The following is a 70000-nucleotide window of genomic DNA, read 5'->3' as shown; positions in this document are numbered from 1 at the left end:
TCCACTGACAGAACCTGTTCAACTCAACATGTGGGTTCAAATGATCCAAATGATCCATATATGAGTTGAATCAGTCCAGATCAGTTGTGCTTCAGTGTTTTTAGAATTCAACCATCGAACACAAACTGAACAATAATCAGTTTAATCAAGTCTGGGTCCATTTCAGCTGATTAATGAATGATTCCTCCAGTTTGACTGATACTGATCCAACTCAGTGTGTCAGTTTCATCTTGTGGTGGTTCATCTGCTGCTGTTCAATCATGTCATAGATTTGGATTTGAACCTTCATCTGTGTCTCATGTGCTGCTTTGGTATTTAGACGCCGTTTGTCAAAGTCAAAGCACAAACACAGTTCAAACAGATTTGGACAGAATAGAATAGAATAGAATAGAATAGAATAGATCTTTATTGTCGTTGTGCATTTGTACAACAAAATTAAACAGTGCGATCCTCACAGGTCCAATCCCTGACATAAACAAACCCACAGACACAGTCCCATCCTATTGCACTGTCTTTTAGCAGCATTAGTGCATTCACTGCAGCGGTAGAAGCTGTTCTTCACTCTGTTTGTTCTGCCTTTAATGCTTCTATACCGTCTGTCTGATGGCAGCAGCTCAAACAGGCTGGGACCAGGATGGAATGGGTCTGATACTGTTTGGAGTCCTTTGGAGGCAGCGGGAACTGTGCAGTTCCTCCAGCATGGGGGGGGCGGGGGTGCAGCCAATGATTTTTTGGGCTGAGTTGATGACCCTCTGGAGGTCCTAGTTCTGCAGGTCCTAGTTCTACAGGTCCTTGTTCTGCAGGTCCTAGTTCTGCAGGTCCTAGTTCTGCAGGTCCTAGTTCTGCAGGTCCTAGTTCTACAGGTCCTTGTTCTGCAGGTCCTAGTTCTGCAGGTCCTAGTTCTACAGGTCCTTGTTCTGCAGGTCCTAGTTCTACAGGTCCTAGTTCTGCAGGTCCTAGTTCTGCAGGTCCTAGTTCTACAGGTCCTAGTTCTGCAGGTCCTAGTTCTACAGGTCCTAGTTCTGCAGGTCCTAGTTGTGGGCCTGTGCTGCTGCTGTACCAAACACAGATCCAGTCGGTCAGTCTGCTCTCAGTGGAGCAGCGGTAAAAGGACACCTGCTGCCTCTGGGCCATGTAGTTTGTTCTGAGCACGCTCAGAAAATAAAGTCTTCTCTGGGCCTTTTTCAGCAGCTTCATGGTGTTCATGCCCCAGGTCAGACCCTCCTCAAAGTGAACTCCCAGGAAGCGGAAGTCTGCCCCCCCCCCCACCTCCACACAGTCCCCGTTAATGATTAGTGGTCACATGTGTGTTTTCTTCTTTCTAAAGTCCAGAACTAGCTCCTTGGTTTTGGATGTGTTGAGCAGCAGGTTGTTCTCCTGCACCACACCGTCAGCTTCTCCAACCTGATCAGCCTCAGTTTCCTGTTTGGTTCCTCATGTGGACATGTTGGAGTTCTAATCCCAGTCTTGTCCTGTTTTCATGGCTGTCCTTTGTGTTTTTCCTGCAGGGCTCCTGTCTGAAAACAACAGCACTTCAACAGGTAAGAAATGCACAAAGGAGGGATGTGAACTGGGCTGAAGCTGAACATCCTGGTTCAGGTGGTTTTCATCTGAACAAACTGGAGCCAATGCAGAGGATTCAGGAAGGATGGGTTTACAGAAGCTCCACTGAGCACGCTCAGCTCCTGTTCCTGACATTTGGACAAGTGTGGCTTTAAAGATCCACAAGTGAAGGAAACACTGACAAACAGGAGCAGACTGAGCCATTCAATTCACTGACTGAATGAATGAGGGATGAACTGAGTCCGTTTGGACACAAAATCTGTCAGTGGGACTGAAAACACTGTTCACACATGGAAACCACATGTGCTCAAGAATCCAGTCCATGTGGTCCACATGGGCTGGGCTGGTTCTGGACTGGACTCTGACTGGTCTGTCTTATTTCTACAGAGTTGGTCCACTTCAGGTTGGTGGGAGGAGCCAGTCGTTGTCATGGTGACCTGGAGATGAAACGACAGGATGGAGACTGGAAACCAGTGGATGGGGATGACTGCTACAGGAAGTTAGGAAACAGAGTTTGTGCAGAACTGGACTGTGGATCTGCAGTTTCAGTGAGAGGCAGAGAGACTGGTTCAGGTACAGATGGTTGGTGGATCAGACCAGACTGTGATGAATCTGAACTGAGGAACTGTTTTACATCTGGTTCATATGTCGATTCACCCCTGGAGCTGAATTGTTCAGGTAAGAGCATGAACACTGAACCCTAACCCTTCCACTGTCACTGTGGGCTCCAGACTCTGTGGACTCTCAGATCCGGGTCGGTCCAAGACTTCAACTCACATTTAATGTCAACTCACACAAACTGAGCAAAACAATTAATACAATCTGTATTAATATAGTATTTATCATACAGCCAAAATGGAGCACAAAGTAATTTATACACACACACACACACAAACATAAACACACACACACACACACACTCCCACAGCCCCCCCCCCCCCCCCCCCCCAGGACAGACCCATCAGACATATATTATAAGTAGATTATACATCTCCAACAGTAAACAGATAAACAGAAGCATTAGTTAAAGACAAATTCAAAGGTTGAGCCTGGTTTACAAATGTCTACATTCTCTGTGGCCATCAGGTCCTTCTCAGGTTCCCCTCAGGTTCTCCTCAGGTTCCCCTTAGGTTCTCCTCAGGTTCTCCTCTGGTCTTCCTCAGGTTCTCTTTTGGTTCTCCTCAGGTTCTCCTCATGTTCCCCTCAGGTCCTCCTCAGGTTCTCCTGAGGTTCTCTTCAGGTTCTCCTCAGGTTCTCCTCCAGTTCTCCACAGGTCCTCAGGTTCTCCTCTGGTTCTCCTCAGGTTCCCCTCAGGTTCTCCTCAGGTTCTCCTCAGGTTGTTCCATTAGTCAGGGTCATAATGCTGTGAATCTGCCTCAGCCTTAGTTTCAGTGTTTTTTATGGAACAGTTCTCAGTCCAGTGCCAGAGGACCTCAGGGTCCACCAGGGTTCAGAAGGTCAAAGCCAGTCTCAGAGATAAGAAGGAGCCAGAGCATGAGGACATTTAGAAACCATTCAAAGGACCTTCAAACCAGCCCTGAAACCCAGGGGGAGCCAGTGCAGTGGTTTTAAACCTGTGTAATGTGAGCCCACCTTCTGGTCTTCATCAGCACACGAGCGCCTGAGTTCTGCAGAAGCTGGAGGTGTGAAGTTCTATCTGTAGGAAGAGCAGAAAGCAGAGCATTACTGTAGTCAGTTCTACTGGAGAGAAAAGCAGGCATCAACATCTACGTATGGGCCGGACACAGAACTGGACCCACTCTGGCTATATTCTGGAGATGGTCAGAACCTGTTTTTACACGGATCCAAAATGAGGAAGAAAAGTCAAAAGAAACAACCAATAATATCCACGTCCACAAACAAACAGCTGATGAACATCATGTCACACACACAAGAAACAAACACCAACACATATGAATGTGAGTCCACTACAGTCCAGTCAGATCCACTATATAGTCCAAGCCCCAGACCCTGGTCTACTCCAGTCCACTACAGTCCAGTCAGATCCACTATATAGTCCAAGCCCCAGACCCTGGTCTACTCCAGTCCACTATGGTCCAGTCAAATCCACTATATAGTCCAAGCCCCAGACCCTGGTCTACTCCAGTCCACTACAGTCCAGTCAGATCCACTATATAGTCCAAGCCCCAGACCCTGGTCTCCTCCAGTCCACTACAGTCCCTTAGAGTCCACTTCAGACTCTAGTCTTATTCCAGTCTTCTTCCATCTGTGTCCACAGACTCTGTCAGACTGGTCAATGGGTCCAGTGTGTGTTCAGGCAGACTGGAGGTCCGGTCTAACCAGTCCAGGTCCTGGTCCTCAGTGTGTGAAGAACACTTGGACCTTCGTGGTGCCCAGGTGGTCTGTAGGGAGCTGGGCTGTGGGGCTCCTGGGCTCCTCCAGGGGGCGCTCTCTGGAGCAGCGGAGGCTCCTGTGGTGCAGACGTTCACCTGTGAAGGCCATGAGTCTGCTCTGCTGGACTGTGGAAGCTCAGGGGCACAGACCTGCTCATCTGGAACAGCTGTGGACCTTACCTGCACAGGTGGGCGGAGCTTTGACCGACACCAGCTGACATCAGTTCACTCACTTTGAGCTCATTTATCTGTCACTTGTATTTGATCAGATCCTGATGATGTCAGACTGGTGGGAGGAGCCAGTCGCTGTAACGGTGACGTACAGATCAAACATCATGGAGAATGGAGAGGTGTGGGATATAAATATGGCTCTGACATCTGGACCCTGAAGGCAGGAGATGTCATATGTCGTCGACTGGACTGTGGATCTGCTGTTTCTGGGAGAAGATCTCATTCCTTTGGTGTTAGGTGGATCATCAGCCCCACCTGTCTCCTCTCTACATCTGCACCGATGGACTGTGTGAAAACAGATTCGTACTCTGTCTCCACCCAGTCTCTCACCTGTTCAGGTAAGTCTACTGATGATGGTCCTGGTTCTGTCCCAGTTCTTCCATGAGTCCATTCAGGTGTGTTTGATCTGAGCTGGGTCAAACCAGACCCAGTCAGACCAGGTCCACACATTGGACAGTTGGACTGAACCATCAAACACATGCAGCTGAATTCAGTTCCAGTCCATGAACGTGGTCACATGACTCTGCTTTCCAACTTTCCATCATCCGTCATATTTCCAAATGTTCTGTGGTCAGTGGGGTCCATAAATTCAGATTTTCTGCTGAGAACTGAAAACCTTCTGCAGATGAATGTGAGAACACGTGTGCACAGACATGGTTCTTCACAGGGAACGTGGAAGAACATTAGAACATGCAGCCATTATTATTAGTAGGAGTATTTAGAATTAGGACAGATTTGATCCTTCTAATCATCTGTTTGTGGAACCAACCATTATTTATCTGTCATAATTCTGTCAGTCAGTCTGTCCCAGGGCAGCTGTGGATACAGATGGAGTTTACCACCACCAGAGTGGGAATGTGAGAGCCAATGAAGAATGGATCCTCTGTACGCACTTTGAGTATGTGTTCATAGAACAGAGCTGTAGAAATCTAATCCATTATTCTGATTAGAATTGGAGTATTTATCACTGTGACAGTAGACTGTATAGAACTGGACTGGGTTCTTCCAAATGTTTATACCTCTGATATGATCAAACTGTAATGGTTAATAATGCTAATAACCAGCCAACAGTTAGCTAGGTCTAGTCAGTTAACTTTGAATACACTCTAATAATGTTATATCCTCTTGCACTAAATAAGATTATACGTGGTGTATGCAATAATTTCCATAAAATGAACTGTTTACCAAAGAAACTGGATCACCGATTACCTTTCAACCTGTGTCCTAGCAAGGAAGAAAGGAAGTTTGGACACCTGAAGAAGTCAATTTCACACCAGTGCCATCTAGTGGTCAGTTATGGGAAATCAAAAAACCATCAACAGTGAATTTTCTGTCAATGATTTAATGGTGCAGGCTTTACAGGGTTAACAGTGGAAAAAATGACTATCTACAAGAGTGAGTTCTATGTCATAAATATCAGACATATTTCATTTCATACCATTGTCTGTGTTTGTAAATGTGTGATTCCACTTCATTTAGAGATAGTTTGAAAAGTTAAAGAGCAGCAGAGAGAGAGAGAGAGAGAGAGAGAGATTTGATCACAGTTATATCTTATAAATGAAACTTAAATACAGTGATATTAATATATTATTACGTTATTGGCTCAGTTATTACATTTTCAAATATTTTTTTTTATTCCCAGGCCAATAACGTAATAACCAACCGATAACGTAATAAGTTATTACGTTATTGGCCAGTTATTACGTTATGGGCCTATTACATTTTAAAAATGGCAAATTTATTACGTTCTGGGTCATTATTATTTTATTGGCTTCTACAGTGCGTTCAGTTGTACTCGTAAACCAGAGTTTTGAAGTCGGAAAAGCATTGAAATCTACAAGCATAAACACTGGGGTTTTGGATTTATTTCAGTAATTACCTCCGCCAAGGAGGTTATGTTTCTGCCAGGGTTTGTTTGTCTGTCTGTTTGTTTGTCTGTCCGTTAGTGTGCAACATAACTCAAAAAGTTATGGACAGATTTGGATGAAATTTTCAGGGTTTGTTGGAAATGGGATAAGGAAGAAATGATTAAATTTTGGTGGTGATCGGGGGTGGGGGGGCCCACGGGGGGGGGCCACTGATCAGCCTTGGCGGAGGTCTGCGCTCTCCGAGTGCTTCTAGTTGTCTTTTTTTTTTAATTCCATGTTCCATGATGTCCCAGTTTTTAAACTGGGTAGGGCTAAGTTCGGATGTTCTGTTTACGAAGCTCCATGTTCCGACTTCACATGTAAATCCAGCGCACCATCTGGACTCCAGCGGTGGTGTCCATATCTGCAGAGGCAGAGCAGCTTCAGTGCGTTCCACAGATTGAAAACCTGGTTGAAATCATCCATGAGTGAAAAAAGGCTCAATGGCAGTGATGTGTGATATTCACCCAGACAAAGTGAACAGAGCAGCAGTATGTTCAGGGAAATGATCAGAGGACACATGTTTTTAGGACCCGCTGAGTCTGTTTCAAGGCGCTACGTTTGTTTGGCTTTTATCAATTGTGTTTATTATTTGAAAAAAAAAAAGTACAACTGTGCATACTTACAGAGGGAATTCCTGCTATTTCATTTTTTTTGTAATTATCTTTTTATTATTATTTTTCAGTCAGCCTCATCTTAGCATTTTACATCATTTTCATGACTTCCATGTATGTAAAAAGGAAAAAAAAAACAAAAAAAACAAAAAAAAAAAAAACGTAAAACATCTCAAACAGGGGAGCATTGACAGGAATAGTACAAATATACAAAGCTACCCAAAATATATTTAAAGGGAAACAACACATATTTCACATTCCATTCTTTTCCCCGGTATGAGATGAACATTGAACATTTAAAGTATAGCACGAACCCAGGGTTTACATGGCTCTATATGCACAATACTCTTATTCAGTGTAATCAGCTCTTAATAGTTTTATAAAAACAACCCATTTTTTCCAATACTTTGTGAATTTGTCTAAATCCAGTCTGACGGAGAAAGTCCACTTCTCCATCCTATAGATGTCATCTATAACCTCTATCCACTCCTCCATTTTTGGTGCATCCTTTTTTAGCCACTTCCTAGTGATGGCTTTTTTCCTGCTACTGACAATATTCTGAATAAATATTTGTCTTGTGAATGTGTTCTCCCCAGGTTCTCTTTTCCCAAGTATATAGATTTAAAAGTGAATGGAAATTGGACTTTGAAAATTTTCTCCATGCTTTTCTTCAAATCCTGCCAAAAAGGCACAATATAAGGGCAGTCCCAAAATATATGAAAATGATTGGCTTTACTTTCACCACAAAGTCTCCAACATCTTGTATCCTGAAATTTCTGTGCTGGTGTAATAAAATATCTCATAATATTCTGCCGACCATATTCCCTCCATGATAGGGAGCATGTTGTTTTCCATTGTTGCTCACTGATATACTCCCATTCCTCCTCAGATAACGTTCTTCCCACCTCTTTTTCCCACTTTTCTTTCATATATACTCTATTGTTTCCTTTTAAATTTTCCCCTTCTTTATACAGTTTTGATATTAATTTCTTGCCTGAGTCTGATTCATCTGCTAAAATGAACAGTTTAATTATCCCTGTCTCTGCCTCCTTTAATTTTGTCATAGTTTGCTCCATATAATGTCTCATCTGAAAACATCTGTATAAATCCTGGTTGTTTAAACCATATTGATTTTTTAGATCCTCAAAACTTTTAATAACATTCTTCTTAAAGAGTTCCCAAAATATTGTTGGTCCCCGGTCCCATCTACGAAACCTACCATCCACTGTGTTGGCTGTAAAATCTGAATCATGTGCAATCCATCGCAGTTTCCTACTTTGCTCTGTAAAGTTATTTTTTGTTAGAATTTCAAACCATATATTAAAGCTGCAGTATGTAGGATTGTGGCCAAAACTGGTACTGCAATCACATTCAAAATACTGTAGAACGTAGTATCCTCTCCTCCTCCCCCCAGGCTAGGGGTTGCCAGATCCCGCATGAGCGTCCACTACCAGTGTTTCCTCTAATCCTTGCCACCACACCATAAATTTCATACAAAAAAATCATCACCAGACTTATTCTACATCAGTCTAATATATAAAAGGCCAGGACAAACGTCCTGCACACTCAAATGAAAGTTTGCGAAGATTCAGGAGATAGAGAAAAGGGAAATGAGCATTAGGTTTCACTTTTACTACAAACCGCACGATCGCTCTAACCCCCCACCACCACCACCGAACCACGGACGCCGAACTACTGACCCCCCCGCCGAACCACAGACACCGGACTACCGACCTCCCCCCTTCCGGAATACCGATCCGCCCCACACACACACCGAACCACAGACGCCGAACTACCAACCGAACCCCCCCACACACACCGAACCACGGACACCGGACTACCGATCCCCCCCCCCCGCCCCCGACCGAACCACGGACGCCGAGCTACCGACCCCCCCCCACCACCACCACCACCGAACCACGGACCGAACCCCCAGTTCGGATTACACACCACTAAATGAACAGGTCACTTCCACAGAAAACACTGAACTACAAGGAGCTACCATGGCAAGAGAGAAGTCCTACAGCAGTACCCGGTCTGTTCACCAGTCCCGGACCAGGCCAGGAGAAGAGACTGCAGCCCGGCCCCGGGAGAAGGGACCGGGTGAAGAGGCCGCGACCCCGGGTCTGAGTGGCTCTTACCGGTGGTCAGACAAAGGCAAGGCCGGCGTCGGTCTTCAGATCCTTCTGCTCTTTTGCCGTCTCCATGTTTCTGAATCATCTCCTATACATCTCCTTGTTTTATTTCTCACTTTGTCACGATGTATTTGGGAATAATAAGAGTCCTTTTAGGTTTAATAACGTCAGACATTTGTGATCAGAAATGTTCCAGCTGCAGCTCAGTGGAACTGGCAACCTGGAGCTGAAAGGCTTCTGACTCTGTGATTGGCAGACAGGTGATGGGCGGGGCATCAGACCAAGACACACAATGTCAACATAAACATCATTTCGGGGCTGACACTGAGCTTTTCAAATGCAAATATTCTGGCTGGACTACTACTGTCAGTGAGATCAGTATTTGAAATGAACATGATTCCTTAATGTCTGGTGACAGTCAAGGCAATTTTACAGTTACTTAGAACATAATTCCTACATACTGCAGCTTTAAGGGATATACCCAGCCATGGATTTAAATCCTCTTTGAGCTGTTTCCTCAGTTTTTTATCGTTTATGACTGCTTGTATTGGAACAGTATTTGATGTAAAACACTCAGTATCCTTCCATCTTGCTCTGTAGGCTGGATTACACAGGTTCCACAGAGTTTTTCATTGTGCAGCCTGATAGTAGCTTCTAAGACAGGGCAGGGCTAGTCCTCCTTTCACTCTGGCCAACTGTAAAGTTTTGTATCTTATTCTCGGTCTTTTCCCCCACCAAATGTATCTTGAGATGAATTTATCCCACGCTATAAATTCTTTATCTGTTACCTGTACTGGAAGAGTTTGAAATAAATACAGTAACCTTGGGAGAACATTCATTTTAACCACTTCTATTCTTGAAACTAAAGTTGTGAATGGGATTAAATTCCACCTTACCATATCTGATTTTATTTTTGAAATTAATGGATCATAATTTATTGATTTCAATTGAGATAAATCCTGGGGAAGGTTTACTCCCAGGTATTTAATGAATTTTGAATTCCAATTAAAACTAAATCTTTCTTTAATAGATTGGTCAGGATCATAGTTGAATAAGAGAACCTGGGTCTTTTTCACATTTAATTTGTAACCTGAAAATAGTCCAAATTTCTCAAGTGTTGACATTAATGCTGGAAGGGACGCAGTGGGTTGTGTTAAGTATATTAACACGTCATCTGCAAATAGCGCTATTTTCTGTTCACCCCCTTCCATGTCTACACCTTTTATATTTTCATTCTGTTTTATCCATTGGCTCAGTGGTTCCAAATATATAGCGAATAGGAGAGGGCTAATTGAACAACCTTGATGACACCCCCGTTCTAGTATGAAAGAATTTGAGAGATTTCCATTGATTTTGACTCTGGCTGATGGTTTATTGTACAGAGATTGTATGGTCCTGATGAATGTTTCATGAAAACCAAATCGTCCCATTACCATAAACAGAAAGTCCCATCTGACAGTCAAATGCCTTTTCTGCGTCCAGTCCCAACATTATTGCTTCCAATCATTTTTTACTTCTGTTTTGCATCACATGTAGTGTACGCTGAATATTGTCCTGTGACTGTCTCTGCTTTATAAATCCAGTCTGGTCCTGGTGGATTATATCTGGTAAAATTGTTTCTAAGCGTCTGGCTAGAATAGCGCTGAATATCCTGTAGTCCAGGTTAAGCACACTAACTGGTCTGTAATTAGAACACTCCATTTTGTCCTTTCCTTCTTTTGGAATAACTGAAATGAAGGCCTCCTTCCATGAGTTTGGGATTTCTCCCTCTTTTAGTACCCAATTAAATGCATTTTTTAGAAGGGGGATCAATGGCTCCCTGAGCACTTTATAAAACTCAGAGGTGTATCCATCTGTGCCCGGAGCCTTGTTTGTCTTCAGCTTTGAAATTGCTGAATTAATTTCTTCAGCTGTGATTTCCTTTGTCAGGGTAGCGTTTTGATCCTCTGTCACTCCTGGTAATTTTAAAGAATCTAGAAATGAAATTATCTGATTTTTATTATTTATCTTTGGTTGAGAATACAACGCCTTGTAATATGTTTCGAAACATTTATGTATCTCTTCTGTTCTATATTTTGTTGAATTTGTAACTGAATCCCTTATTTTGTAAATGTTATTCATTGCCATTTGCTTTTTTAGTTTATATGCCAATAGGTTTATAAATTTACTTCCTGCTTCGTAATACCTCTGCTTTGTATATAACAAATTTTTTTGAATCTCCTGTGTCAGAATGTCATTAATCTGTTTTAATCCTTTTGATATTTTGGTTTATTTTCTCATCAACATTGTTTTTGTGCTTTTCTTCTACTTTTTTCAATTCTGATTCTAATTTATTGAGTTTTTCCTGTTTTTTCCTTTTCAAATGTGCTGATTTTGCAATTAATAACCCTCTAATCACGGCTTTGCCTGCATCCCACAACACTGAGGGAGAAACCTCTCCATTATCATTCTCCCTTACATACCTCTGAATTTCTTTAATGATTTCCTTCGTTATTTCTCCTTTTAATATATTTATATTTAGTCTCCAAAGTGTTCTTTTTGCTTCTCTTGACAAAGATAAAGTTAAATATACTGGGCTATGGTCTGATATGTCTCTTGTTCCAAATTCACATTTTTCAATTCTATGACTGTCCTTATTATACATGAAAAAATAGTCAATCCTGGAATATACTGAATGAGGTGATGAGAAATAGGTATAATCTTTTCCTTTAGGATTTAATTCTCTCCATACATCAACTACTCCCAATTCTGTCAATAATCCTGCAAACTTCTTACTAATCGTAGATTTTTGTATACCACTGCCTGAGCAGTCCAGTTGTGGGTTTAGTCTGATATTCAGGTCTCCACCCCATATCATAATCCCTTCCCCCTCTGATACCACCAAATCAATCAATTGCCTGTAAAATATCCAGTCCGACCCTGGTGGGGCATATACATTAAGAATAGTGAGCAACTCTCCATCTAATCTTCCTTTAATCAAAATATATCTTCCTTGTTTGTCTGATATTTCTGAAAGCTTTTCAAACCTAATTTTCCCTGATATCAGAATTGCCACCCCTCTTCTATGACCAGTTTTATAAGATGAAAAAAATATTTGATTATAGCCATTTCTTTTGAGTTTTTCATGCTCCTTCTCTGACAGGTGTGTCTCCTGCAACAGAGCCACTCCCACTCCCTCCTTTCTCATCTTACCTAGTATTTTGGACCTTTTAACTGGGTTAAGTATCCCATTCACATTATATGTAGCTAGTTTCATTAACCTTTTCTGGGTTGTCATAATCCCTACTTTTGCAATTCCATCTCCCCATGCTTACCCCTTGTGCTACAGAATAGGCAGATTGCCATGAACACTATATAACACAAAACACGAACAATCACAGATGAACATGTGATATAACCAAAAACTTCCTTGCGTGGGGTCTGCGTTTTGACCCTGAATGAGCCCTGATGGCAGGTTTGCTCTGAGGGATAACCTCTTCCTTTAAGACGAAGTGGGCCCTCTTTGCTGCAGTCAGCTTTGTCCATATACAGTATATCCAACAGCTTCAATTCAAAAGAAAGAAAAAGTCACCAAAGTCAAAGTAGCCCCGACATAAAAAGTAAATGTGTATAAAGAGGAGATTGTCTTTTCCTCATTTACCCAAGTTACATAAATAAATGAAATAAAATAAAGTTACACAGCTCAATTTAGAGAGGGGCTGTTTCTCACCTTAATTTTGAAGTTCACAAACCGGATACATAGTAACTGTTCAGTCCTCGTCCACAAGTCCTTGTTCAAAGAGTCGAGTCCTTGTTCCTCCTAAAGGCTTGCAGTTTTTGTTTAAATCCTGGATCCGTCTCCTTGGGTGTGTGAGCCCCCTTGGCTCGACTTGTGTGCCAGGTTAGGCGCTTGATCCTGTCCAGTCCTCTCTCCGCCGGTTTCACCACCGTCACCTGAAGCCCCCTTCTTGCCATATCTGTAGTGGCTTCTTCAGCCGTGTTATAAACACGGGTTTCACCCTCGTAAAACACTCGTAATTTCGCTGGAAATGGTGTCTGGAATCATATTTTCTTCTCTCTCAAAACTTTTTTCTTCTATATATTCCTTACGTTTTTTTAACACCTCCGGAGCGTAGTCATGATCCAGAAACACCCTTTTCCCCTCATACTCGAATCCTTTCTTCTGCCATGCAATCCTTATGATCTCTTCTTTGTCTCTGAAACTTGTGAATCTCACCACGATGGATCTCGGTGGGGAAGGATTTTTATGAGACTCATCAGCTGGATGCCATGTTTATCACGGAGAGTTGGCTGCGTGATGGTGAAGTGGCCCCCCTGCTGGAACTCTGTCCTCCTGATACCAGCTTCTTCAGCTCCCCCAGACTGACAGGGAGGGGAGGAGGGGTGGCTTCAGTTTTTAAAAACTCTCTTAAATGCAGACAGTCTGTGAACTCTGCTGCATTTACCTCTTTTGAATCACTGCTCTTCACTATTACTCATCCCTGTGTGGTCTTAGTTGCTGTTATTTATCGTCCTCCCAAGTATAATGAACAATTCATTTCTGATTTTGCCAACTTTTTAACTAGTTTTATTGTTCATTATGATAGGATTTTAATTGTGGGTGATTTTAATATTCATTTATGCTGTGAGGATAAGCCACTGGTCACAGACTTTTTAAATATAATTAATTCCTTTAATTTTACACAGTTTGTGTCTGGTCCAACTCATTGCCGTGGACATACTCTGGATCTCATCTTAGGCTTTGGGTTGTCTGTTTCAGTTAAGAATCTCTGCATCTTACCAGTGTTAGACCATTTATTAATTTTATTTGATATTTTAATTCCTATCTCATCAACCTCGGGAGGTGGAACGGTGACATCAACGTTATCTAGGTACATCAGCCCAAGTGCCTTACATGATTTTAACTCAAGGCTGCCTGAATTGGCTGATTCTGTTTTTAACATTGATTGTTCAGTAGATGACCTGACTGAGCATTTTAACCTTGTCCTTCGGAACCTGCTGGATTCTTTGGCCCCAGCAAAGGTTAGGAAGAGTCTTAAAAAGAGCCCTACTCCTTGGCTGAATGACAATGTTTTACTTCTTAAAAAACATTGCAGGAAGGCTGAGCGTCAGTGGCGTAAATCCAGGCTAGACGTTTTTTATCAATCCTGGAAGGACAGTCTAGTGACATATCAGTCTGCCATGTCAGCTACAATGTCCGCATTTTACTCACATCTCATTGATAGCAATAGACATAATTCTAAGTTGTTGTTTGATACTGTGTCTAAACTCACCCAGATCAATCAGGTGGTCAGCTGTCCACAACTGACAGCACAAGACTTTCTTTTATTCTTTAATGATAAGGTAATGGACATCAGGTTGCAAATTCCACAGTCTCTGCAGTCAGATCCATTATGTGCTGCTGCGCCTTCTTTTAGCAGTGGACAAGGATTAAGTGATTTTGAGCTTCCTACATTGTCTGAACTATCTAAGATTGTCAGTTCATCACGCTCAACAACCTGTCCATTGGATCCTCTCCCTTCTTGGGTCATAAAGGAGCTCTGGTCTACACTTGGCCCGTATGTTTTATCTATTTTAAATTACTCCCTGTCTTCAGGGGTTTTTCCAGCATGTTTTAAATCAGCTGTGGTAAAACCACTGTTAAAGAAGCCTGGACTAGATGCTGAAACTCCATCTAACTACAGACCCGTCTCAAACCTTGCTTTTTTATCAAAAGTGTTTGAGAAAGTGGTGTCAAAGCAGCTGGTCCGTTACCTGACAGAAAAGAATGTCTTTGAGCCTCTTCAGTCTGTTTTTAGGGCAAACCACTCCACTGAGACTGCACTGACAAAGGTGGTTAATGACTTGTTGTTGAACGCTGACTCAGATTGTGCTTCAGTATTATTGTTGTTGGACCTCAGTGCTGCCTTCGATACGGTTGATCACTGTATTTTAATTGAAAGACTTGAATACCATTTTGGCATCTCTGGCAAGGTGCTATCATGGTTAAAGTCTTATCTGTCAGAGAGATCTCAGTGTGTTTTATTTAATAATGTCCTGTCTGAGCCTTGCACAGTGAAGCATGGGGTTCCTCAGGGTTCTGTTCTGGGCCCTCTGCTTTTCTCACTGTACCTTGCACCACTTGGTAAATTGTTACATTCTTTGGAAATTGATTTTCACTGTTATGCTGACGATTTGCAATTGTACATGCCTTTAACATGTGAAAATAGGCCTAATCTGTCAAAAATCGAGGGTTGTCTTTCAGCTGTTAGGGATTGGCTCTCTGAAAATTTCCTTTTCCTGAACTCTGCAAAGACTGAAATGATGATCATTGGACCACAGAAATTGCATAATTTATTCAATAATGTTTCTTTATCTCTTGATGACTGTGTTGTTCTTGGCAGAGACAAGTTGAAAAACCTTGGTGTCATTTTTGACAAGTCACTTGCTTTTGATCAGCATATCAAGGAGGTGACTCGATTATCATTTTTTCATCTTTGAAGGATCGCTAAGATCAGGCCAATTCTAAGTGATAAGGATGCTGAAGTCCTCATTCATGCCTTCGTAACATCTCGGTTGGACTATTGCAACGCTCTTCTTTCAGGACTACCCAACAAAAGTTTCAGAGTCCTGCAGATGGTGCAAAATGCTGCAGCTCGGGTCCTGACTGGAGCTGGGAAATTTCATCACATTACCCCAGTGCTGGCCTCTTTGCACTGGCTTCCATGTCAGGTTCGTGCTGATTTTAAGGTGCTTTTATTGACTTATAAAATTTTAAATGGAGCGGCACCTTCATACCTGACAGAGCTGGTTACACTATATGCACCTTCTCGTGCCCTTCGCTCTCAAGGATCTGGCCTCCTGACGGTGCCTAAAGTCAGGAAAAAGACTGTCGGTGAGCGAGCCTTTTCCTTCCGTGCGCCAACACTCTGGAACAGTCTTCCTCTGGACATAAGGCAGGCATGCTCTGTGGATGTTTTTAAAGCAAAGCTCAAGACCCACTTGTTCACTTTGTGTTATAAGTCATGATGTGTTTTTACTGTTAATGTTTTTAGCTTTTATGTTTTATTGTTTTATTGTGATTGATTTTATATCTGTACAGCACTTTGACTGAAAGCGCTTTACAAATAAATTATTATTATTATTATTATTATTATTAAGGACACGCCGCCAGAGCCCGGTGGGCTCTCTCCATCCGGAGGTGAAGGGATGCGGGCAGCTCCAGCTTTTCTCGTAGTAGTGCCTCAATAAAGTCAATCATCGACCTGGTGTTGTCCTCCGCTCCTTCCTTCACCCCGTGTATCCTAATATTCTCCCTCCTCGAGCGTCCCTCCTCATCCACCAACCTTTTTTTGAACTGTTTCTGTAGCTCCAGGAGTTCAAGTGTAGCATTCTCAACGAGTTGCAGGCGTTCCTCCGCTTCCACTCTCCGCTTCTCCACACTATCTATCCTGCTGTTAGCCTCCTTGATTTCTTCCTTGATTTCTTTAAGAATGTCCGAGTTTTCACGACGGAAGTCTCTTAACTCTCGAAGTATTGTCTCCAAATTTGCCATTTCTTGCGCAGACTGGACTGTTTCTTTATTGCTGCTTGAGCTGGTCTCCCTCTCATGCATTGACTCTGCTAGCTCGCTGTCTTCTCCTGCTAGCTCTGATGCTAGCGTGTTTTGTTCGTAGTCTTCATCGGTTCCTAACTCGAGTTTTTGTGACTTTTTTCCTGATTTTCCTCTCATTATTATCTTTGCCCTTTCAGTTTTACCCTTGCCACTTATTACTATTGCCTATTGACACCAGTACAGGGCTTCCACAATATAAAGTCGGGGAGCTCACTTTTTAAGCTGCTGCCATGATCGCCATGCCGCCGCAATTCCTGCTATTTCATTCAAAGTGTGAATTTCATTTCCCATTTCATTCCATGTAGGCTAGACTTCTGTCATTTTTCCCTCAGCCACAGCGCTCACAGAGCATTGTTCCACAGATGGTTGACAGAGGCATTTTCATTCCTCCTTTTTTCTGAACCATGCTGTGCACTGTCACGTCCCATCTGGGTCCACATTGAGTGCAGTCTGAGTCCGTTTGGTCAAGCCTGTGAAAATGAGCCTAATGTGAACCCAATGTTAAGAATGCAATGGTAGAGTTGGGCTGGGCTCTGGGTATAGGCCACACAGGCAATCAGAATCTGCAAGAAATCTGAATTAAGCCTCAATATGACAAATCTGTATTCCACTGATCCCACTGTGTGGATTCTGTCGTTCACATTTATTTCTTGTTTATTTCTTATTAAAGCCATGACACCAACTCACATGATCTGAAACATGCTCAGTATCTAAACAGGTTCAGTTATTTCTCATTGTATATTTCTGTCTCTTAGACTTCTTTCTCTTCTACTTCCAGTCCATTTCCATTCATTCTTTACCTCTGTATGGACTGTTTTACAGACATCTGGGATTCCTTTAGACATCTACTGCACAAACCAATTCCAGTATTAATTCACAGTCTCAAACATTTAACATTTTGCAAATCAACGTATCAGTGATAGTCAATATTTGCAGATGTTCATAAGTCAGGCTGAAGGTTTTTGATCTGAATCAGCTGTTTAAGTCAGTGTATACTTCTGTTCTCAGACACATTCTGATGTTTAGAATCGATTACATGAAGGCACGACTGTGAATCACTTCAAATTTATTTTATTCCTAATTTTTGTACATAGGTTCTTTGCTTTTTTGTCAGAATTCAGTTCAAGATTCTGTGCTGAGAATGAGATTCTTCATCCTGTTGAAATCAGCAAAGGCATGAAGTTTAGTGATTGACAGAGCAGACACATACCAGACAAATAACAGTTTGATCATCTATGAATAGTGTTGATCAGGCAGTGGGGGACAAAAGTCAGGATTATAACGATATATATACACACACACACATATTTACAGCTTGGTCCCCCCAGTTCTTAAATCCTATGTGCGCCCCTGCTGCAGAAGAAGCCTTTTAGCAGAATTAGAACATGCAGTAAATTGGAAATGACTAGACTGTGAACGTTCTAAGTGTTCTGAAATATGGACAAAAGGACAAAGTCACACATATTTTCTGTCCTTTTTCTAGTCCTAGATCATAAAAAAGTGCAGGCGGTCCATTTTGGGCTGAGGGTTGAAAGGGTTCAGTTGTCCACCCTCACACTGCCGTCTGTCCAGGGGCTTTTGTGTCTTTAAACATGTGTGTGTGTTGTTGTGTGTCCACAGACTCTGTCAGACTGGTCCATGGTTCCAGTCTGTGTTCAGGCAGACTGGAGGTCCGCTCCAACCGGTCCTGGTCCTCGGTGTGCGAAGAGGATTTGGACCTGAACGACACCCAGGTAGTCTGTAGGGAGCTGGGCTGTGGGGCTCCTGGGCTCCTCCAGGGGGGGCTCTATGGAGAGGGGGAGGCTCCAGTCTGGACCAGTGAGCTCCAGTGTGAAGGAAATGAGTCTGTGGTCCTGGACTGTAGGAGGTCCAGCTCAGCTGGGAAGACCTGCTCACCTGGACCAGCTGCTGGACTCACCTGTTCAGGTACCAAGGGGGCGTGGCTTTCATATGACAGACTTTTACAAGTACCAAGGGGGCGTGGCTTTCATACGACAGACTTTTACAGGTACCAAGGGGGCGTGGCTTTCATGTGACAGTGTGTTTGTGTGACTCATGTCTTTGTGTCTCTGCTCTGATCCAGGTGGGGTCAGGTTGGTGGGACAGCCGAGCCGCTGTGCTGGTACTTTGGAGATCCAACACCAGGGACAGTGGAGACCAGTAGGAGACCCCAATAAACTCTGGGACCTGAAGTCTGGATCTGCTGTGTGTCAGTATCTGGACTGTGGATCAGCTGTTTCAATCAACACAACAGATGATTCTCCACGCAGACCTGTGTGGTGGGTCTCAGTTCCTTGTGTAAAGCTGACATCTGGACTGAGGGACTGTGTTATACTCTATGGTCCCTATTACCACTCATCTACTGTGGCCGTGGTGTGTTCAGGTACAAACGGACACAAACTGTGTCTGAACTGAATGCTCAGTGACCAGATGGTTCTGACTCTGACGTTTAAAGTTCCATCGAATGAATCTGTTCATTTCATCAGTTGATTATTTTGTCTCAGTTCATTGTTTTTTCGGTCAAATGTGTCAAATATTGACCTTTGACCTTTGGAACGTCCAGATCCCAAATGAACGTCGTCATTTGGACCAGATGAGGCTGAAAACACAAACAGATTTCCCATTAGTCTCATTTAGGACAAAAGGACCAAATGTTGACATGTGAGACTGTAAAAGCACCACATGTGTGTCCTTTTTTACCCATAATGCCTTTGAAGGTCAGCTGTGCTCTAAATGACCCATTCCTCCATGTTTTCATTGGTCAGTGTTCATCCCATCCCAAACTCCTGTGGATCAGATCCATCTGTGTCTCTGAGGAGGATGGATTCTCTGACTGCTTGTTTGTGCTCATGTGTGCTGCTTGGTCCAATCATGTCTGTGTGTGTGGACAGATCTGCTGCCTCAGCCCAACATCTCCCTGTCTGACGGGGTCTTTGAGGTCTACCGGCAGGGGTTCCGGGTGCTGGTGGGCTCCGACTTCACCGTCACATGCTCCGTCCGACCGCAGTACCCGGGAGGCTCCTTCCGGCTGATCTCCGACACCGAGAAGCCCCTGAACCTCACCCTGCCGGCCGTCAATCACTCCGCCCACTTCCTGTTGTCCTCCATGGGCTACGCCCACCGAGGGAACTACACATGTGTTTATCACGTGGACGTTTATAACCGCAGCTTCACGTCGTCTCAGAGCCCCGCCCTCTATCTGACTGTGGGAGGTAACGTCAGGACAAACACACACAAAACACCCACAATGCATTTGGGTCAAATCTGATTTGTGTTGGTTCAGATTCACATTAAATGTGACTTCTATCAGTTTGGAGTCTGAACTGAATGTGACCCTGAAGTGACCCACATGGACTAAAGAGGTCCTGAAGTGACCCACATGCACTAAAGAGGTCCTGAAGTGACCCACATGGACTAAAGAGGTCCTGAAGTGACCCACGTGGAATAAAGAGGTCCTGAAGTGACCCACAGGGACTAAAGAGGTCCTGAAGTGACCCACATGCACTAAAGAGGTCCTGAAGTGACCCACATGGACTAAAGAGGTCCTGAAGTGACCCACATGGACTAAAGAGGTCCTGAAGTGACCTATATGGACTTTAAGAGGTCCTGAAGTGACCCACATATGACAGTGGTCTGGCTCAGATGTAGGACCACATATGACAGTGGTCTGGCTCAGATGTAGGACCACATATGACAGTGGTGTGGCTCAGATCAGTGCTGTTCAGACTGTGTGTACCAGATCAGATCCAGGTCACATATGGACACATTTCCCTTCAGTCTCAGTCAGACTCAGAATCCCACTGAGCTCAGCACAAACATCCTCATGATGTAATCCATTCTCTGGTTAATTTTCCAGTTTTCCATTTGGAGCCCAGACCTGATGCTTGTTGTTGTTGTTGTTGTTGTTGTTGTTGTGTTTCAGACTTGGTGACAAATCTGATCATCAGGGTGGTTGTGGTCCCCTTCCTCCTGACAGGGACCATCTGCCTCTTCTTCTACTGTCGGGTCAGTTCACAGCTTTATTCAACACTAACACACTTCAACACTGACATGGGACGCTTCTGCCAAACTGAGTTTACCTCCAACATCTGACACATGTTTGTGCAGGTTTACCAGACTCATGGTGTGGACCAGACCACCACAGAAGAACCACTGAGAACGGAAGAACGGCTGATAGCATAAGAACGGACCTGAACCCATAACGGAATAACTTATTATCTTATTGTCCTGCTAAAAAAATTCTTTGCAAATGTAATAACTGAGGTAGTAACGAAAAATATATGAATAAAACTGTATTTAAGTTTGATTTATTAGAGACAACTGGGATCACATCACAGAGAGAGAGAGAGAGAGAGAGAGAGAGAGAGAGAGAGAGAGAGAGAGAGAGAGAGAGAGAGAGAGAGAGAGAGAGAGAGAGAGAGAGAGAGAGAGAGAGAGAGAGAGAGAGAGAGAGAGAGAGAGAGAGAGAGAGAGAGAGAGAGAGAGAGAGATTTTTTTTTACCAGGCCAATAACGTTCGGCCAAAAGTTTTCCGTTCTCTGTGGTTCTTCCGTTCTCTGTGGTTCTTCTGTTCTCAGTCAGATAACTTTCAGATCCGTCCCATGTCAGCAGGATTTTCCTGATCAGCTGATTGGATTGACTGATTGAATGGACTGAACATGAGTGACAGCAGCACATGATGATCACATGTTTGTTCCAGGCCAGGGGGGGGCGGAGCCGACTGAAGGCACGCAACACACCATGAGAGACACCGACACAGTCTACAGACACAGTCTACGAACACAGTCTACGAACACAGTCTACAGACAGAGTCTACGTCCACGTCCTCGTCCATCCTGCCGAATAGTTGTGTGTGTTGTTTGTGTCCCAGTCCCAGTTCTGGTCCTGGTCCTGGAGTCCTGGTCCGGTCTGAATGTTCAGTGTGTTTGTGTTTCAGTGGTTCCTGGTTCTTCTTGGACTCAGACCTGTTCAGTCCTGGGTTAGGGTTGGGGTTCTTGGACTTGGACTCAGACCTGTTCAGTCCTGGGTTAGGGTTGGGGTTCTTGGACTCGGACCTGTTCAGTCCTGGGTTAGGGTTGGGGTTCTTGGACTTGGACTCAGACCTGTTCAGTCCTGGGTTAGGGTTGGGGTTCTTGGACTCGGACCTGTTCAGTCCTGGGTTAGGGTTGGGGTTCTCGGACTTGGACTTGGACCTGTTCAGTCCTGGGTTAGGGTTGGGGTTCTTGGACTTGGACTGGGACCTGTTCAGTCCTGGGTTAGGGTTGGGGTTCTTCAGGTTCCCTTTTGTCTCTGTTCATATCTGAGGTATTTTTTTGGACTTCTTGTATGATTTGGTTTTGTCGCTGCCTCACTGTGCTTTTGTTTTCATGTGAAGCAGATTGAATGTGAGCTGCAGACAGATATGTGAGTTTTGGATGGACACATTTACAACATGTGTCTGTGATTCAATTCCCTTTAAGACTTTTTAGGGATGGAACCAGATGAACATTTCAGATCACGGTTATTGGGACTAAAATTATCACAGTTCTCATTATTATCGTGGTGTTGTTGAAATTGTGCTGAAAATGTTCAAAAAGTACGAATACACACACTGAAAGAATTGAACCAAGTTGGATTTTGAAAAAAACAAAACAAAAATACAAATCCAATAACAGTCCCACTGTCCCTTCTGTGTCAGAAACATTCCAATATTAACCCTTAGTGGTCTGAGTCTGTTCTGTCTGTTTTTCAGTCCTTTTGGTTTGGCCTTTATATACTATAGAAACAAATGTTTACTATACCCATGTTTGGATCTGTTTTTTCAGCACAACTTCATCTAGATCAACTGTCTGTTATTTTTTCACTTTAACCTACTATAAAAACACAAAAGGACAAAAAAACACACACAAAAACTAAAATTCAATTTGAAAAATGTATATAATTTATTGCATAAATAACACACAGATGTTTAACGAACCTTTTCACAGACTTTAAAAGTGAATATTGGTTCAAATATTAGGTACAGAAAATTAAAATTGTAATAAATTAAAACTATACTCAAATATTTGACATTAAAGCAGATCTGTCCATCGGGTTTTTTCCCCTAAAAGTGCGTTAATCAAACACAGTTATCATGAGAATTAGAATTTAAACAGTAAAACTAACTGTCTGTGATTTTACTGCAGTTTATGGTTCTACTGGTAATGGGTTTGACAGCTGTGTTTTTATTCATTATCATGCTTTTATTTTGACAGTTGTGTTTTTATTCTGTATGATGCTTTTATTTTGACAGTTGTGGTTTTATTCATTGTGATGCTTTTATTTTGACAGTTGTGTTTTTAATTCTTTTTATGCTTTTATTTTGAAAGTTGTTTTTTATTCTGCATGATGCTTTTATTTTGACAGTTTTGTTCTTATGCTCTATGATGCTTTTATTTTGACAGTTGAGTTTTTATTCTGTATGATGCTTTTATTTTGGCAATTGTTTTTTTATTATGATGCTTTTATTTTGACAGTTGTGTTTTTATTCTGTATGATGCTTTTATTTTGAAATTTGTTTTTTGTTCTGCATGATACTTGTATTTTGACAGTTGTTTTTATTCATTATGATGCTTTTATTTTGACAGTTGAGTTTTTATTCTGTATGTTGCTTTTATTTTGGCAGTTGTGTTTTTATTTTGTATGATGCTTTTATTTTGAAATTTGTTTTTTGTTCTGCATGATACTTGTATTTTGACAGTTGTTTTTATTCATTATGATGCTTTTATTTTGACAGTTGAGTTTTTATTCTGTATGTTGCTTTTATTTTGGCAGTTGTGTTTTTATTCTGTATGATGCTTTTATTTTACCGATGGTGTTTTTTTCATTATGATGCTTTTATTTTGACAGTTGTGTTTTTTTAAGTCATTTAAGACAAACATACACAGGAAACAGGCTGTACTTTCCTTTCCTTTTCTCTTCTTTTCTTTCCTCTCCTCTCCTTCTTTTCTTTCCCCTCCTCTTCTTTCCTCTTCTTTTCTTTCCTCTCCTCTTCTTTTCTTTTCTTTCCTCTCCTCTTCTTTTCTTTCCTTCTTTTCTTCCCCCTCCTCTTCTTTTCTTTCCTGTCCTCTCCTCTTCTTTCCTCTCCTCTCCTCTTCTTTTCTTTTCTCTCCTCTCCTTTTCTTTCCTCTTCTCTCCTCTTCTTTCCTTTTCCTTTTCTTTCCTCTCCTCTCCTCTTCTTTCCTCTCCTCTTCTTTCCTTTTCCTTTTCTTTCCTCTCCTCTCCTCTTCTTTCCTCTCCTCTTCTTTTCTTTTCTTTCCTCTTCTCTCCTCTCCTCTTCTTTTCTTTTCTTTTCCTTTTCTTTCCTCTTCTCTCCTCTCCTCTCCTTTCCTCTCCTCTTCTTTCCTCTTCTTTTCTGTCAAATGAGTCCCAGTTCTTTGTCATCTGTTTTTTTCCTCTTCCTCTCTTTCCCACACATGGAAATCCAAACAGCGTCACTCCCACAGTAAAACTGTCAAATGTTCCCATCCAACCTGTTTGGAATGAGAACCCAGTGGAACCCAAACCCACTTCCACCTAAATGGACTCATTGCTTGTTTGTCAGTCAGTTCCAAACAGGACTCATCCGTATAAAGGCTGTTGTGCTTTCAAGTGTCACACCTTCAGTCTGTTTCTGTTCCACTTCTTCAATCAGCTGATGGGACTTGTGGATCTTCTGAACTTTGGAACCATTCCTTTCATTTGATGGAACACATGTTCCCCACTTTCCTCTGTCCATTCACTTCTCTCAACCTTTCACTCCTTCATCTCCAGAACATACAGTGTGTTTGGATCCACCAAATGGACTCAACCTGCAACTCATCTGAAGAAAAAACACTGTTTTCCTCCAGTTTGGAGGAAACTTTTCCCAAGATTTTCTCACTATGATCTCAAACATTTGGCATTTTTCAGTCCGAACCAAGGATTTTTATAGATTTAATAGAAAACAATTATTGATATTATTTCATTTTTTTTTTAAAAAATCCACTTTATTGATGAACCATAATAGTTCAAACAGGACAGGTAACACTAGGAGCATCTAATGAAAGTGGATTCACAAACAGTTTGGATTCAAACTCAGAGTTTATCGTCAGGAATATTTTCAAGAATTTGTGAAAATGAAGATGAAATTTACCTGAAAAAAAAAAGAAAAAGAAAAGATTAATTATAAACTATTTGTTAGGATCTGTGTTCATTTGGAAGAGATGATCCAAACTATTAATAAACTATCTATCTATCTATCTATCTATCTATCTATCTATCTATCTATCTATCTATCTATCTATCTATCTATCTATCTATCTATCTATCTATCTATCTATCTATCTATCTATCTATCTATCTATCTATCTATCTATCTATCTATCTATGTGCCTTGAACTCAGGTTGGTATTTGTGTGCTCACAGGGTGGAGGTTTGGTTCAGACTGTAAACACATGTACAGATCACATCCATTTGAACTCCACAAAGCTCAGGCTACAAGAGTTTTCATCTGAAATAGTGTTAACGACCAAATTCAATGATGATTTCAATTAATCAAATCAAATTCATTTACTCCAAAAGTAGCCTGGAAGGGATTTTGGAGTATGATTACTCCAAAAGTACACAGTAACAGTAGTTTATAGTATTTGTGCTAAAAGTATATGCAGTACTAATACCAAAAATACCAGTTTTGTGAAATGCTTATGGAGGAAAACGTTTTTATTTCATGTTAAAAATAGTTTTGAAACCATTTGAGCCAATTTATTTTCTGTAATTGTCAGATAAATAGTGCACATGAAAAACACTAGGGCTGGTTTGAGCACAGTGAATAGAAGTTAGCAGCACCGTTTAGCTTAGTTTAGCTGAGCTTAGCTTGTCTTAGTTCAGATTATTTCTGTCAGTTCATCCATTTCTTAGCTGAATGTAGAATGTCAGATGTCATATGGAAGTGGATCTGTCTAAACCCAGTCAGGATATGAAAGTTGTTCTGATATTAAACTGTAAAACCGTTTCATATGAGTTGAGTTGAGTTGTGCTGGAGCTAAGCTAAGCTAAGCTAACATGGAGGCTTTCCAAGCTAACATGGCGCCGTGTGTTCTACTGCTGTGGATGTGTTGACACATGACTGACATGGATTCAAGCAGTTGGACTGAAATTCAACACTATTCAATGGGTGCAGGTATTTGGATCCTGAAAACAAAGAGCTTTGACCAAACAGAAGTTTGTTCCAGTGTACTTCAAGTATACTTGGTTTCAACTAAAAACAGTACCAGTATGCTTTCACTTTACTTTCTATGCACTTATCACACATATACTTCACTAAGTTCATGTTAAGTATACTTGGCTTGGAATAAAAATTAGACTAAAAGTCTAAGTATATTTTACCTACACTTAAACTTTTCAATTAGAATATACTTAAAAATTGAGATATCCTTCAGTATTTGTGCCTTAGGTTTAAGTATACTTGTACTTGTACTTGTGCTTATCCTTTTCTGATTAGTCTGTTATATTTTCACACATACTGTTTTTTTGTGGTTATACTGCAAGATATTTTATTTCATTATACTGGCATAAAATATGTTTGTTTAAAAGAAAAAAGTACAATTCAAGAACCCCCAAAGTAATCCTGATCCCAACAGTACCCACATTCTTTGTGGAACAGATAATGTGAGGATGGTCTCCAGCCTGGGAACATGATGTGAAACATTTCCAGAAACGTAGTGAGTGTTTGAGCAGTGAAAGTGCAGCGACAGCAGCAGATGGGAATGAGCATCACTAACCTGTGTCCTTCTGAAAGTGGAGCTCCAGGATACCAGGGCTGGTCTCCAGGATCTGCTCTGTCTGCACTCTGGGAGCTTGTTTTCTTCCTCCTCTTCTTCACTGTTGGAGGTGTTTGGGTCCTCCTCTGTATGTGTCTGCTCAGCTTCACTGTTATTCTCCAGGTTGACGAAGGAGGAAAAAAAAACAATCTTTTCCCAGTAAAACTACCACAGTAACAACACATGACAATTTGCCCGGTCATCAAAAACCATAGAATTATTCCAAAACTATGGTAAACATAGTAGGCAGACCGTCTGACCGTTCAAAACGACACGAATTGGCGTCTTTTCAGACCGCGGCGCCATCTTGTTTCCCTTCCTTTCTCGTGACGTAGCTTCCCTCGCGACATTTGAAATGAGGCTGAGGCTACATATGAGGTCAGCTGACTTTCCAAATGACAGTTGTCCAGACTAAATGACCTTTCACCCACCGACGCAGGAGCTTTGACAGAAGAAGTTTGCCAGTTGTTTTGTTGATACTCGGGCCCACTGTGCAACAAGTTGTAACATTGACTGTGTTATTTCAGACTGTTGTCCAGGGGCCTGTTTCACCAAACCAGGATTCCGTCATCCAGGATGACTGACTAAGCCGCGCTCAACGAATCCAAAACATGGGAGTCCAGCCTTAATCGGTTTCACAAAGACCAAGCCAGGATGAACGGACACGGATTCATCAGCAGGTGGAACTCATCCTGGATAAGTGCGCGCACCGGATCCCTTAAACAGACCCCGACATCGATCGCAGATTCACCGATCCACCGTGGCAACGCGAGCGGCGTACTGTTCCCCCTCTGAGGCAGAGCTACTCATGGAAGCGTACGAGGAGGTGAAGGACATAATTACAAAGAAAGGAAACACCGCCACAGTAAGAAAACAACCTGAGAAAGAGTGGCAAAGCATTGTAGACCGCCTGAATGTGTAAGTAGTGCACAAATACACACCCACTGCTTCGCTGAAACCGTCGCAATCACAACCCAAATAGTTTATCAGCATCTCCGAAAGTTGTACTATCATTACGAATCAGAGGAAACTGGATGTGAGAGTGTGTAAATGGAACTATATGAGACTGGAGAACTGTGATGAATAAATGAACTCACTGACGTCTTTGACTGACCTTTGGGATAAAGACATCCAATGACTCATCATCTTCCCTTATGTTTAATCTGTGTGTGTGTGTGTGTGTGTGTGTGTGTGTGTGTGTGTGTATGAATGAATGTATATGTGTATGAATGTATGTGTCTGTGTGCATGTATGTATGAATTTATATGTGTGTGTATGTGTGCATGTATAGATCCAACATGACTGGGCCAAAACGCACATGGCAGCAAGTCCCAGTAAAATACAAGAACATCCTGCAGACTGGTAAGTGCCTTGACCAATACCCAAAAACACACAAGTACACATAGTTCCCAGAAGGTGTCTGCTCACACAGTGTCTGTAATGTTTTAGCTGTCAAAAAGAAAACCCACCAGCAGGGTACGGGTGCTGGGTCACCAACAGCTGACCTCACCTCAGCAGAGGACATGGCTTTGGCCCAGAACAAAGGCAGGCCTGTGTTGGAGGGGATCCCTGGGGGGACAGACCCATACATGTGTCCCTCCCAAGATGCCACCTGCTTCATACAAGGTACATTCTTCCATCTGTACATGGGACATAATCCATTCATATCAGATCCATGTGGACTGTCTGACTTTGGATTTCCTTGCAGTTTCTGGTGGCACCGTCACACTGTTGGACCCACCGACACCAGGGTCACCAACACATACGTTAGACGATGCTGATCCAGTGAGTACTCCATCAAAGGCATACTGTAGGCTTGGCGTGGCTCGTTTACGATCTTCAATAAGAATCCCATTAAATGTGATGGGGTGAAGGCACCAGTGGAGCAGCAGCAGCAGCAGATGAGGAGACCAGCTCTGTGGATTCCAGGAGGGACGAGGTATCATGTCAGGCTTTTGGAGGTATCATTCAGTCTACAATGGTGAGAAGTCATTACTTTGTACCCACACAGTATCCCCTTTCTGTAACAGGACCCAGATGTTGTACAGGGAGAAGGCCAGCCCGGCAACACAGTGACTATTCATGGAAGGACGTTGCTGTTCGGCACATTGCCCACTGTGCTAACTGTTATGTGTTCACAGAACTCCCAAGCAATCAGACGGTTGTATGCCGACCATCGCCGGCGGCAAATACAACTGACTGAATTGGATATCCAGTACAAAACAAAAAAAAGATGGACAACCTCACACTGGACGCAGAAATAAAAAAAGAGGATGTGAAGAAAATTGGAGCTGGAAATCCAAAAACTTGAGCGGGAGGTGAGTTCTGCCTTCAATGCACTGTATGGCAACTGGAACACAAACACTGTATTAGTCATGAGTTTCCTTTCCTCCATCAGCTCCGAGAGGACACAGATTAATAGATTCAAATCAAAGTTCAAATGGAATTTTGGTGGTGTGTGTGTGTTCAATGTATGCACAGTTAGGGTTACCATAGAGACGACACTAGGCACACAGATGATGGAATCTGTCTTCCTACCTAAGTGCTGTGATTGGTTAGAAGTTGAAAGGCCGGCTGTATTATTAAGGCCAGAAGAAAGGCACATAATGTACCCTAAAATGCAGTTCCTCAGATATATCCAAACACCTTATGGCAGTAAAAAGTGAGTGTAGGGAACAGTTTTAATAGTCATCATGAATCATCAGTTCTTTCAGGTAGTAGGTAACATGAGAACTAAATCAGCAGCTTGTGAGGTGTGAGGGTGTAAAGGTGTTCCTCGTAAAGTCAAGTGAGCCAATAGCCAATAGAAAGAGCCAAAATGTTGTGCTCCTCCTGCTCTAACAATGGTGTGCTCATTCCTACAAGAGGTGATTGATGAAGAAGCAATCTTGCTCAGGAGAGCCTTCAGGTCAGAGAGGGTCTTCAGGGAGCGCTCAGACCCACTGCACTTTTCTGATGACCACCTATATGAAAGCTCTAGGTTTTCAGCAGATGGCATCAGATATCTGTGCAGACTGCTGGGGGGGGGGGGCGGCGTGCAGAGCAACTGAGCAAGGCCATAATGTGCCTGTTACGGCTAGGGCCATTGGCTGTTGTGTTTTTTTCTTTTCCTTGTCTCCGCCTTCCCATTTTGGCTGACTGGAAACACCGGACTTCAAGCACCGGCCTATAAAAGCCTGAACTCCGACCACAATGAGAGAGAGACGGGGTTCATCGCTGCCGTTCGTGCAGTTCGCTTTTTGTTTAGCTGATGTTAATGTTTTGTGATAAGCGATTGTGGCCATGTACTTTTTTTTTGTGTAATAAATTTTCCGTATTTTAGTTACAACCGACCTGCTCTCCATGCTTCTCCTTTACGGTCTCCCGGACCATCTTTTTCTTTTTTTCTTGTTTTTGTTATGTGTCAGTACCCTAGACCTCCTGGCACGTAACAGTGCCGCACAATAAGGAGTGTGTGTCTGACTATCACAGCAATGTCAGATGTCTTCATCTCCTTCCCTGGCCACAGAAGACTCCACCACATCAAAGAGGAGTTTTCCAGGATTGCAGGTACCAGACACTACAAATGACAAATGACCTATGACTATGTGAACAGTCACAGTAGGAGACTCATGGCTTTGTGTTACAGGTTTCCACAATGTCACTGGTGCGTTGGACTGCACTCACATACAGATCAAATCTCCTCAGGCGCCCAGGAGGCAGATTTTGTGAATAGGAAATCCTTTCACAGTGTTAATGTTCAGGTGAACAGGATGTTTTTGATGTTGTTAGTGAAGGAACACTGCACTGCTTGTGATGTGCACTGATTGGTTTAATAGTCTTCATCTTCTCATTTCAGATGGTCTGCAGTGCTGACTGTCTCATCAGCGGTGTTGTGGCTAAGTGGCCTGGCTCAGTCCATGACTCCCAAGTCTATGGGACCTCTGGAATCTATCAGCGCCGATCACAGGGTGAGCCACACAACCTCTGTTCAGAACCACTGTTTACATGAGATCTGTGTCCAGAATGAGACTGTGGTTCTGAGGCTGTGATGCAGAGTTTTTTGGTTGACAGGTTAATTCTCTGGTGTGTTTCTGGGGGACAGGGGGTCTGCCTGCCAGCCTTTTCTCCTGACACCATACACAGACCCCCAGGAAGCACAGCGGGCCGACAGTCATGCCCAGACCAGGACGAGGGCCAGGACTGAAATGACCTTTGACCTCCTGAAGGAACGCTTTCAATGTCTTGACCACCTAAGGGTCAGCCCTTTGAGGTCATGTGACATCACTGTGGCCTGTGCTGTCCTCCACAATGTGGCCTGACTGAGGAAGGAGAGGGCCCCCAGAGTCCCGTCACACATGGACTGGGACCATCCTGCCATTTTCCCCCATGATGACAGTGGTCGGCGGGTCAGGGACCAACATGTGTTCAGTTATTTTAGTTAACATGGATGATTTCCCCCCAGAAGAGCTGGAGGAGGTGTCTGGTGAGAGCCAAGTCTGGGCATCCCTGCTTAGACTGTTACACCTGTGACCCAGCCCCAGAAGAAGCAGAAGATGATGGATGGATGGATGGATGGATGGATGGATGGATGGATGGATGGATGGATGGATGGATGGATGCTTTTACTTGAAGTTAACAAATGTCCTGCAGTGGCAGAGGAATTTGTGTTTCCTTGTTCTTCAGTTTGAAGTGATTTGGCCTCTTATGATGTTTGTGTTTTATACTGGGTTACAGGAGGAGACTGCATCCATTCATTTGTCTGTTCATTTTTTGTGTATGGATTTGTCCTGCATTTCTTTCAGTGTACAGACATGTATTTCTTTCAGTGTACAGACATGTACATTTCTTTCAGTGTACAGACATGTATTTCTTTCAGTGTACAGACATGTACATTTCTTTCACTGTACAGACATGTGGGCTGTATTCTCCCTTTGAATGTGGGTTTATTCTTCTGTCGTGTTCTGTTCTTTCTCTCTTGTACAGTCACTGTGACTTCAGTTTTAAAGGAGCTGATGGTTTTACTTGCTTTGACTGATCCTTATTCAATAAAGGAACATCATGTTAGTTTTTGTGTATTTATATTTATATAACATTTATAGTCTATGGGAAACTGTCAGTTACCTACACTGTAACAAATTTGTTATTCTACAGTATCTCTACTGTAATCTACAACTACAGTTTCTTACTGTAAAAAGTATTACAGTACTGGGCTGTAAATAATGTTCCTTTTACAGTCAAATACTGTTAGCCACAGTTGCTGCATTTTACAGTAACTACTGTATTCCAAGAAACAATATATTACTGTAAAATGTATTTAATGTAATATTTACAGTATAACACAGCAAAAAGCTAGGATTTTAACATTTCAAATTACATTTGAAAATACAAAATCATGAACATTGGTAGAAAAAGCTCAAACAAGAGCTGACCTTATAACACTGAGCTTTTCTTAAATCCACTGCAACAGCAGCAGCATTGTGATGAAGCTTGGTTGGAGGCCTTCACAGACTACATGGCTTTGAATGCTCATCATCCAACTTCCAGATGTGACTTCATCACCTGCAACTGATGGAGACAAGAACTGAGGTTCATGTCCCAAAACAGGATCAGATATAATGTTTACCCAGAACCTATGGAGTCACTGTAAGGTCTGAAAACTGGTTACGATGAACCCAAAATTCTGAGTGATACATTTATTCTGTACTTTTTTCGTACTTTATTTAAATTTGGTATCATAAGTTCTACTGCTACCACTTAGGGCTGTTGTCTTACAGTGGTAGACACTGTCATGGAAGGACAAAAGCAGTTCTTTTATTCCTCAGATACAGACAGACAGCTAACAGACAGACTGAATGACAGACAGACACACACTGACACACACACACACACACACACACACACATAAACACACACATACACACACTTCCAGCAGTATTAGTGTGGGACTGGCTGGAGGGTCAGGGTGAGCTCAGGATCAGCTGCAGTGGAACACATTTGGACAATGGGAGATCACTGATGAATGACACTGTGTTTACAGAGCTGTAAAGCATACACACATTCAATAATGTTACACATCCTATACAAACTGACCACACAGAGGGAAACATTAGCCTGAGTCACTTACTTTATTCAAACAGTGGTTAACTATCTGTTAATATGGATGTCCGAGTTAGTAAATTCCACTTTACAGATTTAAAGTCTTTTAAATGTAACCCTGGGGCAGTGAAAACCACACAAACTGACACTGTTTAGTTGAACTGTGTCCACTTCACAGCTAGCATGTATGCTTCAGCTTACATTAGCTGCATGTTAGCTACATAAGGCTAACACCCCAAATATGAAGCAGTATTACACCGCCTGTTACACCGCCTGTTACACCGCACAAGTTGCATTCGGTGTGAACGTGGTTTATGGCGGTAATTTAATGTTTAATGAACCCCAAATGCCACAGCATGGGGACAGTTCCACTGATAAAATCCCATTTATCTGATAAATGACCAACTGGAGCAGGATGGAGCGATGGCAGTGGAGGTAGAAGGATGAAAGCATCAGGTGGCCTCTGTTCCACTGCTGGATGGTCCAGGGGGAAAAGAGTGTTTTTTTTCTGTATTTATTTGTTCCTTCTTTTTCGTAAAAGAACCACTAACCTTTGATGCAGCCAGTCTATAGTTAACACTGGTTAGATTGAATCTTTTTCTAAATGAGCTGGTGGGACTTGATGCCAGATGACTTTGTTCAGAGCAGTTCTGGGTGGACAGCAGTGGAGGAACTGAAGAAAAGACTGGAGAATACTGTCACATTTAGCAGGAGCTGACTGTTTTACATTTACTCCTTACAGACCTCAGTATTTACAGCATTATACTGGATTTACAAAGAACTATGATACTGTACAAAATGTACTGTTTTTTTACAGTAGTTTGTTACAGTGTATTGTATATTGAGGAACTGTATAAATGTGTCACACATTGATGTTTGACCACTAATTCACATGTTTTGACAGGATGTCAGCAAAGAAATCCTTACAGAGGACTCTGCTCGTCATATCATGAAGATCGTTGTCATCCACACAGCAGAGGAAGAGCGCACCCCTCTGAAAGTCCTGATCATCATGGAGGAAGAAGAGGTTTGGGACACCTGCAGAAGTGTGCTAAAGCCTTTCCTTCTGCTCATGGACTTTATCTATGCCATGAACTGGACTTATCCACCCAAGCTGAAATACACATTTGATGTCCTCAACATGTTTCCCACAGTTCAGTCTTTGCACAAAAAGCTTTTCATGTTATTGTTTGTATGCAAGTGGGTTTAACTTGTATTTCAACAGAAATACATGTTAGCTAATAATGAGAAGTCAATACAACACACAACATGCAACGCAGCATGATGCAAAACACAACACACAAATGAGACAACACAGGACGCACAATACAACGCCAAACACAATATACAACATGACAAACAACAATATGATGCATGACATGAAAGCCACTCACAGGAAGTGTTAGTGGTTCTTATTGGTTTGAACTGGTGTGGATGGTAATGGCAAGAGTGTTGACTTCAATGTTTTCAGGATGCACCATTTTACAAAATGAGCCTCCTTTGCTAGTTATTGTGCAACTTCCCTCAGATATTCAGCAGTGTCTGAAGCTGTAACATAAGCCTTAATCAGAACTGATCTGTAGTGGGTTGACTGCTTCACTGAGAACAGAATTATGAACTATTTGAAAGGATAGTCTTGTTGTGAAGTGGAATCATTATACCACTGTTTTCTTCTGTTGTTCAGTTTTCACTGGACAAATGTTCTATCCAACACCTTCTGAAATAAAAAAGGGGAACAAAAAAGTTCAAATATCTTCATTCAGATGTCAAAGTTTCTAGTCTTTTGTGGCACTTATGCCTGAGACAGCTTTGAATGGGTGTATGTTTGGTTATGGCAGCAGTTCCCACACTGCAGGGTTGTGTCAAAATTGTACTTTGTGAAGTGTTCGATTGAACTGTTGAAAGTTCCCTTTAAAATACTAAAAGAATATGTAATCATTGCTATGAAATGCAGTACCAGTCTAAAATGTGGATCCACTTTCTCATTCAATAGTTCATATATGAAGTCAAATGTAATTTTAAAAAAAACAACTTGTAATTGTTTTCCAAGTACATTTGGAAGCGCTGATATGTTGACCTCTTGCATAAGGGTATGTTAATAAAAGGTGCTGTTGAAAAAATCTGTTTCATTTCATGATTTGTTGAAGCCCTGAATTCTATACATTTTGTTGAGTAAAAAGTAGACATATTAAGAATAGAATATAATGACATTTTTAAGAGGCAAAAACAGCAAATACTGTGTTAATGTTACTTCAATAATTCTTGAAATAAAGTAAATACAAGCTGGGTAAATAAACTGAAATACATTATTATCATTTACTGGAGTTTTGTAATAATGTGCAAATGTGTTCTTGAGTGAAATTTACTAGTAAAGGATCTTGTGTTTAATGAATATATATGCTAGTAACATTTACTTGACAATGTTTGATTTAGTAATCATTACTACTAAGTAATCTTTACTTAGGAATTTCTAAAGGAAATTTTCAAAGTATTCCTGTGTGGAAATTGGTGCCTAGGTTTTTTTAAGGAAATGACGCTCCATTTTTTTCCATTGTTTGTATGTGGAAGCGTTTGGACTGGACATTTACAACTGGTTTCACACAAACGTTTGACTTTCTGAAGAATTTTCTGTAATGGTCATGACTTATGGACATGTACTGGACAATGGCAACCACAGCTTTTACTAAATAATATCATTTTGGGTCAATTTTACAAAGACAAATGTAAACATTTGAAGATGAAACCACATTTTCCAGTTTCCATCATGAGTTTCTGCTCTAGATGAAAACTCTCCATCACATGCAGAGTAAACCTGCACTGAAGCTTCTATCAGTTATTGAAGAAGAGAATTTGTACAACAAGCCCTAGCACACCCCCCCCCCCCCCCCCCCCACCTCATTTTATTTGTTAATTATTTTTATTTTTTCTAAAACTGCAGTCTTCATGGTTGTTGACATCTATATATGAACTCCTATTTGCACCTGTGTATGTTCTTTAATACGGATGACAAAGTTCTTTGTATATTTGTATACTGTCAATAAAAAAAGGAGGAAAAATAAAAAGTTTCCCTAAATGCCCCTTAGTCCGCCTAGCCCAGTGTTTTCCTACGCACCCTGAACGCCTCACAGGTCCAGGATCAGAATCCTCTGATTTCTGCCGCATTTCTTTTGGAATTCAGACACTGACAAAGAAGAAACCCACGAAGAGAGAAATCACAAAACTGGGTGAGCAGTTGGAGCAGAAAACTACAGATTTATAATGGACAAAAGTTTAAGAATTGTTCAGTAAGTTCATGAATCCACTCTGTTTATCCTGGTAAGTTAGCTGCACCGATTAGCTTATCTTAGCTTAGTTTAGTTTAGTTTAGTTTAGTTTAGTTTAGTTTAGTTTAGTTTAGCTTAGTTCAGATTATTTCTGTCAGTTCATCCATTTCTTAGCTGAATGTAGAATGTCAGATGTCATATGGAAGTGGATCTGTCTAAACCCAGTCAGGATATGAAAGTTGTTCTGATATTAAACTGTAAAACCGTTTCATATGAGTTGAGTTGTGCTGGAGCTAAGCTAAGCTAACATGGAGGCTTTCCAAGCTAACGTGGCGCCGTGTGTTCTACTGCTGTGGATGTGTTGACATATGACTGACACTGATATGACTGAAATTCAACTCTATTAAATGGGTGCAGGGATTTGGATCCTGAAAACACAGCCCTTCTTAAATGTCCTCTTTTCTTAGTTCTGCTGAATGTTGTCCAGTGTTAAAGGTAAATGTTTGTTCTGTGGACTGTCTTAGTAATCGTCTGTCCATTTGTGTTCAGGCTGGTTTTTGCTGGATTTTCTTCTGTGGACAGAACTGCTGCCTTCCCCTGGGACGCCGTCCTCAGGACAGACCAGGATGTTCATCTTTTCCATGGATGGAGGGAGGATCTGGATCAGTGGAACTGAAGGTTTGGATCAGAGATTTGAATTTTCTACTGTTTTTCTTCTGAGATTTCAGAGGTTTGAATTGGGCCCAACATATAAAAGTGAAATGCTGGAAATGTTAGATGAGTAACTTTTTTTTTTTTTTTTTAATTTAATTTTTATTTGGTTTTGCTCAGAGAAATATACAAGAGATTTTACAAACATGAACATGTAATCAGACATCCCCATATGGCACACAGGAAAAACAACAACGAAAAAATCTACATCTGCAGTAGATACTGATTACAACTAATCACAAATGAAACATGAATGACTATATATATATATATATATATATATATATATATATATACTCATATACACAGTCACTTGTGAATGCTTATTGCATTAACAGCTTAGTCATGTGACTCCATCTCTTTGTAAATCTCTCTCTCTCTCTGAATTCTCAGTCCATCTGTAATCTGCTCCATCTGACAGATCTCCTTCACTTTCTCAATCCAAATGTTTGATGTTGGAGGTTCAGGTTTCAACCACTTGATAGTGATGCATTTAATGGCTGCCGTTAGTCAAATTCACCAGAGGTATTTTGGGTTATTTCCCTCTAAACTTTCTGGGATTCCACCTAAAATAGCAAACTTGAAATCATTAGAAAATGTTTGGTTGAAAACTGTGTTCACAGCCACAAATCTATGATCCCAGAAGGTCTGATCTGAGGACAGGTCCAGAATATGTGGGTCTGCTTCCCCAAGTGAGCCCCACAATTTCCCCAACACATGTTAGATGAGTAAGTGTACAGCTGAATGTCAGACACTGGGACACACTGAACTCATGAACATTGAAGGTGAACCTTAAACTGAAGAGGACAGTGTTCGCTCCATCAGCAGTGAGTTGTCCAACTGAGACATGTGGACATGCACTGAGGACACATTCACACAGGAAACAGCTGTCAGCTCCACTTTACTGCAAATGCTCATTTTCCTGCATATGTTTAGTGTTCAACCAGTGTTGGAGCGTCTGTAGGACGAGCAGAGGGACAGTTTTGGGATTCATCCAGTATTGTTCCAGTCCATTTCCACACTGTTTACTTGAGCTGAACCTCCTCAGACCCAGGACATGTCAGCAAAGTACAAGCTTTGGCTTTTTATTCAATCAGTGCCGATACTGGAAACATCAGGATGCAACAGTTTTCTCAGATGCAGTTTTTTAAAATTTTATGGAATGTCCTTTTGTGGTGGGCAGTGTTCTTTTCTTTCTTTTTTAAATTTTTTTTTGTACAAAGTTGTGAAACTCTCATCCACAAACATGCACAGTGGGGGGGGGGGGGGTATATTCACTGAGTTGATTGGTATCATCACACACTTCCTGTTTTTCTGTCTGTACAGTCATCACAAGGCTCAACGACAGCGTCAGCCAATCAGCTATCAGCAACCAGGGCCCACAGGAACCCAGTGTGGTTTGGTTCTTTCCATCTGTGATATGGATCAGAACAGTGAAGAGTAAGAAAACTGAACCCTCTGATATTGATCAGCAACAAAAAGAGAACAGAGTCAGCCTCAACACTGACACATACGACTGCACTGACTATATATATACTTATATATAGGGATATATATTATATATTAGGGATGTAATGATTACCGGTGTAACGATAAACGGTGGTAAAATCACAGACAGTTAGTATTAGCGTTTAAATTCTAATTCTTATGATAACTGTGTTTGATTAACGCACTTGTCCAGAGAAAACGCTGATGTAAAGATCTGCTTTAATGTCAAATATTTGAGTATAGTTTGAATTTATTACAGTTTTAATTTTATATACCTCACATTTGGAACCAATAAATTAATTAATAAATTAGAAAGTACATACATTTTTCAAATCAGATTTGATTTAATTTTTTGTGTGTTTTTGTCCTTTTGTGTTTTTATAGTAGGTTAAAGTGAAAAATAATAGACAGATGATCTAGATGAAGTTGTGCTGAAAAAACAGATCCAAACATGGGTATAGTAAACATTTGTTTCTATAGTATATAAAGGCAAAATCAAAAGGACTGAAAAACAGACAGAATAGACTCAGACCACTAAGGGTTAATATTGGAATGTTTCTGACACAGATGGGACATTGAGACTATTATTGTATTTATATTTATTTATTTATTTATTTTTAATCCCACTTGGTTCACTTCTTCCAGTGTGTGTATCAGTACTTTTTGAACATTTTGAGCACAGTTTCAACAATACTGTGATAATAATGAGAACTGTGATAATTTTGGTCCCAATAACTGTGATCTGAAATGTTCAGATGGTTCCATCTCTAACTGATATGAATGTATTTTATTTCTCTGAAGTGTTTCTTATATATCTTTATTTGTCCATCCACACACACCTGTCCGTCTCTCACACATTCTTGTCCATCCTTCTAACCCCAGTCATCTCCAACCCCTCCTTCATCCCTGTTCCTCTGAAACATTGTGTCTTTGTTGGTTCTTTTCAATTCTTCGGTGCTTGCTCGTTGCTTTAACTTCATGTTGAATCTGTTCCTCAGTCTCACCCCGCTGACTCAAACACTCAAACCTTTACTAGTCGTATGTATGAAGTGAATTTTAAAGTTCATTTGACCCTTTAAAAGTGGGTCTGAGATCTTAGAAAATGGCTTCCAGCAGCTCCATTTTGAAAATCCTCCGTTCAACAGTGCCACCCCCTTTCTTCAGACGTCCCTCTGAAGCCACGCCTCCAGAGTACTGGCACACACAGTGCTTGTTCCAGAGGGTTCACCAGCGCTGCACAGAAACACTTCAGCGGCTGAGGTTCCGTCTGGTGTATCCACTCATCCCTCCTTCAGTCTCCTCTAACCCCCCCGCTCTTCCAGAACAGTCCCAGTTCAGAGCTGTGGGACTAATGTTCCATTTCCTACTGGTTTATGTTTGGGACTAAACAGTTTACTGGTGAACTGTCCATCCTAATAGAACTAATACAACTAACAGATCCAGGTTCTGGCTTCACTTCCTGTACAAGCGCCGCAGCCTCTGGGAATGCCAAGAGGGGTACGAACAGAGGGGGGAGGGGCCAATGGCAGTTGAGTTTGACTGACATATCACCGTTCAATCATTTCCAGTGGGCGCTCAAAATGATTGGATGGTGTTTTTTCAGTCCTGTCTGTTCCACAGGTGAATGATTTTTACAATTTTTGTGTTAGAGCATTTAATTAATTAGTTGTAATTGGGGTGTGAAGGGGATTTGAAGGAATAAAATAAAACATGCTCCAGAAAAACATCTCAGACCCCACCTTTAAATTATTACCCCCCCCATGAACAGTGTGATTCAGGTGGTCTGTCCTGGTGCAGTGGTGCATTGTGGGTGTTGAGTCTGCAGCTGGACTGACCACAGTTGGACTAAGTAGCAGTAGATGAGTTCCTTCAACCACTCCGTTTCCATCCACACTCATATGTGACTAGAACTCCACATTAGACTGTTCCATTTTCTACGTTCAACCTTTTTGTAAATGATTGAATGGTTGCGTCCAGAAAACAGCGGTTTGGACTCAGTGGAATATTTCTGCTCAAATGTGTGAAGGCGTGTGACGTAGAAGCCCAACCACAGCAGAGGAGATGAGGAGATAAGAATGAGGAGGAGCTGACAGGTGTCATGAGGAAACACAGAGACAGAGCAGAGACGAGCAGAGCATGAGAGTGGACATGGAGCACACACTGGTGGTCATCTGGATGTCCTTCTGGATTCAAGGTATGAGGGAGGGTGGACACACACACAGCTGAAAGGCTTCACCGCTGTCTGACAGGTTTATCTCCGTGGTTACACATCTGTCGTGTGTGTTTGATATCAGTCATAGCGTGTGCTGGTGGTCATGTGACTGTCCTAATGGTAAACAGGGGCGTAGAACTGCGTATGGACACTAGGGACACGTCCCTACCAATACCCATCCACTACTGTGTACTCACTATCAGTCCAACCGCTGTCCGGAGTGTTTAGTCAATGATTCTGGCACACAAAGGGTTAACAGTCGGTCTCTGCTAGAAGTCCCGCCTCTAACGTAAATGTCGCTGCCCGATTGGCTCTGTGGTTTTGCTAACGTACATGTGATTGGCCGTCCCCGCTGTCACTCCATCTACTTGTCAAAGGAACCTGCTAGTTGGAGCGCTAACGTCAGTTTTCAGTCTGTTTGTATTTGTTCTGTCTGGGTCACATCAGCTAGACGGATTTGAATATGAGTGGAGTCATTTACATGGACATTTGGACGTGTGTGTGTGTGTGTGTGTGTGTGCTCAGTAATTAGGATGTAATGGATGTCAAAGAAAAGAAAACTGGTCATAAGACACTTCTATAGGAGTCCCAGTGTGAGTTAGTTCAAGGGTCTAGAACTGTAGAGGCTCAACACAGATACTGAAGAAAAGACACTATTTAATGACAAACACATACACTTTGAAAAGTTATTTTACTGATTATTTTAATGCATTTATGTAGAAGAGAGCAACTGTTTAAACACAAAGGAAATTTGTAAAGGAAATACAATAAAACCTCAGATTCTAAATTTGATTCTAGATGTGATTTTATTCATATTTTTGGGAATAAATTCCATGTAATAATTGAAAGTAAAAGCCTTTTTTGTTCAGACAGTAACTGAACCATCAAACTGTATGAACAGAGTATAAACAATCTGATCTTATGAAGTGAATGAACATATTTATGTCAGGAGACAGAGAGGAGGAGGAGAGGAGGAGGAGAGGAGGGAGGAGTTCTAGGAGTAGAGTCTGTAAATTCTCAGGTTCAGTTCAGTCATCATTCATCTGTTTGTCATTAGAATAACTTTGCAGAATGTATTAAATTCTTGTTTTGTCTTTAAATATTCACATATTCTTTATAAACTTGTCAATTACTGAATTTTTTTTCTATGATTGCTTGTTTGTTTGATCAGCTCGACATGATGTGAAACTATGATCCCAAATGTAAACAAAAATCCCCTTTCAGGAGTGCTGCCTTGGAGCACTGTAGTGTCCACACCAGTGTCAGAATCAGACCTACTGCCTTGATGGTAAATGAGTAAAACTGAGTTGATTTCGTTTATTCTTTTGTATTTCAGGGACCATGTACAGAACATTAAACCCAGAGTAGAGATGGACCAGAGCAGATTAGAACGCTCATGTTCATGTCCATCTGTCATCCCTGGAGCAGGAAACAAGGAAAAGAAAAAAGACAAACAATACAAGAGTTAAGAATTAATCAGTGTGATGAACTCAAATGAACAAATTAATCAATAAAATGAACAAAACTGAAGAACATACAACAGTGATTGTCCAGTCAAACCCATGCAGTTGGATCAGGGACAGTGGATGGACACACTGGGTTTATGTAGATTAAATAATAAATAAAATGAACACAAGTGGAAAAAAACGTCAAAAAAAAAAAAAGTTATAATATAAGCAAAAGTTGAAAAAAATAAAGTCAAAATTAATAAAATATGCAACAAAATTAACAAAAAAAACAAAACAAAACAAAAAAACAGCCAAAGTGGTCAATAAAATGAAAAATGAATCAAAAAAATCAATAAAATTAGAAGTAATATGAACAAAATCGGCCAAAAACTGAACAAATTTGAATTAAAAACTAATAAAATAGTCAACAAAATGCAGTAAAATGAGCCAAACAAACCCTGACTGTCCAGTCAAACCCATGCAGTTGGATCAGGGACAGTGGATGGACACACTGGGTTTATGTAGATTAAATAATGAATAAAATGAGCCAAACAAACCCTGACTGTCCAGTCAAACCCATGCAGTTGGATCAGGGACAGTGGATGGACACACTGGGTTTATGTAGATTAAATAATAAATAAAATGAGCCAAACAAACCCTGACTGTCCAGTCAAACCCATGCAGTTGGATCAGGGACAGTGGATGGACACACTGAGTTTGTGTTCAGTTCAGGACAGACTGGACTGAAAAAGTCTCCTTTTCTTCACTTTTGTCTGTTTGGATCAAATATCCTTTGAATTTCCTGGGAGTTTCCTCCTATAATTGAGTCTTTTTTCCCTGGTATTCTTCCACTGGTCCGGCCCACTTGACTTCATATTGGGCTGAATGTGGAAGCTGAACTCACATGAGTTTGACAGCCCTGTTCTGGTGCATTTTCAGGTGCTTTCTTCACTTTCATGTCAAAGTGTACTTTTTGTGAGTGGAATCTATATTTCTATTTGTCTGCTGATCAATAACAGAGGGTTGGGCGTCCAAATGGATCTGCTGTTTTACCCACAGTCTCACTCATCACTTTTCTGATCCGGATCATAGGATGGACAGACTTGAACCCGACCGCGCCGGGTTCCTGTGGTTCCTGGTTGCTATGGCGACCACAGTAGCAGATATAAACATGTGGACAGCTGATCGGCTGTTCTGTTGTCGTGCCTTGTAGCGCCTGTGTGGACAGAAACAGGAAGTCATGTTTGTGTGTCTAGATCTGGTTCAGATACTGAGTTGAACATGATCTGTTCCATTTAGTGATCTATATATGATCCATGGAGTGGATAGAATGTCTGTTATTGTGGACGGAGGCAGGAAATCCAGGTGCAGATTACTGCACAAAGGGACAGGTGGAGTTTCCACGGTCATGTCTTTGATTTATTGGGATTGTCTCTGTGAACTCACCATATGTTTTTTATTAGTAAGTTTTTATTTTTATCAATTACTAGTATTTCCAGGTGACCCCATTTGAATTCCAGGCGACTCCACGTGGGGTCCAGAGCCCAAGATTGAAAAACACTGCCTTAGGTCCACCTCTGGAATTTACACACTTTTTTCTGTTTTTTTTATTTTTTTTATTTGATGATCATTTTGTCTTGTTCAGTTTTTGGCAGGAACTTTTCTTTTTAGTTCTATTTTTGAAATGGAGTCTATTTGACACACATGTGTTTTCTACTCCCATGATGCATTTGGTCCCCTCTGGTTACTTTAGTGGCAAAAACGTCCACATTTATGATGAACTGTAACATGTTTGAAAACTTCAGCAGCAAAAGAGACACAACAGAACAAATAAAACAGCAAGAAATTAGAAACACAAACATTCAGGGTTTGAATATGTGACAAATGTGGAGCAGAGTGTGTGTGTATGTGTGTGTGTGTGTGTGTGCGTGTGTGTGTGTGTTTGTGTGGGACATAGTGGGACATGTAACTGTAATGCTGAAACAAAGTCTACATTTTTAAATAATGTGCATTTTATTGTCCAGTTTATAAATATGAATAAAAACTATTTGATTTGGTGTCACACAGTATGCATATTTGTGCACTGGACATTCATTTTTTGCTTTTTTTCCACAAGTTTCAACAACTTTTTACTTGTAAAAACAAAACAAAAAATCTACTTGTAAAAACTCACAAAAGAAACCTCAAGTTTCAAATATTGTAATTAAATACTTTTAGAAAATCAGCTTTTTTTTTTTTATTTGAGTACATGTTCTTAACCCTCAAAGGTAAACTAATCTATGTGCAACAAAACCAAAAAGGCAGAACTGACAACATTAGAACAGCTGTTTCCACTTCCAGACAAACTAACATTACTGGAACCAAAAACCTTTGTGCATCCAAACACAGAACAGTCAAACATTTAACATTCCAACACAGCAATAAAAATAGAATAAGATAAAGGAAATATCCTGTGGAAGTTTGTCAAAAAATAAATATCCACATACTGAACAAAAGCATATTTGTTTGTTTGTTGTGTTTCAGGTCAAACTCCAAACGTAAAAATAGTTGAAGGGAATCTGGATCAAATCGGACCAAACATCACATACATACAGTCTGTGGTTTCAGGTCATATTCACCTCCATGAGCGATGGAGAAATAAGTTGGACATAGTTCACAGAATATCCTCTGTCAACCATCCCCCACCTCTTCCACTCATGTATAAACATTTCACATTCTTTTCTGTATTTGCTTCTTTTTTTGGTCTAAGCTTCCATGATTTCCACCAATATTTACATGTCGTGTCTGAGGCTTCTGCCTTTGTTTTTTTTGTGTCAGTGGGCGGAGCTCAGGAGGACACAGGTGACAGGTTGATGGACTCCTGACCCCACGTGTATGTTGGTTGATTGACAGCGGACACAGCCAATGGTGATTGCGCTGTCTCCGCTATAAAATGAAAGTCATGTTTGGAGGAAGACGACTGTCCTGCATTTTGAACAGAAACACCCAATCAGATGAGGGAATTCGTCTCAATTTGTGGGACGTGGAAAAAATGGTCATAACTCTGTGCAGTCCCACACAAAGAGGGACAACTAGACACCCTAGTGTCTGTATATGTGTGTGTATATGTGTGTATATATGTAAGTGTGTGTATATGTATGTGTGTATAGGTGTGTACATATGTGTGTGTGTATAGGTGTGTATATGTGTGTGTGTATGTGTGTATATGTCTGTGTGTGTACATGTGTATATGTCTGCGTATGTTGTGTCCTCAAATGCACTGCACTTATGTGAGTTGATGTAAACAGGTCTTTCTGATCATATGTCTGTTGTGTTTTTCTGTGTTTGGATGGTTTGTATATTGAACTACTCAGTCTGCTTTGAACTGACCCCAAGGACATGAATACAATTATTAACTTCACTCTGTAAATACTGTATCTCATTGATAGCTTGTATTTGAAATGTTTTTGTTACAGTTTTAAATCTTTTTCTTTTCCCATTTACTTATAATGGGTGAAATTTTAAATGTCTATAAAACATCAATTTTGTTTCAATATACTTTTAACTTGGCACATATATAATTGTTATATTTAACAAATATTGAATATGGATGAAAGAGTTGATTGATGCCAAAATAAGACACAATATGTGTGAGGAGCGGGGTTTGTTGTACCTGGAACCACTTTTTTGAATTGAATTGATTTGAAGTGAATTGAATTGAACAGAATTGAATTGAATTGTTGGATTTGTGGATCAGGATCAAACACATCCATGTTGTGTTTCCTCTCAACACACACCAGTACATGAAGAGTCTGAAGCACCTTTACTGATCCACTTCCTGTTTGTCACAGCAGCTGCTGATTCCAGCTCTGTGATTGGTTCCACAGTCTGTCCATCATCTGCTGTTCCACAATCCACTGACAGAACCTGTTCAACTCAACATGTGGGTTCAAATGATCCATATATGAGTTGAATCAGTCCAGATCAGTTGTGCTTCAGTGTTTTTAGAATTCAACCATCAAACACAAACTGAACAATAATCAGTTTAATCAAGTCTGGGTCCATTTCAGCTGATTAATGAATGATTCCTCCAGTTTGACTGATACTGATCCAACTCAGTGTGTCAGTTTCATCTTGTGGTGGTTCATCTGCTGCTGTTCAATCATGTCATAGATTTGGATTTGAACCTTCATCTGTGTCTCATGTGCTGCTTTGGTATTTAGACGCCGTTTGTCAAAGTCAAAGCACAAACACAGTTCAGACAGATTTGGATCCAACCTGATCAGCCTCAGTTTCCTGTTTGGTTCCTAATGTGGACATGTTGGAGTTCTAATCCCAGTCTTGTCCTGTTTTCATGGCTGTCCTTTGTGTTTTTCCTGCAGGGCTCCTGTCTGAAAACAACAGCACTTCAACAGGTAAGAAATGCACAAAGGAGGGATGTGAACTGGGCTGAAGCTGAACATCCTGGTTCAAGTGGTTTTCATCTGAACAAACTGGAGCCAATGCAGAGGATTCAGGAAGGATGGGTTTACAGAAGCTCCACTGAGCACGCTCAGCTCCTGTTCCTGACATTTGGACAAGTGTGGCTTTAAAGATCCACAAGTGAAGGAAACACTGACGAACAGGAGCAGACTGAGCCATTCAATTCACTGACTGAATGAATGAGGGATGAACTGAGTCCGTTTGGACACAAAATCTGTCAGTGGGACTGAAAACACTGTTCACACATGGAAACCACATGTGCTCAAGAATCCAGTCCATGTGGTTCACATGGGCTGGGCTGGTTCTGGACTGGACTCTGACTGGTCTGTCTTATTTCGACAGAGTCTGGCCACTTCAGGTTGGTGGGAGGAGCCAGTCATTGTCATGGTGACCTGGAGATGAAACGACAGGATGGAAACTGGAAACCAGTGGAAGGGTTTAACTGGTACAGGAAGTTAGGAAACAGAGTTTGTGCAGAACTGGACTGTGGATCTGGAGTTTCAGTGAGACGCAGATACACTAATTCACATATAGATAGTTGGAGGATCAGTTCAGACTGTGATGAATCTGAACTGAGGGACTGTTTTGAATCTGATTCATATCTCTCTTCATTCCTGGAGCTGAGTTGTTCAGGTAAGAGCATGAACACTGAACCCTAACCCTTCCACTGTCACTGTGGGCTCCAGACTCTGTGGACTCTCAGATCCGGGTCGGTCCAAGACTTCAACTCACATTTAATGTCAACTCACACAAACTGATCATTACAATGAATCAATCAATAATATCCATGTCCACAAACAAACAGCTGATGAACATCATGTCACACAGAAGAAACAAACACAAACACATATGAATGTGAGTCCACTACAGTCCACTAGAGTCCAGTAAAATCCACTATATAGTCCAACCCACAGACCCTGGTCTACTCCAGTCCACTACAGTCCTGTAAAATCCACTATACAGTCCAAGCCCCAGACCCTGGTCTCCTCCAGTCCACTACAGTCCCTTAGAGTCCACTTCAGACTCTAGTCTTATTCCAGTCTTCTTCCATCTGTGTCCACAGACTCGGTCAGACTGGTCCATGGGTCCAGTATGTGTTCAGGCAGACTGGAGGTCCGGTCTAACCAGTCCGGGTCCTGGTCCTCAGTGTGTGAAGGACACTTGGACCTTCGTGGTGCCCAGGTGGTCTGTAGGGAGCTGGACTGTGGGGCTCCTGGGCTCCTCCAGGGGGCACTCTCTGGAGCAGCGGAGGCTCCTGTGGTGCAGACGTTCACCTGTGAAGGCCATGAGTCTGCTCTGCTGGACTGTGGAAGCTCAGGGGCACAGAACTGCTCATCTGGAACAGCTGTGGACCTTACCTGCACAGGTGGGCGGAGCTTTGACCGACACCAGCTGACATCAGTTCACTCACTTTGAGCTCATTTATCTGTCACTTGTATTTGATCAGATCCTGATGATGTCAGACTGGTGGGAGGAGCCAGTCGCTGTAACGGTGACGTACAGATCAAACATCATGGAGAATGGAGAGGTGTGAGATATTATTATTCCTCTGACCTCTGGACCCTGAAGACAGCAGATGTCATATGTCGTCGACTGGACTGTGGATCTGCTGTTTCTGGGAGAAGATCTGTTTCATCTGGTCCTCAGTGGTCCATCAGCCCCATCTGTCTTCTCTCTACATCTGCACTGACGGACTGTGTGAGAATAGAGCCTTACTCCAGAGACTCTGCCTTGTCCCTCACCTGTTCAGGTAAGTCTACTGATGATGGTCCTGATTCTGTCCCAGTTCTTCCATGAGTCCATTCAGGTGTGTTTTATCTGAGCAGGGTCAAACCAAACCCAGTCAGACCAGGTCCACACATTGGACAGTTGGACTGAACCATCAAACACATGCAGCTGAATTCAGTTCCAGTCCATGAACGTGGTCACATGACTCTGCTTTCCAACAGGCTGTTGAACAGCTCAGAAGGACTGAGTCCATTAGTTTGAACTGGACTTTGTGTTGGTCCATGTGCTCTTTTTCCAGCTCTATGTGGGTCTGCTGGACTCTGAGGACACCATGGAAACATCACTGACACTAAAGCATGTCCTTAAATGCAGATGTTTGACATGAGCCACATGTTTCCAGTGGTCTGAGATGAACCAGTGCACAGGTCACTGATCAAACCCACTGCATTATGGTGCATTCACTGACCACTGGGATTGTGTGTGTGCCTTTGAACAGACCCCACTCACAGATTGAATGTTCAGTCTGACTTCAGAATGACTGTGTGTCCACCAACGCTGACGTGAAACTAACTCTAACCTGTGACTGAGGATCCACAGAGTGGACCTGAGGCCTGTTTGAGTCCAGTCTGAATGTAGACAGCGCCCTCTGTTGGAATCCAGGTCAACAACAGCACACACTCACTGTGTCCTTCAGCTCCACATTCAACACTAAAGGGCCTTTTATTGGTGTGTTCTGTGTTCTGCTGTTTTCTTTGAGGACGTTGTGTCTCTGCTTGAACTGGTCCATGAGTCCAGTTTAGTTCCTGTGTCACTAACGACTGACAGGAGGCTTTGACAGAGTCCACCCTCACACTGCCGTCTGTCCAGGGGCTTTTGTGTCTTTAAACATGTGTGTGTGTTGTTGTGTGTCCACAGACTCTGTCAGACTGGTCCATGGTTCCAGTCTGTGTTCAGGCAGACTGGAGGTCCGCTCCAACCAGTCCTGGTCCTCGGTGTGCGAAGAGGATTTGGACCTGAATGACACCCAGGTGGTCTGTAGGGAGCTGGGCTGTGGGGGTCCTGGGCTCCTCCAGGGGGGGCTCTATGGAGAGGGGGAGGCTCCAGTCTGGACCAGTGAGCTCCAGTGTGAAGGAAATGAGTCTGCGGTCCTGGACTGTAGAAGGTCCAGCTCAGCTGGGAAGACCTGCTCATCTGGAACAGCTGCTGGACTCACCTGTACAGGTACCAAGGGGGCGTGGCTTTCATATGACAGACTTTTACACGTCCAATGAGAGAATGAGGGATAGAGCAGGTCAGTCCTTCCCACAGCCATCAGAATACAGAACAGTTCACAGGAACACCCCCCCATCCATATCACACCATGTGCAAATATAATGTAAATATGAATCATTACATTAAATCTAAATTTATATAAATACTTATAAAATAGTATTAATATAGTAGTATTTAATAGTATTTTCAGATTGTCTTCCCTGCACTTTATTGTTGTATTTGCTGTTGTCAGCTGTGGAAGTTCTCCATGGAGGGATCAATAAAGTCTGATCTTATCTTATCTTATCTTATCTTACCTTTCCTTTCTTGGACTCCTTTCTTAGTCTGTGTAGGTTCTCATTTGTCCAGGTCATGGTTCTTCTGGGTTCTACTGGACTGCTTCAGCTCTTTTGTCAACGTTTCGTCTCTCTTCGTCTCTTGGATGACGGTCCAAACATTTTCTAAACAGCTGAACCAGTCCTCCTGTCTTTGTGTCTCTGCTCAGATCCAGGTGGGGTCAGGTTGGTGGGACAGCCGAGCCGCTGTGCTGGTGCTTTGGAGATCCAACACCAGGGACAGTGGAGACCAGTAGGAGACCACTATAAACTCTGGGACCTGAAGTCTGGATCTGCTGTGTGTCAGTATCTGGACTGTGGATCAGCTGTTTCAGTCAACACAACAGATGATTCTACAGACAGACCTGTGTGGTTGGTCTCAGTTCCTTGTGTAAAGCTGACATCTGGACCCAGGGACTGTGTTGAACTATATGATCCCTCTAATCTCTCATCTGCTGTGGACGTGGTGTGTTCAGGTACAAACGGACACAAACTGTGTCTGAACTGAATTCTCAGTGACCAGATGGTTCTGACTCTGACGTTTAAAGTTCCATCTAATGAATCTGTTCATTTCATCAGTTGATTATTTTGTCTCAGTTCATTGTTTTTTCGGTCAAATGTGTCAAATATTGACCTTTGACCTTTGGAACGTCCAGATCCCAAATGAACGTCGTCATTTGGACCAGATGAGGCTGAAAACACAAACAGATTTCCCATTAGTCTCATTTAGGACAAAAGGACCAAATGTTGACATGTGAGACTGTAAAAGCACCACATGTGTGTCCTTTTTTACCCATAATGCCTTTGAAGGTCAGCTGTGCTCTAAATGAGCCATTCCTCATGTTTTCATTGGTCAGTGTTCATCCCATCCCAAACTCCTGTGGATCAGATCCATCTGTGTCTCTGAGGAGGATGGATTCTCTGACTGCTTGTTTGTGCTCATGTGTGCTGCTTGGTCCAATCATGTCTCTGTGTGTGTGGACAGATCTGCTGCCTCAGCCCAACATCTCCCTGTCTGACGGGGTCTTTGAGGTCTACCAGCAGGGGTTCCGGGTGCTGGTGGGCTCCGACTTCACCGTCACATGCTCCGTCCGACCGCAGTACCCGGGAGGCTCCTTCCGGTTGATCTCCGACACCGAGAAGCCCCTGAACCTCACCCTGCCGGCCGTCAATCACTCCGCCCACTTCCTGTTGTCCTCCATGGGCTACGCCCACCGAGGGAACTACACATGTGTTTATCACGTGGACGTTTATAACCGCAGCTTCTCATCGTCTCAGAGCCCCGCCCTCTATCTGACTGTGGGAGGTAACGTCAGGACAAACACACACAAAACACCCACAATGCATCAGTAACAGTCACATGACCATGTTCCACAGCGTTCCCAGTGAGCAGAGTGAACAGGTGTGAGCAGAACCACGTTGGTAGAACTGAGATCAGGTAAAGCCGGTCCAGTTGAACCTGTCAGAGACTGGGCTGAACCAACAAACACTCCTTTAATCTGAGCTCACTTCTGTTGTGCCCAATTCCACTTCCTGCCGAAAACTGCCCCCCCTTCCTAAGTCAGCCATGTAGAGGACAATGTGCACCGAATTCACCGTCACAACTTTTTCTCCTTTCTGACTGTAGGGCCTGAAATGAACTGTGAATTATTCAACCTCTGAACACCATCATACCTGTGGAGCAGTGAAGGCATTCATAATATTGTAAGATATTGTAAGATTGTAAGAATGTGCAAACTGTCAGGGATAGAAAACGTTCTACAGTTCAGTCTTAGATACACAACACACAAAATATAGAACACTATAAACAGATACTGCTGAAAACTACATCCTCCATCAGAATTAGCTTGTGAAGCTAAAGGAGTGAACTGACTTGAGCAGCTCACATTTGGAGCTCTTCTGCTGTGACAGGGTGAATTTGGTGACCTTTGTCCTCTTTATGGCTGACTTAGGAAGGGGAGCTGTTTTGGGCAGCTGCTGCGCCATCGCAGTTTTCAACAGGAAGTAGAATTCAGCACAAGTTCAAAGCACAGTTGAGTTTAAAGCCAGGTTTAAAGCCAGTCCATCCAGTTGAATGTGAAGCCCAGTTAGAGTCCACAGTTGAAGGTGCATCTGTACATGTGTGTGTGTGGTCCACATGTCCAGGGTCTAGAGGGGGTCCACTGGTATCAGTCAGTCTATGAGCTGCAGCAGATGGAGGTCTGGACCAACACAGTTGGACACATGCACTGGAGTCCAATCTGTCCAATAGGACCAGTCCACTTCAACAACATCAACCAACACTTTGACGTCCACTGTCTGCCTCATTTTCAAACTCTTCTTTAAACCCACCTCTGTTCTTTGGCTTTTCACACCGTGTAGGTTTTTGACTTGATGTGCACAGATATTTGATGTGGGGTGGACAGTCTATAGATTTCGGATGTTCCACTGTGTTTTCATCTTAGTATTTGATCTTCTTATTGTGTTTCTTTTACTGTACAGCATTGTGGAAACTTTTGGGTTCATTGAACCCATAAAGTAGGGCTGCACGATATGGCCCAAAACCAATATCTCTATATTTTTAGGCTGTATCACGATACACGATATATATCTCAATATTTTGATTTCTCCTCTAAATCACTCTATAAATGTTAAATTCAACCCTCTGATGCATAACACCAGTATAATGATTCAAGCACACCCTTCTATTGGAGTTTTTTAAATTTGCATGCAAAAAGGGGAAAATCACAATCAAGTTAAGTTTAGCAAACCTTTTATTTCAGACCAGGCTGCTGCACTCACCAGCTTTTAACAAATAAAAATAAATAATGGCATGGTAGGCCTTTCTACTGTGGCCTAGTTCTCAAAGACCCTTAACAAAAGACAGAGCTCAAAGCAACAAAAAAAATACATTCAACAAGAATCTCTGAGAAAGACATTTCAAAACTATAAATGTTAAAGTGCACTTTTTCAGCTTGATCATGTTTGTAACACCTGATCATTTTACAAAGGTAAAACAAAATTTGCATTGTGGGCAAACCACAGAGGCAGAAGTCCAGGTTGTGACTATGAAAACCACAATGAACAATAACAGTCATATAACAGGAGTGGGAACATGTGTGTATTTATGGTTTGTTTGTATTTGAGACAGAAACAGTAGAAACAGTTGTCTAGAGGTTTTGTGCCAAAAACACAAGCCTGTCAACGGCCTCTGGTTTGAGTGATCCCTGGTGACATGTTACCACATTACTGCTGGTACTAAATACCCTCTCTGATGGGGAACTAGTGGCAGGCACACACAGATACTTTCTTGCCAAATTTTTCAGGTTTGGGAACATTTCCTCATGGTCCTTCCACCACTGAAGGGGATCTGATTCACTGTCAGCACTAACAGACTGCAAGTAGGCAGACAACTCTGCTTTCATCAGCTCCCTGAGTGATGGTGTGGCTGTGGCAGAGGATGCCGTTGCCTTTTTGAAGAAACTTCCGAGGGTTTTCTTTTTTGGTGGCTCTGGTTCTGAGACTGTTGATGCTTCAGGAGGCTGTGAAGGAGCTGACCCTGCTGTGCTCTGGTCAAACAGCAACGCCTCCATCACCATCTCCAGTATGGCTCTGCACTTGATTTCCTCCACCTTTTCTGATGTAATGTATGTTGTCTTGAATCTGGGATCCACTAACAATGCCATGTCTAGCAGGGCATTGGTGGCAGGGTCAGCAAATTTCTCCCTCAGGTAATCCAGGATGGAGCTTTTGATGGACTGGGCCAGTGGAGTGTCATCCTCCTGAACTGCCAAAATGCTGGAGTGGAAGAGATGAAGCACAGGCTTGACACAGGACACTGTGACGTAGTCCTCACCCGACAGAGCATCAGTTAATTCGACAAGGGGCTTTAGAGCCTTGTGCACTGACTCAAGGACTTCCAGGTCTTGTCAGGTCAGAACGAGATGCCGTGTTTTCTTGTCTGAGGCCAATACCTGAGAAATGGCCCGCTCCTGCTCCAACACCCACCCAATCATCTTCTGGCGGGATCCCCACCTGGTAGGAGACTCACTGATCAGCTGGTCTGCAGGGATATTTAGCTCTTTCTGCGCTGTGGCCAAGTCTCTCCTCCTCTTCCAACTGAATGAGAAGCTGCTCACAATCCTCTTACAAACAGCAACAGCACGCTCAATACGGGGGTCTTTCAAGCTTCTTTCTGAAGATAAAAACAAACATTTAAAATGTTATACTAATATGTCTTAAAGAAATTCAGCAATCCAGTTACTCACCTTAACACTAGACTAAAATTGGAAATGAGTTTTATATATGTTTCCTACAGATCTAAGACAGATTTCAAATCTACTTTAACCAAATAGTTTACTGGTAATATATGCTTATATATTATGTACTTAATAAATGCATTATGTGGACACACGCACGCACACACATTTTTTAACTCCATAAAAACATGAAATATTCTCAGTTTTTAGCTGCATGAAAAAAAATCATGAAATACTGTTTTTAACTGCATGAAAAAAATCATAAGATATTCTCACACAATGTTTAACTGCATGAAAAAAATCATGAAACATTCTCACAGTTTAAAACTTAATGATAAAAAATCATGAAATACTTTGACGTAGTTTTTAATTGCACGTGACAAATCATGAAATGCTGTCTTAGTTATATTGAAAATTGTTGATTATAAAAGTGATTGTTATTTTCCCACTAGAAGGGGGCAAACCTACACAAGTACTCACCAATTGCAAGGTGCAGCCGATGGCCAAAACACTGTAGTCTTGTCCACCCATTCAGGCTTACAGCTTTGATTACATTAGCCCCATTATCTGTGGTGATGCACACTTGACGAGTTTCTGATAAGTTCCATGACATGAGAGCATCTTGCAGCCCTTGTGCAATGAGCTCTCCTGTATGATCATCCGGAAAAAAGCTCGTTTGAAGGCACAAACTTTTCAGCTCCCAGTTGTCCATGTAATGTACCGTTAAGCTGAGATAAGGCTCACAGGTTCTGCTGGACCACAGATCCGTAGGTGTAGCGAAGTGGTTCACATTTTTATTACCTCCGCCAAGGAGGTTATGTTTTTGCCAGGGTTTGTTTGTTTGTTTGTTTGTCCGTTAGTGTGCAAAATAACTCAAAAAGTTATGGACAGATTTGGATGAAATTTTCAGGGTTTGTTGGAAATGGGATAAGGAAGAAATGATTAAATTTTGCTGGTGATCGGGGGTGGGGGGGCCCAGGGGGGGGCCCACTGATCAGCCTTGGCGGAGGTCTGCGCTCTCCGAGTGCTTCTAGTTGAGCTGGTTGGCCACCTTTTCTCTAACTAAAATGCACAAGTCTGGTAGCGCTTTTTCGGCAAAAAAATTGTGACCAGGCAAATCATACTTTGGGTCAAGTGTCTTAATGAGATTTTTGAATCCTGTCTCTTCTACAACACTAACCGGGGCCATGTCTTTGGCGATGTACTGTGTCACTGCAGTCGTGATCTCTTTCCATTTTGGACTTTTTTTGTCATATGGGACTGAATTGGCAAACGAAGAAGTCAGTCATTTGCTTCGGTGCTCGTTCCTTGGACGTTTTATGTGGTGTCGGGGGGGATGTGGACATGCGGAGTTTAAGGCATTCTTTGTTTTGAAGTGGATGGCATTTCAGGAGGTGAAATAAGTTCGTGGTACTACTACCTTTGGTGGCCACGATTTTGAGGCATATTTTGCAGATAACTGTATTTTGTTCTACGTCTTTCCTGCAGAACCCGAACCACTGCCAGATGATAGAGCCAGTGCTGTGCTTTTTCGGAACAAAGTTGTCCGTCTCCATCTCCAATTAATGTCTCTTAATTGTAAACTCGCCTGGCTCTTGACTTTCTTTTTCTCTCTCTTCATGCTCTCCTCCCGCTTCTCCTGATACAGAAATACGCCTGCACGCAGAACAGTTTTCTGGATGGGCGGGGGAGTTTGCTGCTTGCCGTGAGAGGAACAGCAGGAGAGAGAGAAAGAAGCGAAACTCGAAAGAGAATTACATACTGACACGTCTTAAACATTTATGTGACAATCTGTACTCCATGGTAGCGATATAGTAATTTTATATATCTCACGTTGAGCAAGCCGCGATATATCGAGTATATTCGATATATTCCCCACCCCTACCATAAAGACCCAGTGTTACTGTGGTGGCACTTCAGAAATATGGTTTTCTATATAGTTAAGTTTTCTGAAGTGATTGATCACAATTTATTATGACATAATCATCTGCATTTTGTGTTTTTTCAGTGAACATAAGATATTTTCCTATATTTAATTTATTGATCATGTAGATGTTCATTAAGCTCAGATTAAAGCTCCCATATTATGCTATTTTTCAGTCACGTCATATAGGTCTCAGAAGCCCAAAAACATAGTATTTAAGTTTGTTCGCCCCAAAATCATCCTTTTTTCGGAGTTTCAGCAGTCGAAAAAGTCCCTCTCCCCAGCCCTCCTCAGAACAGGCTGTTTCTGGGCCTGCTTCCGGGTATGCAAATGAACGCATCTGTCCACGCCCACTCCCCCTCCCCTCTCTGGGAGAGAACGCGGCTTACGCTGGTGGTACTACGCGGTAATGTTGACTGTGAAGTCATGGCTCTCTCGTCTCCAATACACATGTCTCAGACAGAACTCTGTCTTTCCAAACACTGGCTTTCTTTGCCTTGAGGCGTGATTGAGCCCCGACGGAAAACGGCGGTGTTGTGTCGGGTTCGTGGACCTGACACGGAAAGACGCCTGCCGCCACTAATGCAGGCAGCTACTAACAAGCTTGATGCTAACTGTACTGATGCCAACCACAAAAGGCCCATGTTCAAAGTAGTTATGTTGAATGTCTCTTGATATTATCAGCTCTTGCATGTTAACGGGGACGCAAACGTTAGCAGCAGTAACCGAGCTATGTTAGCTGCCATGCTAACGTTAGACGTACACATCAACAACCACCAGCTTATCCGTAATGTAGGGTTATGCAGTAAAGATACAAAAAAATGAGAAGAACTTACATCTGCCACACTTGTACTTGGGTCACGAAGCGTTGGTACTGCGTCCTTCTTGAATCGGAGTCTTTGTGCTAAGCCGCAGCTGTATGGGCCCATGTTCGAAAAACACTCGTCCGTGAAATGCCGGGCACACACATACAAGCGTTTGGGAATGTTGTTTGGTCCATGACCATCACAGATAGAATCCAGACACTTTTTACAGAGAGGCTCGGAAGTGGGGAGCAAAAATAAACTATCGTGTTGGTGTGTGCAGCCAACAACACCACAACTTGTGTGTCTCGCCTTCGCCATGTTTGTTGTCCAAGAGGTACTTTGCCAGGGCGGGGCTTACCTTTTCATGCAGGGTGGGGGCACAGTCAGGGGGAGGAGTTAAATCCGCTTATGTCGTCATAAGCGGACCCAACTCAAACTCGGCCGTTTAAGCATTTTCACAAAATGTGGTGTAGTAAGGCAGGGAGGAAACAGACAGTTTTCAAATTCGAACCTCATAATGAGGCTACTGCAACACACACTACTGTAAGAAAACTGTCACAAAGTGAGGTTTGCATAATACAGGACCTTTAAAGTTGAGAGTTTTTATATCAGAAACAGAGAAAACTGAAGAAAAAGAAACTTTTTCTGCAAAATATGAACATAAACCCAATGTGTCCATCCACTGTCAGTAAATCAGTAAAAAAAAAACAAGCATGCATCCAAACTTCATCATTTCTAATAAACTTATTGTGAAAAAACAAATGCAGTTGTTCTAATAAATGAATGATTTTTAGTGTAATCTTAGTGTAATTTTTCTATTTCACAAATTCATCCCAGGGGCCAGATTGGACCCTTTGGTGGGCCAGATTTCGTCCCCGGGCCGCATGTTTGACACCTGTGTGTTCAATGTTCCAGATTTGAATCAGATTAATAGTTAAACTAATGACCACAGTGTTGTTTTGCTGGGGTTTTCCAGGTATATGATGGTGTGTTCTAACACAGATATGTTGGTTTGAGTCCATTTATCCAACACATGTGGAAATGTTCCACTGGTAGAACCTGTCCAGTCCATTTGTAAACTGATGTGTAAATCAGGGCTGTCAAACTCATGTTAGTTCAGCTCCACATTCAGTCTAATCTGATCTAAAGTGGACCGGACCAGTAAGATAAGATAAAAAATAGGAAAAGAACTGAGAAATAATGTCAACTCCAAAGTTTTCTCTGTTTTTGAGTGAAAAAAGTAAAATTCTGTTTGAAAATGTTTACATCTATGAACCGTACTTGAACATAACATGAACAAATATGAACAACCTGAAAATTCTGAAGAAAAAAAGTGCAATTTGAACAATATTATGACTAAGGTGATCATTTATACATGTGCATCACTACTTACAGATTTAGTAACAGGCAGAATATTGTATAAAATTCCACATACTTCTCTGACGACATTTCAGATTGTTCATATTTGTTCAGGTTATTTCCTGTAAATATCTGTAAATGTAACTTTTTTTTCCCTAATTTTACTTTTTTTTACACTACAGCAAAGAGGAAAATCAGCAGTTTTCATTATTTCTAGGTTATTCTGATAGTGTTTTACTGGTCTGATCCACTTTAGACTGAATTGACTGAAAATGATTTCAACATCCTTGATTATTAATATCTTCAGTGTAATTTTTATATTTCACATATTTCTCCCAGGGCCGGATTGGACTGGACTGGATTGGACTGGACCCTTTGGTGGGCCGGATTTGGCCCAAGGGCTGCATGTTTGACACCTGTGGTCTAAATGTTCCACTGGTAGAACCTGTCCAGTCCACGTATTGTCGTGTGCAGACAGTGTTTGAAGTCGATCTGACACTAATATTCCTTTGAATTAAACCCATTCTCTGGTTAATTTTCCATTTTTCCATTTGGAGCCCAGACCTGATGCTTGTTGTTGTTGTTGTTGTTGTGTTTCAGACTTGGTGACAAATCTGATCATCAGGGTGGTGCTGGTCCACTTCCTCCTGATCATGGGGACCATCTCCCTCTTCTTCTACTGTCGGGTTAGTTCACAGCTTTAATTCAAACCAGCAAAGTTGATTTGTACAGCACCTTTAACACACAAGACAAGTCCCAAAGAGTTTGAGCAAAGAGAAGAAAATACAAAGAAGAACACAGATCAAAGTCCAGTCATCAAAAGGTCTACATTTCAAATCAGAAGTCGGTCAAATAACAATTCTGTATCTAGTGTCGTTCAAATGCCTGAAGAAACCAGTGAGTTTGGAGTTTGGTGTGTTTATTCAACACTAACACACTTCAACGCTGACATGGGACGCTTCTGCCAAACTGGGTTTACCTCCAACATCTGACACATGTTTGTGCAGGTTTAGCAGACTGATGGAGTGGAGCAGACCACCACAGAAGAACGGAGCAGAACGAAGAACGGAGCAGAACGAAAGAACGGAGCAGAACGAAGAACGGAGCAGAACGAAAGAACGGAGCAGAACGAAAGAACGGAGCAGAACGAAAGAACGGAGCAGAACGAAGAACGGAGCAGAACGAAGAACGGAGCAGAACGAAAGAACGGAGCAGAACGAAGAACGGAGCAGAACGAAAGAACGGAGCAGAACGAAGAACGGAGCAGAACGAAAGAACAACTGATAACGGAATAACAGTTCTGAACCAGGTGAAAAAAATGTACTCTTCAAATGTAATAACTGAGGTAATAACGAAATAATATATGAATAAAACTGTATTTAAGTTTGATTTATTAGAGAGAACTGAGATCAAATCTGAGAGAGAGAGAGAAAGAGAGAGAGAGGGAGGGAAAGAGAGAGAGAGGGAGGGAAAGAGAGAGAAAGAGAGAGAGAGGGAGGGAAAGAGAGAGAAAGAGAGAGAGAGAGAGAGGGAGGGGAAAGAGAGAAAGAGAGAGAGAGGGAGGGAAAGAGAGAGAGGGAGGGAAAGAGAGAGAAAAGAGAGAGAGAGGGAGGGAAAGAGAGAAAGAGAGAGAGAGAGGCAGATTTGATCTCAGTTCTCTCTAATAAATCAAACTTAAATACAGTTTTATTCATATATTATTTCATTATTACCTCAGTTATTACATTTGAAAAGTAACATTTTTTTACCAGGACAAGAACGAACGGCCAAAAGTTCCTCCGTTCTCGGTGGTTCTTCCGTTCTCGTGGTTCTTCTGTTCTCGGTGGTTCTTCCGTTCTCGGTGGTTCTTCTGTTCTCGTGGTTCTTCCGTTCTCGTGGTTCTTCTGTTCTCGGTGGTTCTTCCGTTCTCGGTGGTTCTTCCGTTCTCGGTGGTTCTTCCGTTCTCGTGGTTCTTCCGTTCTCGGTGGTTCTTCCGTTCTCGTGGTTCTTCCGTTCTCGGTGGTTCTTCCGTTCTCGTGGTTCTTCCGTTCTCAGTCAGACTCAGCGTCTGTGTGCTTTCAGATCCGTCCCATGTCAGCAGGATTTCCCTGGTCAGCTGATTGGATTCAGTGTTTGAATGGACTGGACTTGGACTCACACACGAGTGACAGCAGCACATGATGATCACATGTTTGTTCCAGGCCAGGAGGGGGCGGAGCCACTGAAGGCACGCAACACACCATGAGATACAGCAACACAGTCTACAGCAACACAGTCTACAGCAACAGCAACCAGCACAGTCTACAGCAACAGCAACCAGCACAGCAAAGGTGGACTTTTGGGTCTGTAAGGGTTAAAGGTGGACGTTTGGGTCTTTAAGGGTTAAAGGTGGACGTTTGGGTCTTTAAGGGTTAAAGGTGGACATTTGGGTCTGTAAGGGTTAAAGGTGGACATTTGGGTCTGTAAGGGTTAAAGGTGGACGTTTGGGTCTGTAAGGGTTAAAGGTGAACGTTTGGGTCTGTAAGGGTTAAAGGTGGACGTTTTGGTCTTTGAGGGTTAAAGGTGGACGTTTGGGTCTGTAAGGGTTAAAGGTGGACGTTTGGGTCTGTAAGGGTTAAAGGTGGACGTTTGGGTCTGTAAGGGTTAAAGGTGGACGTTTGGGTCTGTAAGGGTTAAAGGTGGACGTTTGGGTCTGTAAGTGTTAAAGGTGGACGTTTGGGTCTATAAGGGTTAAAGGTGGACGTTTGGGTCTGTAAGGGTTAAAGGTGGACGTTTGGGTGTTTAAGGGTTAAAGGTGGACGTTTGGGTCTGTAAGGGTTAAAGGTGGACGTTTGGGTCTGTAAGGGTTAAAGGTGGACGTTTGGGTCTGTAAGGGTTAAAGGTGGACGTTTGGGTCTATAAGGGTTAAAGGTGGACGTTTGGGTGTTTAAGGGTTAAAGGTGGACGTTGGGTCTGTAAGGGTTAAAGGTGGACGTTTGGGTCTGTAAGGGTTAAAGGTGGACGTTTGGGTCTGTAAGGGTTAAAGGTGGACGTTTGGGTGTTTAAGGGTTAAAGGTGGACGTTTGGGTGTTTAAGGGTTAAAGGTGGACGTTTGGGTCTGTAAGGGTTAAAGGTGGACGTTTGGGTGTTTAAGGGTTAAAGGTGGACGTTTGGGTCTGTAAGTGTTAAAGGTGGACGTTTGGGTCTGTAAGTGTTAAAGGTGGACGTTTGGGTCTGTAAGTGTTAAAGGTGGACGTTTGGGTCTGTAAGTGTTAAAGGTGGACGTTTGGGTGTTTAAGGGTTAAAGGTGGACGTTTGGGTGTTTAAGGGTTAAAGGTGGACGTTTGGGTCTGTAAGGGTTAAAGGTGGACGTTTGGGTCTGTAAGGGTCAAAGGTGGACGTTTGGGTCTGTAAGGGTTAAAGGTGGACGTTTGGGTCTTTAAGGGTTTTTTAAGGGTTTTTTAATTGTCATAATTTTCTGGCTGTTCCTGTTTTCTTTGTCGATGCGATCCATAATTTTGTTCAAATTGCTCTTATTTTTCTTCATAAATGTGCGTCTTTTTTCCGGTTCTTCACATCTTTTTTGTTTGGATAGTTGATTAAAGTCAGTGTTTTCCTCATTTCATGTGTTTTTTTGGGTCAAACCCAGACAAACCTTGTCAGTTGTCATTCTTTCGGGGTTCTTCTGCTCTTCTTTTTCTTCTGGGCCCACTGCAGATCCAATCAGGCTGAATGTGGAACCTGTTCTGGGCCGTCAGCTGAACCCAGCTTTGGTTTCATCTTGCTCCGACCCTCCTCCAAACCACTCGGTGTTGAGCTCCTACAAACATATCTGTATCTGTTCATGTTGGGTTTGAAGCTCACAGTGGTGCTCTGATCTTCTGCAGTTTTGTGCTTGTGCTTTTCATTGGTACTAGCTCGGTCTGAGCGTAATCCCATTTCCCTGTAGAGTGGTGAAGCGGCCGTCATGTGACCGTGTCAGACCAATGAGTGAGCGCTTCTAGTAAACCAATGCTAAACATGGCTGCCTCCTGGGCTGAGCGGGCCGCAACCACGACCGCCAGGAAAATACTGCAGGGGCGTGGTCCCACATGGAGCCGCCCACTACTGTTTGATTGACAGAAGTGTTGAAGCAGACCAGTTGAACACAAATATTCCAGCGGACTTCATCTGTTTGGGTTCCTGTCCATTCTCTAGTGTTTTCTGTTTGTTTTCATTTGTCAAAAATATGGAGTCGGATTTTTCTTGTACTTCTTCAGAAACATTGTTTGGTATTTTCTCGTATCCTGCCAACAAATCAGATCAATATTACATCATCAATCTGATTCTATTTTTTAGCCAAACACCACATTCGTAAATCCAAATTCTCCAATCACAAACCTTCGTTTTTTCATCTGTAAAACTGAACATAAACAATTTATTTCAAGTATTCAGTATTCTGAAAAGAAAAAAGCGATCAAAACCGCTGATGTATACGAAATGTACATGTGCGCTGGTAGGCTCTGTTTATTTTTCTTTGTATTCTGATTATGAATACTGCTGTGTGTGTATACATATATAAGTATTATACATCCTTGTTTTTGTCTTGTTTCCTGAAAGTGTAGTTGGTTAAGTGTACAGGCTTGTTAATATCATTTTTTCTATCCATTTTATTACATACTTATTTAATTTACAAATACTATCCTTTTTTCTTTTTTTTCTCTCTTTCTTCCTTTTAATGATCGTTATTGAAACTTGTTTTTCTTTGTATTATGATTATGAATACTGCTGTGTGTGTACATATATAGGTATTATACATCTGTTTATTATTATGATTATGAATACTGCTGTGTGTGTACATATATAGGTATTATACATCTGTTTATTATTATGATTATGAATACTGCTGTGTGTGTACATATATAGGTATTATACATCTGTTTATTATTATTCTGATTGTGAATCCTTCTTTCAGCCTGATCCCAGTCCAGCTGTACCAGTATATCTGCATCAGTTTTTCATCAGTATTCCAAACAGATCCTCCAAAACCATTCCCAAAATGTGTCTTTGTTCATCTTATTACTAGATCTGTCAATCCTCCAAATTTGAAGAAAATCAGATCAAAACTGATCAAATGTCGACCCAATGAGCGTGAAAACATGGGCACAGTTTGATTATTATAACAGCAGAATGATTGTCCAGAATGTTTGGAACACAATAAAGAATTCCTACTCAACTCCTGTGTCTGTTTTATTCCAAACACACACATCCCATTGTTTTTCATGTATTGATCCTTTGTGTTGAACAGCTGTTTGATTATCAATTCTTATTTTCAGTCTTAAGACAGTCCACCATTTTGTTGTTAACCCCTTCTTTTCCAGCCCTTTAATTGGAATAATAGAATGGGAACCTGTTCTTTCAGTATTATTAGGACTAAATCTGCACAACTAGACAGATGTGGCTCTGCTCCCTGGTATGCTGCACAACATTTGGAACAATGTGTCAAACGGATGTTTACGTGGAAGCGCATGTTTTCAATGGTGCGTTGTTCACCCAAATTCCTGGAGTGTCCGTACACCAATATACTTCCATCACTGATCTGGACTCTATGCCTTACAGATCTACTGTTCTCACTGGTTCCACATGTTTGTGTCCTCCTGTACCAGAAGACTTAGTTCCAGATGGAACACAGATGCCACCATGTGCTCAGACACATTTCCATTCACATCTGCTAGAGTCCGTACACCAGTAGTGTCCGTACACCACATTCTAAATATGTGGCTCTGATTTGACTGTTTCTGTCAATATATGGAATTTTTCAGCAGGCATGCTTTGGACACCACATCTGTGCAAGAAACAATGCATGATTCTGCTGAGGTCTGAAACATTTGTATATGTGTGTAGGCATTAAATATGGAGGCTGTTAGGCTGGAGTGTCCGTACAGCCAAGAATGTGTGATCTGACAGGGGTCCACACTCACAAACACAGGTACCAGCTGGGACTTAAAGGTACTAATGCTTGTCTCTGGGGGTGGACTGTTTTCACAGACACTTCTGTACCCTTTGAAATGGTCCATTTTTGAACCTTAAGTACTTTACATAGAAAGAAAACTCTCATAGAGTTGATAATGCCATGATGGTTAAAGTTTGAACCGGTGGACTAACTGAGAAAAACAAACAAACAAAGCATAGATAAGACATGGAGGTGTGAATGAAAACTGGATCAAACACAGATTATGTCAATAATCAGAGGTTCTAATAAGAGACAGAAATTATGAGGCTGTTATCATTGAGCTAATTGGGCTGTCAAATTCAAACACAAATGATTCTTAAATAGAATACAGAGTAATTACAGTAGGATCTAGAATCAATCATGTTTGAACTCTAGTTGGTCCTACTGTTCAGTTCTAGCCTAGAGCCTGTTCTCATGGTCTACACACAGGTTTGAATGCTGCAGGGTTCCTTATAGTACACATGTGGACTTTCCAGAACTGTGGAACCTTTGTCATCGTCTAAAGGGGACATTCTGGACTCCTACAGACCAGTACTGTACTTCTGAGGGAACACTCTGAAAAAATGTACTTACAGGTACACAGTGTTGGACAAGCTACTTAGAAAATGTAGTGAGCTCAGCTCCCAGTTCCTCTGCTATAGATGAAGCTTCACTCCACAGAAGCCCCACCCACTCAAATGGAGCAGCTCAGTTCCACAAACACCGCAGAAGGAGCTCACTACATGTGAAGACACTTTAAGTTACGCCAACTTACATGGAAATAAACACAAGAAACTACATGTTTAAATCACCAAATATATGCAAAGTCAATTCCACTGGGTTATCAATATGTCAGAGGAACTGGAATTAAAGACCAACAGTTACTGACATCTGCAGACCAGGATGGAATTAACAATGCTCAGTATGGTCCAGCTGGAGTTTAAAGGCACATGGAAGTGGAAGGCAGTAAACAGTAGGCCTGTAACGGTACACAAAATTTTCGGTTCAGTATGTTTTCGGTTTTCAAAGCCACGGTTAGTTTTTTTTTTCGGTTCGATACGGGAAGAAAGAAAACCCCTCAAAATGTCTTTAATACATTTATGAATTTTTGAACATTTTTCCCCCAATTTTTGGACACAATAGAATATAGGAAAACAGGAATAATATAATTCTGCTGCTATAAATCAAATAGAAAATAAAATAAATTGTGAATATTACTAAATGTGTTTTAAACATTAGTATTGCACTTTTCTCTGACAGGTAGTTTTGAACAAACAAAAAAATCTAATCCCAGTTCTGTCAGTTCACATTCTGCAGAAAAATATCAACAAAAAAATTCTGCATGAAGTGCAACATTAACAGGAGGGAAAACTGGTATTCTGTTGAAACAAACTGAAGAGAAACACTGACAACAAACTGAACCACAGTATTTAGTTTAGGACAGAGAACAAACTGTTTAGGACACTGTGTGTGTGTGTGTGTGTGTGTGTGTGTGTGTGTGTGTGCGCGCGTGCGATTTGTCTGGGGGATGGTTTGTTTGTTGTTTTTTTGTTTCGTGTTTTTTGGTCGGAGCCGGGGGGTGGGGGGGTGGTCCGGTCCATAACTAAGGTAACTAACGCTGGCGTGAAACGAAAGTGAAACTTTATTTTTATATACTTTCGACGGCCAACTCTGAGTTCTATTCCTCTGTTATACAGAGAGAGAGAGAGAGAGAGAGAGAGAGAGAGAGAGAGAGAGAGAGAGAGAGAGAGAGAGAGAGAGAGAGAGAGAGAGAGAGAGAGAGAGAGAGAGAGAGAGAGAGAGAGAGAGAGAGAGAGAGAGAGAGAGAGAGAGAGAGAGAGAGAGAGAGAGAGAGAGAGAGAGAGAGAGAGAGAGAGAGAGAGAGAGAGAGAGAGAGAGAGAGAGAGAGAGAGCTAGTTTGTTGTAGAACTACCGTAGTTCCTAGGGGCCAAACAACGTCCGTCTTATCAGCGTCTCTTTCCTGGTTGTTGTCTTTCACCGGGACCTGAACTGATCCAAACTGGGCTGTAATAACAGTGGAGGGTCTGCAGTCTGTTCCTTCCAGGTTCACATCATATTTGTTGTTGTTTTTTGTGGGTTTTTTTTTTACCCTTTATCAGCTGCTATTTCGTATTTCGGGTCACTGTGCGCTCCTTCAATATGTCCGTGTGAAACTTGCGCGGATTTAAAGTTCCGCATCAAACAACGTCTTTGGTTCCTTTTTCTTTTTCTCATCATACTGTACCGTTTGGGTTCAGCTGTGTACCGAACCGAACAGGTGTGGACCCAAACGGTTCGGTTCGGTACGTGTACCGTTACAGGCCTAGTAAACAGAATGCTTTGGATGGCTGTGCAGGCAGGGGACTGACTAAAAACCAGGCCTTTCACCCAGGGGTGGGGCTGTACGTCCTGCGTCACACACATGGTGGACGGTGCACTTTGGAGTTTATCTGATTGGGTTTGAAGTGTGGAAGAGAATAATTTATTTAAGGTGAAATATGAACGAGGAGGCATTGTCAGCTTCAGATTGAAGAATTTTATTGAAACAAATGTTCAAAAACAACTGTAACCTGTGTTTGCCTCATGTTGAATCCATTTCCATTCATGCAGCTGCTTGTGTGTCCAGTAAAACCTACAAACTGCTGATTAATTCAGGATCATTTTAGAATAGTGAGGAAACACCACAAATGGATTTTTGGGCAAACTAAACAGAAACACAAAAATATTACTCTACTAATTCATCTATAATCGAGAAGGATAAGTTCAAACGTTCAGTGTCAAAGAAATCCCTTTATTTGGAGCTCCATAGAAACAGATCCCCCTCAGACAAAGACTGAGACGGTCTGAACCCAAAAATACAAAATCATCCTGTAGTCTTCTGTCTGCCATGAGAAAATGATGATGTGTGGAAAGTGTTTTGGTTAGTGTCAGGAACTGAGAGATCAGACCCCTGTGAGAACTGTGGGTTTGGCCTTCTACTGTGGACACAACACACAGAGGTCCAACCTGCTCTAGAACACACAGTGACTCTGAGGAAGAAAGTTTGTGATTTGGGAATGCAGACGGCGCCCTTTGTGTTTGAGAGCACAGAAGACAACCTTTTGTTTCATGTTCCCTGCCGAGCTAACCTCTGTAGCATTAACCAGTGATGTTTTCATTATATGTTCAGATGCCTCCACCAGGTCTGAGAGACCTACCCCCCCTTCCCTTGGTGTGAACCCCCCCCTTCCTGGAGTGCGACCCCCCTCCCCTTTCCCCTTAATGTAAATTTTCTTGTCTCCTTCCTAAAGTACAACCCCCTTTTCTTTATTGCTTTGTTTGTTTTTTGTTTTCTATTGACTGCTTTGAAGTAACTGTATAAATACCATCAGAAAACATAGATTCGGGGTCAGACTGCTGAAACACACTCTGTCTGCATCGGTACTCTCACCGTGCTCCGGAACACTAAATAAAGCTACACTCATCGCAGCAAACTTTGAACCAGGTTTTGTGATTTTTCTTCAACAACATGAATATATCTGAAATACCTATATGATATATGAAATATATGAATATATATGGATATAAGTCATTTTGCCATTACATACTTTTCTACTTGTTTTTTCAAATTTTCTTACTTATTATTCTATGGTTGATCATTTTGTGGGGGTAAAGCTCATGACATTGTGAATCTTGTTGTCGGTCAAAGTCGATGCCGACAGATTAATTTCTTTATCGTAGGGAATTAATTATTTTGTTGTAGTTACGCAGCGACGTAATGTAAGTTGGGGATGCCCAACGCCTGGTAAAGCACCGGATTTGACAATTTTGTCATTTTAAAGTTTTTGCGTCCCAGATCGTCGTGTCTGGAAGATTAATGTTCCAATGGGGACATTAATAAATAGTTTAAGAAATTTGTGTTTTTGTGTTACTGTTAGATGGGAAATGCAAATTTTAAGTCCCACCACCGGATTGTGACGGGCCAAGATTCAAATGCATGAGTAAAACTAAATATGGGTTAGATGTTTTCACATGGGTCTGTGAATGTGGTGAACATGATCATTTTCCTTCTGAAGGAACCTGGTCTTTACAAAATGTCAGAATGTCACAAAACTAAATGTGAAACCTTTGCCGAACACAGACACAGATTGTTCTTTGTCACACACAGGAAACTGCATCTAGTACGTCACTCTTCTGCTCCACCCCCGTTCTCCTCCTCCTTCCTCTGCTCCTCTCTATACCCCAACCTCACAGCTCTGAAGCTCCTCCCAGAAGATGACCACACCTACTGTGTCCACCACAGCCAATGGCACACCCACAGACCACCGGCAGCAGGAAGCCATTGTCCGTCCCCCTGAGCATGCAGCTCCTCCTCCTCCTCCTCCTCCTCCCCCTGTTCATCAACCTCAACGGCGTCACACCAGAGCAACTGTCAACATCAGCAACGAACTCAGAGCCAAAGGAAAAAGCAGCTGGGGTGAGACTGTGACTGGTTCTAATCTGAGACAGACTGTTTGATCTGAATCCACCAGACTGTGAAGATGAAGACACCAGCGCTGGCTCAGGTCTGATGGTGGAAGTCTGTGGTGCAGATGGTCCAGTTTTGGTTCATCGTCCATGGTCACCAAAGAACATCAGGGCAAAGGAGGACGAGGCCAAGATGAGGAGATGTGGACGAGACAGATACAACAGACAACAGCGTTTGGTCGCCGGTAGCAACGACCTGGAGGATACAGGCAACAAGGGTTCCAAAGCAACTAAGAGGATACAGGCAACAAGGGTTCCAAAGCAACTAAGAGGATACAGGCAACAAGGGTTCCAAAGCAACTAAGAGGATACAGGCAACAAGGGTTCCAAAGCAACTAAGAGGATACAGGCAACGACGGTTCCAAAGCAACTAAGAGGATACAGGCAACGACGGTTCCAAAGCAACTAAGAGGATACAGGCAACAAGGGTTCCAAAGCAACTAAGAGGATACAGGCAACAAGGGTTCCAAAGCAACTAAGAGGATACAGGCAACGACGGTTCCAAAGCAACTAAGAGGATACAGGCAACAAGGGTTCCAAAGCAACTAAGAGGATACAGGCAACAAGGGTTCCAAAGCAACTAAGAGGATACAGGCAACAAGGGTTCCAAAGCAACTAAGAGGATACAGGCAACGACGGTTCCAAAGCAACTAAGAGGATACAGGCAACAAGGGTTCCAAAGCAACTAAGAGGATACAGGCAACAAGGGTTCCAAAGCAACTAAGAGGATACAGGCAACGACGGTTCCAAAGCAACTAAGAGGATACAGGCAACAAGGGTTCCAAAGCAACTAAGAGGATACAGGCAACAAAGGTTCCAAAGCAACTAAGAGGATACAGGCAACGACGGTTCCAAAGCAACTAAGAGGATACAGGCAACAAGGGTTCCAAAGCAACTAAGAGGATACAGGCAACAAGGGTTCCAAAGCAACTAAGAGGATACAGGCAACAAGGGTTCCAAAGCAACTAAGAGGATACAGGCAACGACGGTTCCAAAGCAACTAAGAGGATACAGGCAACAAGGTTCCAAAGCAACTAAGAGGATACAGGCAACAAGGGTTCCAAAGCAACTAAGAGGATACAGGCAACAAGGGTTCCAAAGTAACTAGGCTGTGAGACACCTACACCTGCACCTCTCCCTCTCTCTCTCCCTCTCTCTCTCCCTCTCTCTCTCCCTCTCTCTCTCCCTCTCTCTCTCTCCCCCCCCCCCCCTCTCTCTCCTCTCCTCCCCCTCTCCCCCTCTCTCTCCTCTCCTCCCCCTCCCCTGCAGTAGAAGTCATACACATGCTCACTAACCCACATTCTTCATCTGCACATCAGCTGTCTATACTGACGTCACACACCTACGCCACGCACACACTCACATGTTTTAAATGGTTATCAATGATATCTTTAGGGGGTTTTTTGGTAAACAACTTCTTGGTAGATTTAGAAACTACAAGTTTAGTTATATTGGGAACAGGGGTTTTACTTTGACGAACATTATCTGACAAACCCATCCTTTCTACAGTATCCAGTGGTGAACCAGTCCAAATGTATTTCACCAAACCAATGTTGTGCTCACTGTCAGACATTTTTTTTACACATTGATTTTGTTTTCAACGGCATGCCACCCTTAATAATAATAATAATAATAATAATAATAATAATAATAATAATAATAAAAAAAGAAAAGTCTCCTGGCCAGAGACCTTATGGTTCCATTGCACCTCTCATGTTTCAACAACAGTTCAACCACCCTCAGTTCACCCACTGTTCCCAGAATCCACTCCTCACATGTGTGTTGTGCGTCCTCGTTCACAGAGTTAATAGGACTTCGGTCCCACAGCGTCCTCAGCCTTTTGGATCACTGACTGGCAGCCCTCACCATCAGTTTCTATTGTTCCTTTATATTTGTGCCAGGAAAAAAACACAACAAAAAACCCCAAAAAACCAGGTTTCATTCAGTATGGTACACATTAATAGATCCATGCCATCCTTGGTGGTCATTCTGCATACTAGTGAATCCAGTACATAGGTACCATGTATGTCTGATTAAACATTAATAGTTGCCCTCCAAACCCTACTGCC

General features: G+C 42.1%; 3 long non-coding RNA genes and 1 pseudogene across 4 annotated transcripts; all 4 read left to right on the top strand.

Annotated features, from left to right (window-relative positions):
• The first annotated feature begins 24499 nt into the window (after window positions 1-24499).
• Window positions 24500-29003, top strand: LOC115416328 (uncharacterized). The gene is made up of 4 exons (XR_003934950.1): window positions 24500-27556; window positions 27644-27820; window positions 27903-28133; window positions 28225-29003. It is a non-coding gene; the product is annotated as an uncharacterized LOC115416328 (long non-coding RNA).
• Window positions 29004-29037: 34 nt separating this feature from the next.
• On the top strand, window positions 29038-30705 carry LOC115416323 (putative nuclease HARBI1; annotated as a pseudogene).
• Window positions 30706-35417: 4712 nt separating this feature from the next.
• On the top strand, window positions 35418-45814 carry LOC115416329 (uncharacterized). Of its 2 annotated transcripts, none has more exons than XR_003934951.1 (5): window positions 35418-35496; window positions 36085-36213; window positions 37573-37686; window positions 39761-39928; window positions 45756-45814. It is a non-coding gene; the product is annotated as an uncharacterized LOC115416329 (long non-coding RNA). The 2 variants fall into 2 exon arrangements; XR_003934952.1 differs by having other exon boundaries at window positions 35463-35587.
• Window positions 45815-47176: 1362 nt separating this feature from the next.
• On the top strand, window positions 47177-48557 carry LOC115416330 (uncharacterized). The gene is made up of 3 exons (XR_003934953.1): window positions 47177-47221; window positions 47303-47605; window positions 48499-48557. It is a non-coding gene; the product is annotated as an uncharacterized LOC115416330 (long non-coding RNA).
• Window positions 48558-70000: the final 21443 nt, after the last annotated feature.

The sequence above is a fragment of the Sphaeramia orbicularis genome, unplaced genomic scaffold (genome assembly GCF_902148855.1).
Source record: "Sphaeramia orbicularis unplaced genomic scaffold, fSphaOr1.1, whole genome shotgun sequence".
Classification (NCBI taxonomy): Eukaryota; Metazoa; Chordata; class Actinopteri; order Kurtiformes; family Apogonidae; genus Sphaeramia; species Sphaeramia orbicularis.
This window is presented reverse-complemented; position numbering and strand designations above follow the sequence as displayed.